Source organism: Sphaeramia orbicularis, chromosome 22, assembly GCF_902148855.1.
Source record: "Sphaeramia orbicularis chromosome 22, fSphaOr1.1, whole genome shotgun sequence".
Classification (NCBI taxonomy): domain Eukaryota; kingdom Metazoa; phylum Chordata; class Actinopteri; order Kurtiformes; family Apogonidae; genus Sphaeramia; species Sphaeramia orbicularis.
This window is the reverse complement of record NC_043978.1, coordinates 27,777,030-27,839,622: the sequence shown is the minus strand read 5'-3', so window position 1 is coordinate 27,839,622 and position 62,593 is coordinate 27,777,030. Positions and strand designations below refer to the sequence as shown.

Below are 62,593 nucleotides of genomic sequence, written 5' to 3'. Positions count from 1 at the left end.
ATACAATCAAGTACTAACTCCTGTGTGTATCATTTGATTAAAACAGACAGAAAAGAAAACATGGAATGCCTAAAAGCACTGTTTTTGTCAGTACAACGCCATAGTTATTGATGTAAGAACTGAAGTGATTTTGGTTATCAAGAAAAAATGGAAAATGGATAGATATCAGCTTTGAAATTAAACTCTTATGAGCTATTTTTGTTGTTATCATTACATATGTCCAAACAAATGTACCTTTAGTTGTACCAGGCATTAAAATTAACAAGAAATTGAAGAAAACAAGGGTGGTCTAATAATTTTTTTCCAAAACTGTCTATGCAGAAATGACCCAAAACAGTAATTTGTACAATAAAGGGTTAACCCTGTAAAGCCTGAACCATTCAGTCATCGACAGAAAATTCCACTTCTTTGAAACTGGAGCCTTTAAACAACCCTAAACAACCCTTTCTTTTTTTTTTTTTTTCAAATATCAATTTCCATGAATGAGTTTCAGTTTTGTATCATATTTGATACATCAGGTCTCAATGCCCAAATATTATTATTTTTGAACAAACAAAAACATAATATAACACAAACATGTCTAACAAATTGGTAATTCCTTTTCAAAATTGGCAAAGTTCTGCCTCCTTCCTCATTAGTGATAACAAGAAATTGAAGAAAACAAGGGTGGTCTAATAATTTTTTCCGCGACTGTATAAAGGGTTAAGTCTCTTTTCGCAGCTTTAACTGAACTTTGGAGTTTGAATGTAGAAACACACATTGTTCCAGAAACAAACAACACATGAAAACCCCATCTGACTGTCAGCTTCTATATGATGTTGAAGTACAGATGCCTCGGCCTGTCTCACTCACCCTCCCGTGGCCCTCTCGTTCTCACTGCAGGGGGACATTCCTCAAACCTCAGCCTCTGGCATGCAGTAAATCTGCCTGAGACAGACCTGCCCTCTCCAATCTGCCGAGAACCCTCTGCCAGGCAGGACGCTGCCTACTTATCAATTCCCAGCTGTGTACTTTGCGTTTGTTCTTTTCCCTCAGCATACCTGACTGTAGATGATCTTTCATTTACATCAGCCAGAGGGAAGGTGCGTTGGATCAGGGTTGGGTGAAAAGGGTGTTAATGGGACAGGAAGTTCTCCGCACAGGCAGATCCCTCCCTTCCTGCCTCCCAGAGGAATGCATGACTTCTGACTGTAGATTTTTCCAGGGTGAAAGGAAGATATCCCATAAAAAAGAACGAGATATTAAGGAACTGGCAGCGTTCCCTCTGTGTCTGCACACCTGGACTGAAAGCACAGCCGCTTCTGTTGAGGTGAAGGATACCATGTACCGAACTGTGCAGCAGTGCAGAACATCAGGGATCACCTGCATGAATCTGTGTCTGATTACTCTGCATTTTCAGACCCCTCATAAGCTGTACACAGGAATTTATTTGAGTGAAGGAATCTAGTTGCATGCAGGCAAAACCAAGAGGCAGGTGTTCAGAAGAATTTGGGAAATTTAAAGCCAGAGGTGGAACAAGTACTTAAGTTCAAGTTTAGATCACTGTTTTAAAAAATGAGACTCCAGTGAAAGTAAATGTATAGATTCAATGTCATTTATCAAGTAGAAGTTGAAAAGTACAAGTTGTGAAATGTAGATAAAGTATAAAAGTAGACCTATGGAGTTTGATCGATGACAGTGGTTGGAGATACTTGGTTGTTGTTCAGTTAATGATATAGTTTACTGAAAAGTCACTTTTTCATCAGTTTTCTCTGTTTCTAATATAATAACCTTTAACTTTAATCTGAGCCATCAAAAACTAATCACAAAATTCTGTTTTTTTAGAATGGAGATGTTAATTAGACCTTTTAATAATATCCAATCAAAACATTTTACAATATAATTTTGTTTATGATATATGTTTGTATCATATTTGATACACTGGGCATTTTTTTATAAAGTACCCTTTTTTTTAAACACGATTTAACTCTACTTTAATGAATCAGTTACTAAGTAACTATGCATTGTTTCAGTACATGAAGTACTTATGTAGAAAAATACTAAATACAACAATATAAATATTCTTCTTAACCGTCTGAAAATTATCAAAGACTTTCACGCAAAAAGCATGTGGACAATTTAACAATAGCGGCCATATTTAAAAAGGCAAATAAATAAATAAATACATAAATAAATAAATAAAATAATAATAATAAAAAGCCGTTCCACTGACTATAGTGGGATGATAATCCACCAGGGAACAGAAAACACCTTCCAGAACACATACAACAGGTTTTTAAGGAAAGTATTGATCTTGTTGATAAGATAGAGGTCTCAGAACCTGTTGTAGCAAATATGATACAAATGGTTTTACAGGGTTAATGAACATCTACATGATCAGTGAATTAAATATAGGAAATTACCAGATTTACACTGAAAAAATGCTAAATAATGAAGATAATATTGCAATAAATGGTGATAAATCACTTAGGAAAGGTTGAAAAGAGAGAAAAATTTATTTGGAAGTGATATTAAAGTAACAAGAGTAGGTTTTTATGGGTTAAACATGAATAATTTGGCCTAAGTCATCTCAAATATATAAAATGATGTAGAGTTTGTGAGCGAACAAATAGTCACCAGACAGTTGTTACTTCTGAGTGTTCCATAATAATCCATCCATAATTCACAGATATCCAAACAATTCATGGCTTGTAAAATCTTAAAAAATGACAACAATGAAACTTTCACAAAACATGAAATCGCTATAATTAGTAATAATATAAAATTAGTCATGATAAGTGTGGTTTTAGTGTGTAACAGATTAAAAACCAACACATATGCATTATCTACCATACTTCGAACTAAAACCACATCTCACACGAGCTACTCTCCATTTCATGACTGAGACAAATCTCTTTTAGTTGCTGTGGAATCTTCCAAATCCACACCCAAACCACCAGCAACAAGATGCATCGTGATTTTTTTTTTTTTTTGTACATTCTTTTACAGTGTGAGCCTGTTATACCCGGCAGCGGTGCCACAGCATGTCTGGCAGTGATGGCAGGATACAACCACCAAAAAGCTCTGCTCTGTTGTTCTGCTGCCAAACCATAATAACAGCAATAAGGTTGGGGAGGCTCGTTAACCTTAATCTAGGAATTACACTGTGGCACCAGGGAGAGGAGGCCGTGCTGCGTTTGTGCACAGGAGCTGGAATCAAACATTTACTTTATCAGAGCATTGAACAGCCCCAGAGTAAGAGAGAGGAAGTTAATGCTCTTCATGTGCTGCTTATCTGCTTTAGTTGAGTCTTTATTCAGTGTTTTATTATCAACTTCTGCCCTCTTGTGGTTAAAATGTATTACTGCAGGCATGAGCCATAAAAGAAAGTATTCACATCTACTGACACTAACCACAGCCTGTGAAAATACTGCACTTATTTAGTCTTACTGGGCATATGTACATCCTTAAATTTTGATATTTGTGAATCTTGTCATATATGCTGCTGTTTTGTTCCATTATGCACCTCCTCACCTCTCATCACCATTACTATATTGCACCAAGTAGGTTTGATTTATATCTTTTATATTCTACTATAGTTTATTATTCATGACACTTAATTTCATTTTATTGTATTTTTACCAAATTTTATGGCATTTAAATAACAAAGACAGAGTGAAATAGTATTTAAATTCTCTGTATGTCCTCTGCATCTTGTTTATTTGTATGTTATATGCAACAAAACCAGAAGAATTTAGAAAGTTAACACATTCTGCATTACAAGTTGGAAGACAAATATAGTAAAACTCCTATATAAGCAGTGCAGGGGACAAGTTTCAATGCTTTATCAAAGGATGATTATTAACCCATAGAGACCCAAACAACTAACAGCAACCAAAATCATCTACCAATATAAAATGTGTAATAACTTTTGATCCATTAATCCTATCAATACATGTAAATAATTGTGTAAAATGCAGTTTGTCATCTTTTCATGGTCATCTGATATGACCCATTTGGAGGGAATGTGGAAACACCGTCATCTTCTACAACACTGATTCACCAGCAAAACCCATGGAGTTGGATCAATGACAGTGGATTAATTAATGATAAATAATGATAATTAATGATAAATTTGGTTGAAAAAGTCACATTTTCTTCATTTTTTGCTGTTTGTGATATTATGACAATGAACTTTACTCTGAGCTTTTGTGGATATCTGCATGGTCAGAAAATTAAATATGGGAAAATACCAGATTTCTTTTTGAAGAACCTCAAAATACAGAGCATAATATTATAGTAAATGGTGATAAATCACTTAAGAAAGGTTAAATAGAGAGAACAATTCATTGGGAACTGCTGCAAAAGTAGCACTGGGTCTTTATGGGTTAAACGCAAAAAAGCTGAGTTTTGCAGCCCAATTAAAACAGTCTCATTTTGTTCTTTTGCCCTAAAATTCCACATTTTTAAAAATAAAGTCACCCAATACTGACAAAATTTAAACAATTTCAAAAATTGTATGTGTCTGTGGGTGAACTTTGACCTCAAAGCTGACCATTAAAATGGACTGTGGATAAACCATCATCACCTGGAGTCCCTAAACTGTTAAAACTGTGACCTGTGTATGTCTAATATAGAGTAAATACAGACACAAGGCGGACTTTAACACAGGTTTATATTTGTTCTTCCTCTATGCTGTTTGAACTGCCAGTGTTCTTATGAAAAGCATATTTCTCTGCTGGAAAATATCAACATGGCACTTGTAAATAGTTGTGTGGACTCTCAGTTGGTCTCACATTAAAACTGGTATGAGTTTGTTAGGTGAGCGAGGTTTTCATAAAAAGTATAAAAAGAGAAACTAGTATATGGAGACTATTATCCTCATTCTATTTTCTTGCCAAAATGTTTCTGTAAGTGAGTGTGGACCTAAGTGAATTTTTTTAACAGTTGGATTTTAAAACCATTTATTTATATAATAAGCTTCGAACTATTTGTTGTCTGATGCCAAATATTTGGGATAAAAACAGACGGATCTGGAATATTGAACATGTAATTTTGAAATGGAAAATTTATATAAACCATGGGAAGAAGCAGAAGGAACATTATAAAACTGCATGTCAGTGTGACCTCGGTATCATCCAAAACCAAATGACATATGAATGTGTGCAAAATGTTAATATTTCTTTCTATTTTATTCAGGCAAAACAACCTGAGGTCGAATAGAAACTGAAAACCACTGCTGTTGGACATCATAAAATGTGAAGTGAAACAATAATGTCAATCATGTATGTCAACAGGCATCAGATTGAAACAAAAAACAAGTGGTGCTGACATAACAAACCCCGCCCCTCACACATATTGTAGCTTATTTTAGCATCTGTCCAGCTGATGTAATCTTGTCTATGTGTATGCTAATGTCAGCATATGAATTGGCTCTATATATTTGCCAAGTTTGAAGTAAATTTAAAGAAAATTGATGTTTTTATAGACATTTGAAATTTCACCCATTCTAAGTAAAAAAGGGAGTAAAAAAGATCTAAAAAATTCATTAAACATTTGAACTTTGACCTACTTTTCCCAAAATGTGATCACATCTATTGGGTCAGTGGCAATCTATGAACCCAATCTGGTATGAATTCAACCAATAGTTTTGCTGCTACAGACATTTTAAATTTCGCCCCTTCATAAGTAAATGGGAAAAAAAGATTTGAAAAATTCATAAAAAAATTGAACTTTGACCTACTTTTCCCAAAATGTAATGAGATCTATTCTGGGTCACTGGCAATATATAAACCAAACTTGGTATGAAAGAACTTGGAGAGCGCAGACCTCCGCCAAGGCAGATCAGTCCCCCCCCCCATCACCACCAAAATTTAATCATTTGTTCCTTGTGCCAGTATCGACATTTCCAAACATAACCTTCTTGGTGGAGGTAATAAACCAACAAACAAACCAAATCAAAAACTAGAAAAGCACTCTGAGAGCACAGACCTCCGTCAAGGCAGATCAGTCGTCCTTCCTCTGATCACTACCAAAGTTTAATCATTTGTTCCTTGTACCAGTATCGACATTTCCTGAAAATTTCATCAAAAGCCTTCCATAACTTTTTGAGTTATATTGCTAACAGACAAACAGACAGACAAACAAACAGACAAACCATAAACATTAAACATAACCTCCTTGGCAGAGGTACAGTATTGCCTGTCAATAATGTCTCCATAAGAGTAAAACCCAAACAATAACATCACCACTGTTTTCTAGATGTATATGTTCGCATCACCCTAAAAAAAGAAAAAAATCTACTTGAGTCTCATAAGTTCTGAAAAACAGGCCTGTGTTTGTCTGAAAATTGCATTTTACAGCTCATCTAAGGAGGAGTTTCATAAAGTTTATTTATCTGAAGGAGGAAGGAACACTTCAGCCTTCATTTCATCACAGACCTTCACTGTCTACATATTTATGGATACATGGCTTTTACTGGAAGGGAAGGGGATGAAAAAGTCACCTGAAAAGGAGTTAAAGCTGCGGAAAATGAAACCACTTAAGTGAAGTTAAAGTAACTTACACTTTCCACATGTACTGTATGTATTTAGTACTAACTGAAATGGTTTAATAGTTTTTGTGTGAACATTTATGAAGACATATTGATGGAATTTTGATGGAATTTAACCTGAGTCAGATAAGTAGGCCATATGACGCAATAAACTGATATCAGCAGGACTTGACGCCCTGTGGATGAATCACAGAGGAGATAACAACTCTTATTCCAGTCAGACGCCCGATAGTCAGTAAATTAATTTCATATGTCAATAAAAATCCAACATCTTCCTTCTGCTGTTGGATGTAGTTTGTTTGGTTTTAATTCAAAGCAAATGGGAGGAATGTGTTAGAGGAGATGTGTGTCTGTAGTTATTGTGTGTTTTACAGGTTGGCCTGTGATGAAAACTGCCTGTAATTATAGTTATGTGGCCTAAATATTCTAATGTTATCAGTGCATATATCATAGAAATGAAACGTACTAACATGTTGAATTAGACTTAACTCAGAAGAGGTGCTGGATCCTGTTTAGAATATCTAACTCCATCTGTTTATATGAAGTATTTTGTTGGATCGAATACCATTTTGGAATAATTTCACAATGTTCACTTCCCCCCAAAAAAGTTCCACAGTCATACTTTGTTGGACTGCCTTTAACTTGGATTACTCACACACCGCAGCATTGTTTCAATAAACTCATGCTTAGTCACAATATTTAAGGCAGCTTTTTGGCCCCTGAACTAAATGTTCTTATCTTATCTTATCTTATCTTATCTTATCTTATCTTATCTTATCTTATCTTATCTTATCTTATCTTATCTTATCTTATCTTATCTTATCTTATCTTATCTTATCTTATCTTACCTTACCTTACCTTACCTTATTTAATCTTCTTATACACTTCATAAATTCATCTTGCACCCCTGATTTAAAGCCATTAAAAGTATTTATTTGTTTACACGCAGAATGAGTCCACAGTATAATATAATCACATGTAAGAAGAATATAGTTTTGCTGTATGACTTGACTTGAAACCTGGAAAAAGTGGGTTCAGATAATGAATGAATCTTTTAATATTAAGCTTAATATCTTTAGTTTTCAATATATTTCATGCTTTATCTTACTGCTTATAATAAAACAAAACATATTTCTATGAATGAGGAAATACCGGTTGTACATAAAATCCCGGGATTGCTCCAAAATGGGTCATTTGTGTCACGTTCACCGGCAGGAACTGAAAGCGGGAAAATATGAAAGCAGTAGTCCGATGTCAGTGTTGCACAATGTGGGTTTTTCCTCAGAGGTGCACCGAGGATCCCGCCTCCTTCCTTTGTCTTAACTCTGTCTTAACCTCTTAAACACTCCCACAGACACACACACAGTCATTTAATCATTCAGGCATTCAAGTGTCTTGACAAGAAGTGCTGTTGTATTCACATCCTGAAGAACAAAAGAGAAGCAGCAGACTGGTAAGTGGCAGTCAATCAATTTTCATGAATAATAATAATAATAATAATAATAATAATAATAATAATAATAATAATAATAATAGAGTATTTTAAACTGTTACTTGTAACTTTGCTGCTAATTTTAGTGATAAATGGAAATGGAGCATTCACTTGCTTAAACAAATGTCACTGTTTTAAGGTGAACTTTTAACTGTACAGCTGCTTTTATGTCTTTTTAATCTATTCTTGTGTTTTAGGCTATCATTTTGCTTTTTATTCTTCTGTACGACACTGTTTTAATTGTACGGTTGTTTTACATTTTTAATCTATTCTTGTATTTTTCTTTTATTTATGTTTTTCCCCCTGTGAATCACTTTGGAAAAAAGCATCTGCCAAATGCATAGATGTAAATGTAACTTTTAAAACTATGACGTTTGCACTTATATTAGGAATTATAATACAAACACATGCAGATATGATAATTTACCTATTTACTTACATTTTGCCAGTTTTCTCATATAATCTTGTACTATGTTGTATTTTATTAACCACAGCAGATTCAATACTGAGTTGTGTGAACACAGCATTCACTTTCTGAAGTTGTATTTTACATCTTATCTCAACTGAACCTTTGCTCCTATAGCTAATAATAATTATAAAAATAATAATAATAATAATATACCCAAGGTCGCTCAATAAATAAAGTCCTGTCAGTGACTTTCTGTTTTGCTTTAACAGTCACTTTAATGCTTGCTCTTTACATTCTCTCACAGTCATTGTGCAGGTTGAGGAAATAGATTACAACAGTTCAGTCAGAGTAACGTACTTCCCTCAAACAATAAATAAACAGGTTATCTTGTTCAGTTTTTGGGAAAGGTTTTTACACGATATTTTTATGGTATTAGTAAGTCTCACAGGGTTATTTAGACCTAACTCCTAAATTTGGTGACATGTCTTCCTGAGAATCCAGTTTGGAAGTTTTTATTATTGTTTTTTTTTTTCAAATTATTATTATTATTATTATTATTATTATTATTATTATTATTAATAATAATAATAATAATAATAATAATAATAATAATAATAATAATAATAAGTGAGTCCCCTCCTATTATTTATTTATTTATTTATTTTACAGTTTGCAGATTATGGTCAGAACATAATAAACACTTGCTAAATAGCAGAACATATCAGAAATCTTGATGCACAACATCCCAAATAATTAAAATGTACTTGGTTAGAATGAAAATACACGACTTATTTTGAAAGTTAAGTATTGTAGGGTTCAGATTGCATCAAAGAACATTTTTTTAAATCATAGTCAGTGTGTCATTTCAGTTGCTTTGTCATGCAGAGACAGATCACAGACCACTCTTTGCTGACTCTTTACCAAAACGACAGGTGTCGAAAGTGATGTTACTGGAAACGACCAAACATAGATGCTTCTGTACTCTGATACTGACTGTCATGTGTTTAAAAACACCTTAAACTAGACAGAACTGGTGATCTGTTATCAGGGTGTGGGTAATTTTTGTCGATACCTCAGAGAGAACCTGAGGAGGAAACAGTAACCACTTCCCCATAGTCACACTTGTATACTGCAGGGCTTTCTAATCGATATGCTTAGTCTTAGCATTATTTAGAATTAAGCTTCAATTACAGCACGCATTCAAGGTCACAACATTTATTTCAATTTATGGACACATAATGTTACTGAACCCAGACCTAACCAACTGAATCCGCCCCAGGTCATAACACTGTCCCCACAAACTTGTACTATAGGCACTAGGCATGATGGGCATACATTTTTCCATTGAAACCAGTTCAATCTTTATGCTTTCTTGTAAACTTTTGGTTGTTTAACTGTCAAAGCCCTTAACAGCTGCTGATAACCAATAGCATCTGGGTGCTTCTATGACCAAAATTAGGACAGGAAAAACTACCTAGGTGTTAGTGCATTTTTATCTGGAAAACATGGCTGTAAATGGTCTTATATACCGATTTATATAAGACACTGTGTTAAATTTGATTATCCTAGTGGTTTTTCTAACCCAGACATGTGGGTTTTTCGTGAATCTCAGTCTCATTCTAGGTTTCGCGTGTAACCCATCCTGTCCACTGGCATTACCTGCAGAACCTGCCCATTTAAACACAAATAATTCATGGGTGATTTTGCAACAGCTGTAATTTTTGTGAAACATTCTGCCTTGGATGTTAACTTCGATTCCCAAAATGTACCTGTGAGAGACTAAAAAGATATTTAAAAAACAAAAAAAACCAAACACATTAGCACATAATTTTTGTGTCCTTTTTATGTGTTACATGCAGATTTTTGTATAAAAATAATATAAAAATATCTTTCATCGGAAAAATATGTTCTCTTTTATCTCAGTAAATATTTCTTTTTAAAATAAAATAATTGCTTCATAACATTAGTCTACATCTTGTTTGAATTTTTAGCCCCTCTGTCCTGTTTTTTGGTACCAGTTTCATACAAGCACCCATCTACTAATGTAAAATATTTAAGACCTTTTGAAACACTAATCCTATCAATGCACTGAAATAATTAAGGTAAAATGCAGTTTCTTAGCTTTTTAGCAGTATCAGAGAAGTCTTTTTTTGGATGTTCAGAGACTCCATAATGAACACGGAGACAGCATCATCTTCTGCAACTTTGATTCACCAATAAAATCTATAATATATTTAGCAGAAAAGTCAGTTGTGATATAATAACCTTTGAATTGACACTGATTTTTTAAAGACATCTACGAGGTCAATAAATTAAATATAGGAAAATAACCAATTTTCACTGAAAAATGCCAAATTCAGAGGATAATATTAAAATAGCTACTGATAAATTACTTATGAAAGGTAAAATGGAGAGAAAAATAAATTATATTCCCTTCAAGGTCTTTAAAGGTTAAAGAACTTGTTGGAACTAAAACATATTAATCACTGTAGCTATTATCCAGTGGAAGAATCTGACTTATTTGCTGAGTTAAATCCAGGTGGGAGCTTTTTTTTTTTGGCTGATAAAGCTATGCACTGTTGTGGTGGATACTGCTTATCATTTTTCTTTTTATCTTCATAATATTTTTTTCAAGCAACAGCCTATGCCTGCTTGGATGTTCCATTATTGGGCTGATAATATATCATATTCTGAGTGTAATGTAAAATAAATGATACAGTGTTATAGCTGAACATACGATCCAAATACAGACAAAAAGACAAACGTATATTACAAAATGTAAAATTATATTAGTATAATTTTCTTTATTATTTTATTGCCTGGTTCTTCTTTTTTTTTCTTTTTTTTTTTTTAACGGATTATGTTTTGTGTTTTTTCAACCACAGAAAGAAATGCTGACTTCAAATGCAGAACCAATTGAGATGACAGGAGTTCAGGGTTACCCTCCTGATAATTACTCAAACTTCCTGGACTCAGAGTTTCGTTATGTCCTCTTTCCGCCGGTCTACGGCCTCATCTTTATCTTCGGCCTCTTGGCAAACGTCTACGTGCTGGTTGTCATCCGGTGCCTCAGAGAAGCCAGGGCCATGGGGGAAATCCGGATCTACATGACCAACCTGACCATTGCTGACCTCCTGTTCGTGTGCGCCCTTCCATTTTGGATAGACTACTACAGCAGGCGTGGGGACTGGATTTACTCCGACGCCTTGTGCCGAATGACCGGATCTTTTTTCTTCATCAACACCTACTGCTCCATCCTCTTCCTCGGAGCCATCAGTGTCAACCGGTACTGGGCGGTCACCAGTCCTCTGGATGCGGCGTCTTCAGATCACAGGCGTCGTGGGATCATCGTATGTGTCGTCATCTGGTTGTTGACCGTTTCCATGTCTATACCATTTCTAGCATCACCGGGTATTAACGTCAGCTTGGATAACAAAACTCGCTGTTTTGAAGGATACCAGAACGAGAACGATTCTGACAAGAGAACTGTGGCTGCCACTCATTTTGCAATAATTGGGATGTTTTTTATCATCTTTTTTCTCGTTGTGGTGTGCAATATGCTTATCGCTCGAACCTTATTGTCACAGCCTCCTCCTCAGTCAGGTTTAAGGTCTGCGACGATGATTTCCAGAAAGTCCAACACGACTTTGTCCCCGTCGAAAAAGCCCAAAGGGGTGAAACGCAGGGCGCTGCAGATGTTGCTGGCAGTGGTGGGAGTGTTTGTTTTGTGTTTCTTGCCTCACCATCTCGTTCAAGGCCTCTGGACACTGGCAGTTCTGCAAATCAAAGAGGGATGGGGGCATGTGGACTGGTCCCAAAAGACTCTTCAGGCACTCAATGATGCTCATCAAATCACTTTAGTTCTAATGGGCCTCAACTGCATTTTGGATCCTGTAGTTTATTTTTTTGCCACAAGGAAGTTTCGAAGGTTTATAATGGCCCATTTGAAGAAACTATCAAAGGGAGAAGGCTGCTCACAGACAGCCACCTCACAGCTTTCAATGGACAGCAAGAAATTCCAGAGCGAACCCCCTGAACAGGAATAATTCTATATAAATCTTGTATATAGATGTATATATTTGTACAAAAATTTATGTTTTTATTATTTGTGTATGAATGGCTTAATCCTCTGTGTTGGCCTTTACAGATGTATGATGTATGTTGCACCTTTGACTCTGTAAAATGAATTATTACATGTGCATGTTTTTGCCCATCTGTCAAAACAAGACATTTACACCAGCCTGTCACAGTCAAGGTTATTATTGTTAACAAAAACTAATGAAATGACGAAAACTAGAATTGGAAAAACATTTTCGTTAACTGAAATAAATAAAAACTATAATTAAAAGAAAAAACGATTAACTAAAACTGTATTGTGCACTTACAAAACTAACTAAAACATATAAAAATTATGGATAAAATTCCCTTCGTTTTCGTCTTTGTAAATGTCGGATTGATACGAAATTGATTTATTTCGCTCGAGCAATTTTAGCTAATGGCACCGTATGGAATTTCATGGTCCATCACTTCTCGTCACTTGTCGTTTAGAGTCGTCTTGTCCCCACTCTACCTGGGAACATGAAGACTAAAGTTGGGAGAAAGTAGAGTCCTGTATGGAATTTATTGGAACAGTGAGGAAGATAAAAGATATGAACAAAACTAAAACTAATACCAAAAGTAAGCTAAAACTAAGCATTTAGGAAAAAAAATGAAAAGTAATAAAAACTAGAAAACCTGCTCTAAAAATGAATTAACATGAACTAAATTAGAGAAAAAAAAGTCAAAACTAAATAAAACTAAACTATAATGAAAATTCCAAAACTATTATAACCTTGGTCACAGTATTGCGCTTTTTCTGCCTAAAGGGTTAATAAGCACTAGCGCGTTGACCTGTGAGAATCCACAGGTTCTAGATGGGGTAGTTTTTATGCTGGTGTGTATTGGTGCATGCTGTACTGCCTTTGTCCAGCAGTCACCGCTAAAGCGTTCTGGCCATAGCAACGTGATTTTAAGGCTATTACATCCCAAAATTACCAATATCTCCCAAAATATTGGTCCTATCAACTTACTGTTTTCACTAGTCTGTTCCTTGACCAAAATTACATAAGTATGCCAAACTGCAGCAGTCTGATCTGTATGAATTTTGTGTGAATCCCCAGACACACACACTCACACGCACAAATTGGCTACTTGGCTTTTATAATATATATTGAAGAATGATACAACCAATCTGTATTAACCCATAAAGACCCAAACATCCACTGTTGACCTAAACCATCTATTGATCTACACTGTTTAATACCTGTTGATCCACTAATCCTATCAATACATGGAAATAATTGGTGTAAAATACAGTTTGTCATCTTTTCATAGTCATCAGATATGACCCATTTGGATGTTCAGAGGCTGCGTAGTGAACGTGGAAACACCGTCATCTTCTACAACATTGATTCACCAGTAAAACCCATGGAGTTGGATCAATAACAGTGGATGGAGACACATGGTTTACGTTCAGTTAACCCTTTCATGCATGAATTATGAGAACCTTCATCAAGATTTTTTTCCTGAGTGTTTTTATTCATCTTTAGGCATGGGGAAAAAAAAAACAAAAAACAATTTGATTGATTTTTTTATGAACCTATTTTTCATGGAGTTATAAAAATGTCCACTCAGCTGAACACCATGCATTTCATTTTAGAAGCAAAGAAACATACATTTACTGATATACAGTGGGAAAACTATGACATAAAAACACTTTTAATGCTGCTAATCTGACGTTTACTTACATTTTAACATACCTGCATGGAGCTAATATGCAAAAAAACCCTTTTTGCTCAAAAAAAAAAAAAAAACACACAACAAAACTGTTAATTACAGTCTAATAACAATTGCCAATTTTTTTTTTACACTCAAACATGTAACTGCAGATCAGGTTTATCTAGAACTGCAAAGTTACAATAATGGTATGAATTTCAGTGTATGGGATGATGCATAAGCATCCACTGTGTTGGCTGATATGGAACTAAAACAACAAAACCCATGAATACACAAGAGAACACCTTTGAACAGCTGTCCACTGCAGTGACCACTATGCATGAAAGGGTTAATGATAGATTTTACTGAAAAAGTCTCTTTTTCTTCAGTTTTCTCTTTTTTTGATATAATAACTCTCAACTTTAATATGAGTTTTTATGAACATCCACATGATCATTGAATTGAATACAGGAAAATACATGATTTACACGAAAAAACACAAAATACAAAGGATAATATTATAACAAATGGTGATAAATCACTTAAGAAAAGTCAAATACAGAGAAAAAACTATTTTGGAAAGGGCACAAAAGTAGCACTGGGTCTTTATGGGTTAAATAGGTAAAATGCAGAATCCGAATTTCCCTACAGGAATAATGAAGTGAATTAATCTCTAACAATGTAGCATTTAACTGATATGGAAGAATGATGTGCAAACTGCAGCATCTCTGCATTTAGAGTTAGAGACACAATTAATAGGAATCTCAGCTCAATATACTGCACATCATCATCTAATACTTTATTAGTATTTTATTAGTTTGTCTGTTTGTTGGTGTTTTCATCAGTGTTTGGACAAGTGTTGTCCTTTACTGTGACATGGGAAAAGGAAATGTGATAGTACATGGTGTATTCTGTTATAATGTGTTTTTTATACTGAAGACATAGGCAGAAATGACAGATGCATATATAAAGCGCCCTTAAGAAGTACACATGGATTTTACATTAATAACAATAAAATTAATAATTGTGCACATGATCTCTAACGATGAAGGTGCAGAAAAATATGAAAATAGCAACCAGTACCATAGTGTGCATCTTTGTTGACTCCAGATTGTTATTATTTTATTGTTAACTGTTTGTTAGTTGTAACTGGGTTGCTCAGTTTCACACCTTCACACACTGACAAAGTGAACAATAACTTGACGCTGTTGGCATGGAACCTACTGTTTGTATTGCACTATGTGTGTACTTCATGTTCTGTGTGACACACAAGTGAAAAAGCAGAAGTTTTGCAATCAGACGCCCATAAATAAACTTTACGACCAGTAAAACTGTTCACGGGGACACTTTATCATTCTGTGGAATTATCTGATGAAATATGAGACAAGGTATTTAAATCCTCTTAAAACCGATGCAATGATGAAATAAGAAAAAACAGTAGAAAAATGACACATACACACACCGTGAAGAGATGATCCAGCTATTACTGGGTGTTGCCTTTCACAGGATCACACACACTTAGACTTCCTGGGTGTTTGTGTGATTACTAACACTGTATCACTAATATTCATGATAATGACATCTCCGCAGAGACTTTTTTTCATCTTCTACACGTTATGTCTGATATTGTGAAACCAGGCAATGAAGGAATGTTTCAGTTACGCTTCCCCTCTGGCGTTAGATGTTGTGACACTCCATCTATGTCTCATTTTAAAAAACTCCGACAATATCTGAGTGTTGTTCTTTCACCTCTCAGTATTTTTGCTGTAATATATTTAATACTGTGCATACTGTGAGCGTTCCTTCTCTATAGAGACAAATTCCTCTGTTGAGCTGGAAAGCTGAATCTGATGTACTCAAATGGATAAACACCGACTTCATTCTATCTATTTGTATTTGTCTTTTTGTGTTTAATCAAATGTTCCATGTTGAGTGTGAATGATGGGATGAAAAGCAGATGTTAGACATGTAGAAATACAGAAACAATCAGGTTTCATGCTGCGTGACAAAACTGTATCACTAATACTTCTTGAGTGACAAAGCAGGGAAACAGGAAGTTACCACACACAGACTGTACAAGGTTAACCAGGTCATAGGTTTAATAACATGGGAAAGAACAAGTTCCAACTTTGGGTAATAAGGATCTTATAAAACCAACTTGTTCTGATCTAAAGTTATATATGATGGCTTCCTTTCTTGAATCCTGATGCCTCACCATAATTCCCCCATAAACTCTGATGATTTGCTTTGCTTCTATAGCCTTGTTTTGTGTTTCCTGCATGCAAAAGAATTCAGTAATATTGATATTTGCATAGGAGGTGTCAAACTCATTTTAGTTCAGGGGCCACATACAGTCCAATATAATAATAACAGTAAAAAATGTAAAATTATATAATAAAAATGTGTGCATCTACAAATTATCCTTTAAAAAATGTGAATGACAATAACAACCTGAAAATTCTTCAGAAAATAGGTACAATTTCATCAGTATTATGCCTTTACACTAGAGCATGGGCGTCAAACTCATTTTAGTTCAGGGGCCACATTCAGCTAAATTTGATCTGCAGTGGGCTGAACCAGTAAAATAATAACATAATAATATATAAATAATGTCAACTCCAAATTTTTCTCTATGTTTTAAAGTGAAATAAGTAAATTTACATTACAAAAATGTTTACATCTACAAAATATCCTTTCAGAAGATGTGAATAATATGAACAAACTGAAAAAATAAGTGCAATTTTAACAATATTCTGCCTCAGTTTATCATTTCCACATGTACATTATAACTTACAGATCACAGTGGATCTACAAATACACAAAACATTTAGTAACAGACAAAATATTGTTAGAATTGTGCTTACTTCTCTTGAGACATTTCAGGTTGTTCATATTTGTTCAGGTTATTCACATAATTTGCAAAATTATACTTTGTTTTAGTGTAAATACATGAAAATATTTACATTTATAAAAAAAAAAAAAAAATTGGAGTTGTCATTATTTATATGTTATCATGACAGCATTTTACTGGTCCCGCCCACTTCAGATTGAATTGTTCTGAATGTGGAACCTGAACTAAAAGGATTGTTAATATCTTAGTGTAATTTTTGCATTTCACAAATTCATCCCAAGGGCTGGACTGGACCCTTTGGCAGGCCAAATTTGGCCCCCGGGCGGCATGTTTGACACCTGTGCACTAGAGGAAAAATTTAGAGTTATTATTAGTAGGTTATTATGGTAACATTTTACTAATCCAACCCCCTTGAGACAAAAGTAGGGCTTTATATGGCTCCTTAAACTAAAATGATTGATTGTTAATATCTTCAGTGTGATTTGTGCATTTCATAAATTAATCCCATGGACCAGATTGGACCCCTTTGGCGAGCTGGTTTTGGTGCCCGGCCCGCAAATCCGTCCCTCTTTGATATGTTTACTCCTGTCGGTAACCTGACTGAACCTACAGATGATGGAAGAAATGGTTATTGTACTGATCTCAGCTGCATTTGAATAGAGTTCTTATTAATCAGTTCAGATCTGTAATGTTTCTTTTAAGCTTAAGGTTTTTATCTGTTTTATCTGCTTATCTGCTTTTTGTATTTTTTTTGTTTGTTTGTTTGTTTTTCTCATGCTTAACTTTTTATTGCTTCCCTGCTGTAATGCTTTTAATGTTTTATGTAAAGCACTTTGAACTGTCTTGTACAAAAAATGTGCTATATAAATAAACCTGCCTTGCCTTGCCTTGCCTTACTGGTTAACGACATGGTTAGTTAACATCAGCTGACCATATTTTCCACAAAGCACACCTCAAACCTCTAGTCAGCTGAAAATGTGCAGTGATGCTTTCTGAGATGTGTGATCCTGCTAACCACGATGGCAATCTAACAGGACATAAGTGGACAGTCAAAACAGAGAAAACCCTCTACTTCTGCAAATCCTAAATTATAATTATGTTACGCACATGTTACAGTTACATTCCTGCAATTTTATGTCAGTAAAGAAGCTAAGGCTTTTCTTCTTCTTTGGATTATGCAGACTAGATGCTGCAATCGCTGCTCCCCCCCCCCCATTTTTTTAATAATGGCATTCACATAGTTTTCATTGATCGTGTCGGCCATAAGAGCTGAAATTCTGCCTTATTTTGTTGAAACTGCGAAAACATCTTCAGTGGCTGCCAACAGACTGTGGAGAGTTGTTACGATGACATCACTTTGGTGACTGTAGTCAGTGTGTAGTCATTCTATTTACGTATTTTTACAGTCTGATTCGTCAACACTTTTATGATTTCTTCGACTTGTAAAATTTTATTGCATTTGTTTCCCACCATCGACTGCTGTTCGTACTTTACTGAACTTAGGTCTCATTGAAGGGATGGGACTTCGGTTCTCTGTAATGAGGCTAAGTGACCCACAGGACCTTATTTTGGAAAAAAAAAAAAAAATTACAGTCAATGCCCATGGTTTGATCCAGTTTTACTCATGCATTAATTTACACATTTTATACTTTTGTCCATTTAAAAGAAAGAAAGTCAGTTTATGGTAGACAAAAATAAATACAGAACATGCTTTAACACCCAAAAGTCATGGGAGAGACTAATATTAAGACTAATTTTCGCCCCCAACTCAAAGAACAAAAGGAAATATGTCAAAGTAATGGTCATTTTGGTGTTAGTAACATTTATCACATGTGATGACAGATGCAGTCCACTGAGCAGTTTCACACAGAACTAGATGTTACCTTTAACATCTTCACCAACTAACTGAATCTTTCATCATCAACTCATGAAATTATCTTTTAAATGATCAAACATGATATGTGGAGTTGATGGTGCAATTCAAAAAGAACAGATAATTCTTTGTCTCTTGCCATTGACTACCATTCATTCGTTCGTTCATTCATTTTCTGAACCAAGGTTATTATCGTCAATGAAATAAATACAAACTATAATTAAAAGAAAAAAATGGTTACTAACTTAAAATGTATTGTGTGCTTACAAAACTAAAACATACACAAACTAGAAGCACTCGGAGAGTGCAGACCTCCGCCAAGGCTGATCAGAGGCCCCCCCCCGTGGGCCCCCCCACGCCAAGGAGGTTGTGTTTTTGCCAGGGGTTTGTTTGTTTGTTTGTTTGTCTGTCTGTTTGTCTGTCCGTTAGTGTGCAACATAACTCAAAAAGTTATGGACAGATTTTGATGAAATTTTCAGGGTTTGTTGGAAATGGGCCCCCCCGTGGGCCCCCCCACCCCCGATCACCACCAAAATTTAATAATTTCTTCCTTATCCCATTTCCAACAAACCCTGAAAATTTCATCAAAATCTGTCCATAACTTTTTGAGTTATGTTGCACACTAACGGACAGACAAACAGACAGACAGACAGACAGACAGACAGACAGACAAACAAACAAACAAACAAACAAACAAACAAACCCTGGCAAAAACATAACCTCCTTGGCGGAGGTAATTATGGATAAAATTCCCTTCATTTTCGTCTTTGTCAGTGTCGGATTGATATGAAATCGATTTATTTTGCTTGAGCAATTTTAGCTGGTGGCACCATATGACATTTTACGGTTTGTCACTTCTCTCCACGTGTCGTTTAGAGTCAGCTTCTCATCCCCACTCTACACGAAAAAACTCAAACTAAAGTAAAACTAAGCATTTAGAAAAAAACAAAAAGTAATTAAAACCGGCAAACCTGCTTAAAAAACTAATTAAAACTAACTGAATTAGAGAAAAAAAAAGTCAAAACTAAATAAAACTAAACTATAATGAAAACTCCAAAATTATTATTACCTTGTTCTGAACTGCTTAGTCTTTCAGAGGTGGTTCTGGAGCCTATCCCACCGACCAATTGGCGAAGGTGGGGTACACCCTGGGTGTGTCACCAGTTCATCACAGGACCACCATTCACATTTTTTCCAAAATGAGCTCTCATGGGACATACCAGAAGGGGCCGGACTTTGCCTCTATACAGAGTTCTTGATCATAGACAAGTCAAGTGTTAATGCTGCTCTGGAGGCAGTTTGGCTGTGAGCCTGTTTGTTTTTTTCAGTTTAACCCATAAAGACCCAAACATCCACCATCGAACAAAAGCATTGACTGATCAAAAATGTTTAATAACTCTTCCACTAATCCTGTCAACACATGTAAATAATTGGCATAAAATACAGTTTGTCATCTTTTCATGGTCATAAGATATGACCTATTTGGACGTTCAGAGGCTCCGTAGTTACCATGGAAACACTGTCATCTTCTGCAACATTGATTCACCGATAAAACCCATTTAGTTTAATAAATGACAGTGAATGGAGACACTTGGTTTTATGTCCAGTTATTGAAATTTTTGCTGAAAAAATCACTTTTTTCAGTTTTCTTTGTTTCTGATATAATATCCCTTAACTTTAATGTGAGTTTTTATGAACATCTACATGATTAGTGAATTAAATACAGGAAAATGCCTGATTTTCACATAAAAAGAAAAGCAAAATACAGAGGATAATATTGTAATAAATGGAAATAAATCACTTAAGAATAAAAAGAAAAAATCACTTAAGACACTTAGGAATTATCATAAAAGTAGCATTAGGTCTGTATGGGTGAAGGTAAGGCCCTAGTCTTGCACTAGCCTTGGAACTGCCTCGGTGGAAAATGGTATAAAAACAAGAGCTTTTAAGTTGAGGCATCAGGCGTTTATGGAGGAAATGTCTATTTTTGCATTCAAACAGAATGAAAATGAGTTGCTCAAATATTGCAAGGAACATATTCTACTATTTGTATGCTAATGTTTTAAGTTAAAGCGAGCATTTTTTGCAGAGCAGACGTTTCTTCAGTAAAAAGGACCTTTGCACAGCTCTACCTTTAGTTAAATTTTTAAGACAAACTTGAGTACAAGTTATCATCAGTCATATTTTTGGGATCCAGATCACTATAGGCTTGGTTAGAGCTTGTGTAATTCATGTACACATCTCTATCAGCGCCATCTTGTTGAAAACCTTCCCTGATGAACAGAAAAATTAGATCAGACTTTCAGTATTTACAGTTCTCTTACTTAAAATACAAAAGTAGAAAAAAAACACGTAAAAATGAAGACTTACTTTGGTTCTGTTACAGGCTTAGAAGGACCTTAAAAACAAAACAAATTAAGATGACACTTAATGATGTGAAAAAAATCCCATATTGCAGAAAATGCCACGTAATGCTCTGTACCTGTGGTGGACGTTTGAGACACAGTCAGTGTACTATAAAGTTTTTGCCAAACCAGCCATAAAACAACAGCAAGGTTGATGATGAGGGCAAGCAGAGACAGGACAAAACCTGCGATTCCAAGGTTTTCAGATGCTAGACAACACACAATTAGAGGCAAATGTTTTAATAATGAGAGAACAAACTGAAGAAACAAACTGCAATGAAAATATATTGTGCTTCTATGAAACTGGTCCCTAAAAACAGGACACAGGGGCTAAAAATTCAAATCAGATGTAGACTAATGATATGAAGCAAGTTTGGGAGCACTTTGGGTCTGTTTTAAAAATAAATATTTACTGAGACAAAAGAGAAAGTATTTTTCAGATAAAACACATTTTTATATTATTTTTACTTTATTTTTATACAAGAATCTGCATGTAACACTACGGAAGAGGATTAGGGCCACTGAAAAAAAACAGAAAAAAAGGTCCAATATTTATTTTTTAATTATTATTCTGAGAAAAAAGTCAGAATTCTGAGATTAAAGTAAGCTTCACATTTCACTGCAGGTTTTATTCACTTATTTCATAGAGATATACAGGTGAGTGAAAAGTAACTAGGCAGGCATTAGAAATTGCTTATAGAATTTTTAGTATCACTGAAGTCATGACGAAAATATTTTTTAAACAGACAACACTAATTTGGATTTCTTATTTTCTCATTGTCTTTATTTCTTATTCAGAAGGTTGTTCATTCCAGCCCTGGCTGTTTGAAGAAACTGGTTGGTGCTTAAACATATTTACTTCCATTTTCCCATGTAATAAAGAACATGCATCATTTGTTTCAATAAATTTGCAATAGGAATAAGAATTTTATTACCAATTTTTAATGCCTAGTTACTTTTCACCCATCCTGTATATTCAGAACAGACCACCTACCTTTTGCTTGAATGGACACGATATACACTGTGTGTACAGAGCTCGGTAAAAATCCTCTCAGGTTGCCGGCAGAGCAGCGGTACTGGCCACTCTGCTCTGGCTCAGTTAGGGTCAGATCCTTGCTCCTGCCTACTGTTGTAACGGTTCCATTATCGTTCATTCTGTCCCAGGTCCAATTACTGACAACATACTCATCGTCAGCGGTACAGTGCATGTCAACTCTTTGACCTTCTGCAACTGGGTAATCTGGTATAGCCAAAAGCTGGACATTCTCCGGACGGGGGAGCACTGTATGCAGGATGGTGCTATAATAAGGTCTAAATGTGGAGTAGGGATTAACTATGAAGACAAAAACAGACACAAATGAACACAAACTGCATTTTAAAATGAAGCATTCATTGGTAGCATTTGCCCTTACCTGTGACCACATGCAATAAGAACACAAGACAAACGCGAAGCAGCATGATGTTTGGAGATGACCATAAGCCAACAGGTGCAAAAATGAAACAAGAATTTAACCAATGCACAGGTAAGAGTGGAGGAAGTATTATGACAATGGGAAGCTGAAAGAAGAGGAAGTTAGAGAGTTCCCTAATAAATACTGAGTAAACAAATCCATTAGGTAAATAGAACATTATGCACTTCCCATATTACAGACAGAACACTAGCTGTATTAAAAACATTTCACTGACTGTAACATAATAATGAAGATCATAAAGGAGGGGTGTCAGACTCATTTTAGTCCAGGGTCCACATACAGCCCAATATGATCTCAAGTGTAAAGTAAAAATATTTATTTTTTTATGTAGCAAGGACAGTACACATTAATGTACATTACTGTAAATGTGCCAGTATTAGCAAAAAAGCTATTTTTCAACTGTTGTCCCTTGGTAAGAAGTAAAGTGCCAGCGTTCATAAAATTAGAAACATTTAAAAAATTAAGGCTACACCCACACATTACATAGCATTAGTTCTCATATACAGCATACACAGTTAACCTTTAAGTATTATAAGTTATAACTCCAAAAATTTCTCTTTGTTCTAGTGCAATTTTAACAATATAATGTCTCAGCTTCTCTTTTATACATATGCATTACAACTTATATATCACAAATGATCTACAAATACAAAGCATGTAATAACAAGCATAATATTCATAAAATTCTACCTAGTTTTCTTGAGACATTTTAGGTTGTCTGTGGTTGTTTAGAACATTCACATTTTTTGTGAAAGGATAATTTGTAATTGTAAACATTTTCGTCATGTAATTTTACTTTTTTCACACTAAGATAAAATTTGTACTTGTCATTAATTAGAGGCTGTTAAAACTATAATTTCAGTATAATTTTTATACTTTTTAAATTGATCCCATGGGCTGGACTGGACCTTTTAGTGGGACGGTTTTGGTCCGTGAGCCGCATCTTTGACACCCCTGTTATAAAGTGTTGTAATGAAACATGTATTAGATAGATAGATAGATAGATAGATAGATAGATAGATAGATAGATAGATAGATAGATAGATAGATAGATAGATAGATAGATAGATAGATAGATAGATAGATAGATAGATAGATAGATAGATAGATAGATAGATAGATAGATAGACGGACGGACAGACAGACAGACAGACAGACAGACAGACAGACAGATAGATAGATTGTATTGATATATTTGATATTATATTATATTGATATTGATACATTGTATTGAAAACACACATGGAACTGGCTCAGGATACAGAAAAAACCCTCAATAATAAACATAACACAAGTACAAATGCATAAGTTATCATTTTGTGAATCATCATTAGATGTAATTGCTCCCATGAAAATCTTTAATTTGTAAATCTGAAACCCATCAGTCTGTTTATAACCTGCAGGAACAGCCGCTGAGCAGACGCTGAGTAACTTTTAATGGGTTTTTTAAGAATTCCCAGCTGGCGGGTAAGTCTATCAGAGGCTCAGCACACTTGGTCTCCAAAGTTTCCCATCTGCAGCGCTGGTCACCTTCAGGCTCAGACTGGACGATGACAGCTGAGATTGTGGCTTGAACAGTTTGACTCCACTTCACTCACCTGAGGCCAACACTCACCTGCAGCCAGAGCCGACCTGAACAGAAAGGAGCCACAAGTGCAATGAATACTGCTCAGAAAAACACCACCAAATCCAACCTGATCACAAGAAGACTGGTGAGTTTTAGCAGGTATACTGTACATTCAATCATGTTCTTTTACTCCTCTAGGTTACTTACCTGGTATATTTATTAACTATTTTGCATTTTAACATTTGATTGATTGATTGATGTATTTATTTCAAACATAAATGCCGAAAAAGAAGAAAAATAAATAAACAAAACATTTAAACCAGTGGTTCCCAACCTTTTTTGGTTTGTGACCCCATTTTGACATCAAATTGCTGGCGACCCCAGACATTCAAAACAGACACTTTTTTTTTTTTTTTTGCTAAAATTAATTTGTTTTTGATCATGTAATAGTTTGCTATACTATGTTGCAAATAAACATTCCTTTCAGACAACATTTAATCTATATAATGTATATTATTATGGATGGAGGCAGAAAAGCCAGGTGTAGATTACTGCACAAAGTGAGAATTTTATTTTCCTTGGTCAGGAAAGAAATAGTGACATTGCACTTTATTTACTTAATTTAGTTATTTATCCTATTTCTTTGCTCTATTTATTACTGTGACTTCTAATTTTTAAATTGTATGTTCTTATCCTGGTTTTTATCCCAGAGACTGTTTTCATCTTCTTGAGGTTTTTCTTGTGTTTTATTACATCTTATTTTTATTTATTTGATCTTATTTATTTGTTTTATTCTTTTACTTATCCATGCTGCTATACTGATGAATCGCGGAACACTGAGCACTTTTTGTCTTGTCTTGACACTCGATCAAGTACCTGCCTAACAGGTTCAATGTATGTTTTGTTGTAATGCCAAAGGCAATCACTATGTCTGCAAAACAAATCTACCCACAGGTACAAATAAAGTAACCTTGAACCTTGAGGATATGTACAGTCAGTCCAGCTTGGATTTACAAGGCTGACAATTACTACTGAACAAACAATAACTCAAACTATGAATTATGAAAGAGCTGCAGCATCTGAAACTGACTATAATGAACATTTGACAGATAAACAGTACCACAGTGCTTCAGTTTCAGCTTCACAAGTTGTCATGTTTTTTATGGATTGGGATTGTCTCTGTCAACTCACCATAGATTTTTTTATTAGTAAGTTTTTATTTTTATTTTTATCAATTACTAGAAATTTCAGGTGACCCCATCAGAATTAGTTTTATTGGTGTTTGGTCAAAATTATAAATATAGGGCGCTGAAGTCCCGCCCCTTCTGCTGTGCCACATGGGAACTATTAAAGGTGGTTGAATGGAAGGAGACAAATAATTATTTTTACAGGTATGATTGTAATATATTATGATTACATGACCTGTATTCTTTTATTCGTTATGTCTAAATCTTTTCACTGTCTGATTAGTTCATCAGCTTTACCACACACTGCTTTAACTGTACTACATTTTTTTATTTTTTACAGTTAGGACACAACCACAAAGGGTGGGACTTCTCTCTTTTGGCTGAGAAGAAAATGCTGATTTAGTTATAACAATTAATCCTCTGAGCAAATAGTTTTCTGTGCCAAATTCAGGTAAGCTAAAAGTATATGTCTTATCATTATCAGCTTATAATATTTATTTGACCTTAACACACACACACAAAAAAAAAACATAGAGTGACAAGAAGTGATATGTAATGTTTAGTTCTACTGTCACAAAATCACACAGAAACGCAACAACTTCTCCATTATTTTGTACTCAAAGTTGTGGTTACAAACCACTGGAGGCTGAACTTTTTACTTCTCTTTGTTTCTTTATGATCCCACCATCCGTGTGAGGGAGACACAATAAAGCATGCTACATAAAGTACGTCATTATCGTTTGTTCCTAAAATGAGTGGTTTGTTTTTGTGTCATAGTACTTATAGTACAGTACATAGTACAGTGATACTTTTGTGTCAGTTCCGAAATAATTTTTTCTCTTTATTTAACATTTCTTATCACCATTTATCATATTATCCTCTGCATTTTTACTTTTTCCAATGAAAATCAGGTATTTTCCTGTATTTCATTTACTGATCATGGACTTTAATCATCATACTAAGAATATATTTGAGGGTTATTATATAAAAAAAAATAGAGAAAATTGAATTAAAAGTGGCTTTTTCAGTCAAATCTATCATTAGTTGAACATAAAACAAGTGTCTCCATCCACTGTCATTGTTCAAACTCCATGGGTTTTACTGGTGAATCAATCCACGTTCACTACGGAGCCTCTGAACATCCAAGTGGGTCATATCTGATCACCATAAAAAGATAGCAAACTGCATTTTACACCAATTATTTATATATGTTGATAGGATTAGTGGGTCTAAACTTACAAAAAAATGTCAGTAGATACAGTAGATTTCATTAGGTTTCAAATATCAGGAGATGATTTTGGTCATCAGTGGATATTTGGGTCTTTATGGGTTGATCACATCTCATTGTGTTTTTTTTCCTTCTAGTTTATTCTGATTTTGTACAATGATCCAGTTACTAATGGTCTTGGTCATATCTGTCATACTCAGTTTTTTTTTTTTAACAGAAGGCAAATAATGATTCAAAACGCTACGTCAATATATAAACCTCTTTTTTCAAATATGTAAACTTCACTGTTGCCCATAAAGCTGGAATAAAATATTTTCACCTATTCTCATGAAATGATTGTGACAGTGTAATTTATTCTTGATGGATAAAGTGTAACTGGGACTCAGTATGAAATCACTGCATCCGGTCAAAAGTGTTTACTGATGTGTATAAATAGGAATAAAAAGATTAATGTGTCTGAAAACAAAATTCTTCCAACTTTACGGGCAACAGTGTCTTAAGATATTGATCAAACAATGACTTTATAGGTGCTACATGACTGTATATCAGTATATAAATAATGTTTTTATGAATATACGATGTGAAACTTTCCAAGATGTCTCTTTGCTCTGCATTTGTACTTAACATTGCAATACAGAAAACTGCAGCGCAAGAAGTTTCTCGTTCTCCATTTTATCTTAACACACTGTTGCCCATAAAGTTGGAATACAATATTTTTCCTCCTCTCATGAAATGATTGTGACAGTGTGATTTATTCTTGACAGATAAAGTGTAACTGGGACTCAGTATGAAATCTGGTCAAAAGTGTTTACTGATGTGTATAAACAGGAATTAAACAGCAAATGTGTCTGAAAACAAAATTCTTCCAACTTTATGGGCAACAGTGTGATAGGGTATTAATCAAACAGTGACTTTATAGGTGCTACAACATTGCATATCAGTATATAACTAATGTATTTGTGATGTGAAACTTAGCAAGATGTCTTTTTGTTCTGCACTTGTACTTAACATTGCAATACAGAAAACTGCAGCGCAAGAACTTTGTCGTTGTCCATTTTACATAACACAAATGCATCTATTTGTTAAAAAGTCAGAAATGATAAAATCAGTGGAGTTTTACTTCCTCTGTGAAATGAGAAATACAAATGAAAAAAAATGAAAAAAAACAAAAAAAATAGGAAATTGCAACAGTTTGCTCAACCCCTGACAGAAAGTCACAAAATTTGCCTGGTAGTGTAAGAAGTGAGAGAGGACATGGGCTGTTTTGGAGCCTAACCTTTTAGTTGTTTCTGGTGTTATTTGCACTTTTGCAGCGGCAGATTTCCTCCACACCCTGAGGCCATCTGTGACTTCCTCTTAATGAAGCTGTGTACACCAGAGGTGACAAAAGGAACCTCTTTTGCTCACTCTCTGAGAGAAAGACAAATGGTGATACTATATAATTATCTATGTCGGGCCTCATGCGTGTGTATACTGTGTGAATGTCAGTGTGTGTGTGTGTGTGTGTGTGTGTGTCTTTTCCCCAAGTCATTATTCTTCATTATTCTGCTATTATTCATTACTCATTCATTACTCTGTCTGTACCGCTGGCTATAGTCATGCCTGTTGGTTTCCACCACATGTGGCCCTCCTGCCAGTAGACGACAGCTGAAAAATGAGACCAAGTTTTAGTCATATCTGTGTGGGAACACACACATGTAATAAGGATTTTTCCTTTAACTTATTGAGAAAAATGCAAAAGGATCTATTTCATGTTCTTTTTAACTGATGCTTTTGAAAAATACTGGGGTTTTTTAACCTATAGGGGGCAGCATCCTCCTAATAAACTATGGTCACATTAAAAAAGGGAAAATATTCTGAAATAAAAGTGGAGGAGAGATTTTCGGCACTTTATTACCCCACTCCCCGAGAGGGGGGGGCATGGGTATTATTACCGCTGCCAAGGAGGTTGTGTTTTCATCAGGGTTTGTTTGTTTATTTGTCTGTTAGCAAGATAACTCAAACAGTTATGGACAGATTTGGATGAAATTTTCAGGAAATGTTGATACTGTCACAAGAAACAAATAATTCAATTTTGGTGGTGATCGGGGGGGCTGATCTGCCTTGGCGGAGGTCTGTGCTCTCTAGTGCTTTTCTAGTTTTTGGTTTGGTTTGTTTGTTTGTTAACACTTTAGCAGCAAAACTACGGGTTCAATTCACACCAAATTTGGTTTATAGATTGCCAGTGACCCAGAATAGATCAGATTACATTTTGGGAATAGTAGGTCAAAGTTCAAATTGTTAATGATTTTTTTAACAAAAATCTTCCCTCTTTACTTGTAATGGGTGAAATATATGTGAAGGGTAGGGTTTGTTGTGCCTGGCACCACTTGTTTTGACTACATCAGGTGTAGTAAAATCACAAAACACTACCGTCCACAAAGTCAGCGTAATACTGAATCTTCCTGCAATTTCGCTGTTGGGATAAATAAAGTCTATCTATCTATCTATCTATCTATCTATCTATCTATCTATCTATCTATCTATCTATCTATCTATCTATCTATCTATCTATCTATCTATCTATCTATCTATCTATCTATCTATCTATCTATCTATCTATCTATCTATCTATCTCTTTGCATCCATTACAGGCAAAAGTGATACTGCATAGAAAACACAGGACTACAGTTGTATTATGGTCAGTTTGACTTCTAAATACTAAACACAGATACAGCAGGGCCAGAGTGGATTTTCATCTGTATATTTAATTTAGAGCAGGCTAAAACCAATCCGCCAAAGAGTCCAATCTGGCCCATGGGATGTATTTGCAAAGTGAATATATTACCAGTTGAGGGTGTCAAACTTGTTTTGCACTCACCAAAAATACAGATGCAACACTTTTGTTTTTGCTCCCATTTTTCATCAGCTGAACTCAAAGGTTTAAGACTTTTTCTACGTACACAAAAGGCCTATTTCTGTCAAATATCGTTCATAAATCTGTGTAAATCTGTGTTAGTGAGCACTTCTCCTTTGATATTCCAGATAATCCATCCACCTCACAGGTGTGGCATATCAACATGCTGATTAGACAGCAGGACTACTGCACAGGTGTGCCTTAAACTGGCTACAATGGGAGCAAAAACACAAGTGTTCCGTTTATATATTTTTGTTCAGTGTAGTTCAGGGGCTGCATACAACCCAGTTTGATCTCCAGCGATAGCATAGCATAAAAACTTTATCTGTCTTGGGACTATAGATGTAAATTATCTGACGTGTTTATATCTTCCTCACTGTGCACTGTCCATAATAAATAATCAAATACAGGAAAATAGGAAAAGAAACTAATATTTTCTCCATAGAATATGTTGATATGCTTTGTACTATGTCATGTTAAGACACACACACAAAAAAGCATTAATTGGATATAGTTGATGTAGATGATTTTTTTCTGTAGATCAGGGGTGTCAAACTCATTTTAGTTCACGGGCCACATTCAGCCCAGTAAGATCTGAAGTGGGCTGGACCAAGTAAAATAACAACAATGAAAAAAGTAAAATTACATTATGATAATGTTTACATCTACAACATTTCCTTAAAAATCTGAATAACAAACAACTTGAAATGTCTTAAGAAAAACAAGTGCAATTTGAACAATATTCTGCCTCAGTTTATCCATTTATCATTTACACATGTGCATTACAACTTAAATTACAATTACAAATACACTAAACATTTAATAACATGCACAATATTGGTAAAATTGCATGTACTTCTCTTAAGACATTTCAGGTTATTCACATTTTTTGTAAAAGGATAGTTTGTTAATATCACATTTTCATGTAATTTTCCTTTTTTACACAAAAAAAGATAAAATCTGCAGTTTTCATTATTTATAGGGTATTATGATAATATTTTACTGGTCTGACCCAATTGAGATCAATTGTTCTGTATGTGGAACCTAAATTAAAATGATTTTTACACCACTGATTGTTAATATTTTCACTGTAATTCATCGTATGGGCTGGATTGGACCCTGGGCCTTATGTTTGACACCTGTACTTTAGATCATAAAGTCAGTGAGGATGATTTTGATATGAGATATGATGTGGTCAGACAGACTCAACCCTCCTTAGTCATTATTATTTTGTAATTTGGGTGTGAGTGGAGTCAGGAGGTGTGTTTTAGGACCAAACCTACACAGATGATTACTGTTGTAATATGAACACTGTATATAGTTTATATTTTGATCATAGGAAATGGGGAAAAAAATGCATTAAAAAGTGTTTTGTTACATATCCCAAACAGTTCATAGCTCATAAAATGTATCAGTGAAACAAATGATACAGATATCAGGAAATCTGTTTAAAAAGAAGAAGTCATTTGTGTTTTGAAGTAAGTAAAAATACTAAAATTACACTGTTGTTGGAATCAGATTCTATCAGATTATCTTATCAGATCTATAACATTTTAGTTTTTTAAAAATTCATTTTAGTGTAATTTTCAAAGATTACACAATAGAATCTTGTCATATTCATTAACTTTTAAAAGACAAAGAACGTATGGAAACCTGAGAGTAACGGGAAGACAGTACTGTTAAAATGTTCCATAAATTGATCAAGACAACAGTAAATCATGGAGGAAGAGTTTGGTTTATTTCAACAGTCAGTTACATGGAAATAATAAGACAACAGGAATGTATTTTCTATAGCATTAAAGTGATATTTAGAAACAAAAACATGGTTTCTCTGTTGAGGCAGAGGCAAAGAATGGTACATTATTTGAGAATGGTTTCTAATTTGGTGAATAATCATTGACACAAGGATTGTATTGTGTATTATTTGTTTGTTTGTTTTTTTTATCTTAAAATTATGATATGATTATGATGAATTAAGATAAGATAAGATAAGATAAGATAAGATAAGATAAGATAAGATAAGACCTTTATTAGTCCCACAACAGAGTAATTTACAGTTTTATGGCAGCATAAGGGATATTTGTAAAAGTCTTAAAAATATAATAAACAAAAAATATATGTAAAGCAGTATTCAGTGGAAACAGTAATAATAATAAATACTGAAAATATACGTAAAAGAGCAAGATATGGAGTATTAAAACAAGTCTTGCACAAGTATTTCAAACAAAAAATCTGCTTTTAATCACAAATTGCATGCATTTTCCTACCCAATAAAACACAAAATGCCCCAGAGTATGACAGTCTGCATCTATTTTAATCAGATTTAACTGAAATACTGCTCATTTCTGTTCATAGTGTTGCATTACAACTGCATATAGGAACAATTTTTTTCTATTTGCTAATTCATGATGTGTGATTTCATGCCACAAAATGAGCAGGAAACCTTAAATATACCACATGAGAGTGAAGGTAGTAAAGGAGTATTACAGCGTTGGGAAAAAACACAATACGTTCTAGCTCACACATCATTGTACATCCTGTACTGTACACTTGTATTGCTATATTTATGTTACTATGTAGAGGTATGGGACCGCATGCTACAAAAACGACATCAAAAAAGAGCCATACGAGTAGTTAACAAGACAGTACACAGTTTTTAATGGTACCCACTTTAATGTTTATGATTTAGTACATTTTAAGACAACAAAAATGATGTACAAAGCCAGAAATAATTTACTCCCAGGTGGAAAAAAAAAGCCCTCAGTGTTTGTATGACAATGAAAAGTATGTGCAATGGCTTGGAGCTAGAACTAAAAGAAGAAAGGTACAAACATAAATCACTTTAAAAAGACGTACAAATAATCTTCTCTACGGAGGCACATGAATGAGCAGGTGGACTAATTGCTGGTTTTATTTTGCTGATGTTTGGTGGATAATTGGGCTGTAGCCTCAGTTGGAAAATTTATTTACACTAGTTAGGGAGGTATATAAAATGAGGATACTTGTTAACCCTATAATGCCTAACGTATCATATTTGATACATGAGTTTTGAAACCCTCTACTTCATCAGTGTGATTTTTTTTTCTTGAAAAACCTGATGTATACAATTAGATACATGCAATACACAGATAATCAGAATCACAATGTATTGTCATTGTACAAGTACAACGAAATTGAGGTAGAGCTCTCTGGTTCAGTGCAAGAAATTACAAGGCACAACAAATAACAGTAAGAAGGCACGCTTATTTACGTTGGAAAAAATAAAAGATGAAGGTACTGCAACTAATCCACCAGGGGGGAGGAATTCATTCACCAGAGGCCTTTCCAGTGACACTACAAGATATCATTAACGAGGAAGGAGGCAGAACTTTGACAATTTTGAAAAGGAATTACCAATTTGTTTTCCAGGTTTGTGCTATATTATGTTTTTGTTCATTCAAAAATTACAATATTTGAGCATTGAGACCCGATGTATCAAATATGATGCAAAACTGAAACTTATACATGGAAACTGATATTTGAAAAAAAAAAAATTGGGGGTTGTTCAGAAGGACCATTAAAGGCTCCGGTTTCAAAGAGCTGGAATTTTTCTGTCAATGATTTAATGGTTCAGGCTTTACAGGGTTAATATTGTATTGCATTGTAAGTAAAATTGGGGTAATATTCAAACAGATATTCATAGGTATGAGAATAAGTGCAATTAAGTATAAGCTATAAGAGTAACACTTGTAAAAAGAGTGGGAATAAATACATGTATGGTTACTCATACTCCTTTTGGAACATGTATGTCTTGTTTAATGCTAAACTGAAATTTTTGTATGTTTTTGCTTTGCATTGTTTCTTTTTTCTCTGTATTTGTAACATAAATATTCTTCATTCTTGCATTCATTCATATCTGCATTGTTGTCCTCTGTAGGGGACAAGAGTTTCACAGCTTTACTCATAAATGTGTCCACTGCAAAGGACATCCTTTTAGCTTCACTCCACTGCCTTCCCATCCATTTTAGAATTCATTTTAAACTTTTATTTGCTTTTAAATGTGTAAATGGTCTTGCCTCAGTGTACCTCTCTGAGCTTCTGCACCCCTACATACCCAGCTGATCTCTCAGGTCAGCTGACCAGCTACTCCTGTGGGTTCCCAAAACGAGGCTGAAGCTCAGAAGGGACTCAGCATTTTCTGTCGCAGCTCCAAAACTATGGAATGAACTGCTGCTGCACACCAGACAAGCCTCCTCACTGTCTAATTTTAAAACTCTTCTTAAATCCACGTCTTTTATTTTTTTTGGCTTTTCACATCTCGTAAGTAGTTGATTTTATGTGCACAGATATTTTGTCTGGGGTGGTCAGTTTATTTATTTATTATGTTTTTATTGTGTTTTTATCTTAATATTTTGTCTCTTTATTGTGTTTTTACTGTGTTTATTTTACTGTACTGCACTTTGGAAACCTTTGTGTTTATTTAAATTTGTGCTTTAATCTGTTCTCAGCCGCATTTGAATAGACTTTTGATTCATCAGTTCAGATCTGCACTATTCCTTTTAAGCTAAAAGTTTTTATCTGTTTTATCTCCTTGTCTGTTTTAACTGTTTATTTGTTTTATATATTTATCTGATTTTTGTTTGTTCATTTGTTTTTCTCATGCCTTCTGCTGTAATGCCTTTAATGTTCTATGTAAAGTACTTTGAATTGTCCTGTACATGAAATGTGCTATATAAATAAACCTGCCTTGCCTTGCCTTACAAATAAAAATGTATTAGATTGGACATCCCATTAAAAAAAAAAAAAAAAAGGAAGAAAAATGTAACCGAAAAATCTGTTTCATCATGCTGTTTCCAATCAAGACAATTATTTAATGTAAAAAAACATTTTTTTTTTCTGTTTTAATTTTAATTTTTAATTTATTTATTTTTTAAAAACTTTCCTGGGTTTCAGGAGAACATGACATAAAATAACCTGATAGAAGACGTAAAGGTTTTTACTTGTATTTTTTGTTGCAACTGCCTGAAACTTCATCGTTGATTAGATTAGTATTGTTTTTTTAAAGACAACATCTTATATTGATATTTTGTCTTGATTCATGCTGCATTAAAAGGAGGTGATTACTCCTTTTTAATAATATCTCTGAAGATTATCTGTTGTATTAAAGTATAAGAGGATGCTTTCAGATGTGGAGCCATTTTTTATCATTTCCAGTATTATATTTGAGGTTTTACCCCTGATAAACTGCAGCTTGGATGCGTTTTGTTTCCTCTTTTCTTAAACCAGTAAAAGTACCTGGTGTATAAATTAGAAGGGCTGATTTTCCATTTTCCAATCAGCCCCCAGGCCCACACCTGTACCCTCAGACTGTGCTTTAACCAACCACTAGGTGGAGCTCAGCACCCACAGTTTGCATCTCCTCCTCCTCTTGTGTGCAGTAGCTCCTTTTTCAGCCTTTTTTTCCCCTTCTGATATCCAAGCGTCACTTTGCAGTTTCAGATGCTTGATGCGTCTGCTGGATGGCCATAGGTGATTTTCATTTTCCTGTTAAGCGTATAACAAATGATAAGTCCATCTGGCAAGTCCCCTTGAAGAGTGTTTACAGCAGATATATTTACATAGTCTGCAGCAGAAATAGCATTTTTGGTTTAGTGAATGTGCGATTCAACCTGAGCTGGATTAATTGAATTTAATCACAGTGAGCTGATGTGGTTTTATATGATGTAAGATCTGTTAGAAAACTCTCCTCTGACTCATAGCTTAATTTCCTTCAAATTAATTCTTGCTTTTTCCTGCAGCAGCAGATAGTGTCACTGTGACAGTCTGAGGCTCTGGGGTGTTTCTTTCTTTCTTTCTTTCTTTCGTTCGTTCTTTCTTTCTTTTAGTTTACACTTGAATTGCTGCTCTCCCCCTTTTCTGCTTTCAGTTTGTCTGTTCGCTCTGAACATTAGCCCTATGGGGGGTTACAGTCACTTCATTATGAGGAAAAATACATTATTTTGTTGTTGAGTAGAAAAAGCGTGAGATTCAGTCAGTGATTTCCTCTTGGAGACAGTTGTTCTTGATGACCTAAATGAAATATGAAGCCTTTGTGTGTTTGTGTATGTGTATGTGTTTGCCGGCAGAAAAGATGAAGGGGCGCACTCATCCCTGCATCATTTTTTGATGGATAAGTTTCTTCCCTCCTCTCGTCATGCGTTGGTTGTCACGGCGATGAGGAGTGGCTTCCTTCTGCCTTTCTGGCGGGTGGTGGGATGTGACAGTCGTACGGGCAGCTGCCAGCATGTGTCTTGCTACTCTTCCTCCGACAGATTCTCCCTCTGCCGCCTCCATTATAGCCCTCCTGGATGAAATGATCACCTCCTCACTTTCCTTTTTTTTAGCAGCACCCCTCCTCAATAATCCCACCACACCACATTGTAGCAGGAATATCACTCCTTCCTCCTGCTCTCGCAAATAATAACAGCTTCGAGATTAGCAACAGCAGTGACAAGAGCTATTACAACACCATGCAACAGAACGACAAAGGACAGGCAGCACTCAACTCCAGATGGGCGCTTCCTGTGCCAGGCAGGAAATGGCACCCGGCTCCCACCCCATCATATTTCATTTTAGCTGAGAACAGCATTGATCATCACTTCATCTTCTGTTGCCACCCCCCCCACCCCCCCCAACAGCTGAACTATGAATTAATTTCAATCTTTTTGTTCTGCTTCTCCCACTCAGGTTGTTATCATGAAATACTGGCCTTTGAGTATTTCCTCTCCCCGCTGTGATGTAAAATGAAAAAGATTTGATTGTGGATGACCAAACACACAGATGTGCACGAGTACAGGACATTTGTTCTACTGTGGAGCTCATGTGCACAACAGAAAAGCTTCTTACACGTCCAAGCATTTTTTTTTTTTGGATTGTCATTTAATCCTCAAAAACAGTTAAAGGTCGGAAAAGATTTGTGTGTGCTTATGTAAGGTTTGCATGGGAGTCTACGAACTGGTTATTTATTGATGAAAGCTAATACAGTTGTGCTCATAAGTTTACATACTCTAGCAAAATTTGTGATTCTTTGGCCATTTTTCAGAAAATATGAATGATAATACAAAAACTTTCTTTCACTCGTGGCTAGTGGTTGGTGAAGCCATTTATTATCAAACAAATGTGTTTGCTCTTTTTAAATCACACTGACAACAGAAACTATCCACATAACCCTGATCAGAAGTTTACATACCCTAGTTCTTAATCCACTGTATTGGTCCCTTTAACATCAATCTGTGTGTTTACATGACAACTTTTATTCCTGGTTTAAACTGATTAAAGGTTAGATCCTATTTAAGATGCCTATGTAAACACCTTATTCCAGTTTGCACTGCAGTGCACCGATTGCCTTGTTCTCACAGCCCTTCCATTAGCTTAGCTTAGCCTAGCTTAGCATAATCGCTTCATTCCTATGGTCCTATGGTATGTAGCCAGGCTTTTATAGGTGATCTGTAGTATTTTATGAGTGATTTTGTGAAATTCAATTCTCCCTGATCATTACCTTAGTCCGGTGGGGTCAATATGATCACAAATTGAGGCTCAAATCATGGCGATGTGACTTACTGCAGTAATAAAATTTGGGGAAATAAAAACTAATGCAAAGCTAAAACGGTAAAGCAAAGCTAATTTAGCGCATGCATCCCTTCCAACAAAAAGATTTTCCAACTTCCATCAACACAACAGTCCCAAGATTGTATTAGTGCAGCAAGTTGCAGATCTAAAGAAATAATTAGGGAGAATCGGATTTCACAAAATCACTTACAACAGACTACAAATCACCTTTAAAAAACTGGCTACGTGTGACCATGGAAATGCAGTGACTATGCTAAGCTAAGCTAACAGAAGGGCTGCAAGAACCGAATAAACGTTTCACATGTAAACCTTTATTCAGGTTTAACATTTCTATGTAAACAGAAGAGAAAGTACTTTAGTTCCGGATTAATTTCTTCTGGAAAAATAAATCAGATTTAAAAAAACATCATGTAACCATACCCAATCACAGCTTGAAGTCTTTTGTGGTAGTTGTAGATGAGGCACTTTATTTTCTCAGATGGTAAAACTGCCCATTCTTCCTGGCAAAACACCTTCAGTTCCTTTAAGATTTGGGGTTTTCTTGCATGAACTGCATGTTTGAGACTTCCCCAAAGTGGTTCAATGATATTGAGGTCAGGAGACGGAAATGGCCACTTCTTCACCTTCACTTTTTTCTGCTGTAGCCAATGACAGGTCAACTTAGCCTTGTGTTTTGGGTCATTGTCATGTTAGAACATCCAAGACCATCCCATGCACATTCTGTCAGGGTATGGAAACTTATGAGCAGAACTGTAACTGTCTACAGTTGTTCTCACATCTAATGGGTCGATAGACTTGGTTCACTTGGGTTTCCAACATTCATCTGGTCTGAGTTTGAACATTGTAATCCATCCTCACCAATAACATCTCAACCTGGTTCAACTTCCTCACCACCAAACACAAAACAAAACTATCCTGAAGAATAAATCAGACCTGTAAAGTCACTCAAACAGTCCAAACCCTTCATGTGAATTATATAGAAGCTCAGTGATGAGGAAAGCCACTCCCATCACTGAGGACCCCCCCCCCCCCCCCCCCCCCAAAAAAAAAAAAAAAATCTTTCAACCCCCCCATTCGTAACAATACAAAAAAACTGCACTGTGTTTTAGTTATTTTATGTGTTTTACTTGTTTTTTTAATCTGTTGTACTGTGTTTTGATGTGTCGTCAGTCATTGTTGTCAGCAGAGTGTTGAGTAGTCAGGAAGGATTGTTGTTGTACTCGTTGAACGGATGGCTACTAATAAGAAGATACTGGTGTTGCCAGCTCTCAGGCTTCTTCTTGTGGAAGAAGAAAGATTCTGGTCTTCTTGTTCAGTGATTCGCTGGTCAAGAGCCTCCACCAATCAGACTGGTCAGACTGAACGACTGGCTGATTTACACATGTTGAATCAGCTGAAAAGAATGGCAACGGCATTAACGGCGGCCGATCGCACGGAACACACCAAACAGACTCATGTCACTGACCTCACCAGACTGCCCAGTGACATCTGACTGCTGAAAATCAGGTTGATATGTCTTCACCCTTAGAGTTTGATTGTTCATTAACACCTTCACCTTCTCTTTTATTTATTTGTTTACTTATATGGGAATTTATCTTTTAATTATGGTGGTATTAACTTGGTTTGAAACATTTCATTGGGTTTTTAACTTCTTCAGACTTCTTTTAACCTTGGTCTTATGCTGCTATCAGGAAGATGAACCTCTCCACGTGTGAATTTGAAATTACAAGTGTGTTGTGTTCTAGTGCTTTTGTTGTTGTAGCAAAATGAAAAATGGCTGACACACAATTTATCATGACCTGCTGCTTGGGTACAAAAAGTTTTGGATGTGTTAATTCATCTGCTGCAGCCTTTTAAAATTTTTAGTTGGTAAATTTGGGTAAATTGTGCATGATATAAATGTGCAAAAGCATCAGCTAACAGCAGCAGAATGTTAATGAAAGCATTGTTTATCATTCATGAAAAATCCCTCGTTGCTCTCTGCCATGTTGAAGAGGTCAAAGGTCATTTCACCTTGGCAGCTCGTGTATCAATATTTTTACCCAGTTCTCCAGTGAAAAATATGACATGAGGTGGCAGTCAGGTGCAATCTTCAAGTTCGTATTAAGTATTTACAGTAATTCCCATAGCATGTGAAGGCAGGATTAGTTCAGAGGTTTATTTTTGCCTTTTATCACAGTCATTCTTTTATTAATCTGTCTCTCTTTTATTTTTGTCCTGATTGGTGGAACTTTTATCACTTTAGTTCTGGTTATGTGTCATTGTGTGATGGTATAAATAAAGGAACCTGAACCTGAACCTTCCCAAATGAACCAAACTTTCCAAGCAAATAAAACAGAGTTTGATTTCACAGGGCTGGTGTGAATGAACCCTTAGTTGCCTACCTTCATGGTTGTCCAGTTTATCAACATTTCAACCAAACTACATGTAAAAAAAAAAAAAAAAGACAGATTTTCTTCAGTAAACAGAATCAGTTTCTTAAGGCTTATGTCATGGTCCCATAAAACTAATTCCTGGTTCCAAACAGTTCAAAATGACAACATCTACAGGGTGGGGAAGCAAAATTTACAATGAACATTTAGTTGTTTTTTCTCAGCAGGCACTACGTCAATTGTTTTGAAACCAAACATATATTGATGTCATAATCATACCTAACACTATTATCCATACCTTTTCAGAGACTTTTGCCCATATGAGTAATCAGGAAAGCAAACGTCAAAGAGTGTGTGATTTGCTGAATGCACTCGTCACACCAAAGGAGATTTCAAAAATAGTTGGAGTGTCCATAAAGACTGTTTATAATGGAAAGAAGAGAATGACTATGAGCAAAACTATTACGAGAAAGTCTGGAAGATACTATTAAAGAAGAATGGGAGAAGTTGTCACCCGAATATTTGAGGAACACTTGCGCAAGTTTCAGGAAGCGTGTGAAGGCAGTTATTGAGAAAGAAGGAGGACACATAGAATAAAAACATTTTCTATTATGTAAATTTTCTTGTGGCAAATAAATTTGTCATGACTTTCAATAAACTAATTGGTCATACACTGTCTTTCAATCCCTGCCTCAAAATATTGTAAATTTTGCTTCCCCACCCTATATATGTTAATTTACTGTAGTTTTCATTCAACAAGACACCAGGGGCTACATTCATTTAACTCCAATACAGTGATTATTGCAATTTTGCATCGTTTGACCTGCAGTAGATTGTGATTTTAAATGTCTTAAACACTCTTTAAGCTCTTCCTCCGTTTACAGCAGTGCTTTACTTTGTTCTCAGCTGTGTTGTTATAAATCAATACTTTATTCATCATCCCCTGACCTGGAAAGAACTGTACAGTTAAAAGTTAAAAGGGCTGAGAAATGAAACAGGAATTGTGAAGATGTGAAACACCTCCTCAAAGCCTTATTCTGTATCAGAGTAATCCATACACAACCGGTTTGGCAGATGCAGACAGAACTAACATGGGGTACCTAATGCGTGAATGCTAACTTAATCCACTGCCTCTGCTCTTTATCATCACATGAAAAGTGGTCGAATGATAACAGGATGTGTTTTATGAATTCACGGACACAGTATAGTGCAGCTGATTGAAAACTGGCAGGAACAGAAGTAAATAACAAAGGGAACACAGATAAAGTATAAGCATATACAGTCCGTTCTAGTGGTGTCTTTACAATCACAAATTAATTAGGAATGAAATAAAGGGTGCGGTATGTAAGATTTAGATCAGTGTATGGGTGAAATTTGTGCAGGGAATTCAGGTTCTGCTCATTAGGTGTGATCGGATGCACCCGTGGAACCCACCACAGCTGAGGGTGATTGTCCTGGTGGGTATGGATTTAAGGAGGCTGAAACTCACTGTTCAGTTTGTTTGTCACCTTTGAGGAGCCAGCATTTGTATTTGGATGTCCCTGTATTTTCCCTTTGAAAGAAAAAACAGACCAGAGTATGACATTTTTTTTTTGTATTCCTTTTGTGCCCACCCCATTTATTTGATTCCCTATTAATCTTTCTTTGGGTCCAATAAGCTGTTGGATTTTTTTTTTTTTTTTTTTTTTAGTCTATGCTTTTGGTTATATTTTTTGTGATCAATACATGTTTTTGCAAAATATTGTTTGAGGAGATGAAGAAAACGTGTTAAAAACTAAAAAAAGCACTCTGAAAACACTGGCCAAGCCCCCCCCCCGGCCCCAGATCACCACCAAAATTTAATCATTTGTTCCTTGTGCCAGTATCAACATTTCCTGACTATTTCATCCAAATCTGTCCCTAACTGTTTGAGTTATCTTGCTAACAAACAAACAAACCCCAATGAAAACGTAACCTCCGTCATTCGTTGGCGGAGGTAAAAATTAAAAGTAAGCTACAAAATTCAAAGACAGGAAAAACCTTTGCCAAGGCCCCCACAAAAGCATACTATCCCAGCACACACATCGACCTCAAAGTAAATGTGATTTATGTAAATCTGTTTATTAGGTTTGTACTGATATATGAACAAACACATCTGCTTTCAGGTTAAATATTGTGTGCATAAACTGATATCTGCATACATTTACATGCACCCTGGACGTATATACTGTGCATATACAGCATATGTTGTATGTACATATACATGCAATGTTCCAGATAGGTACACTCCAATGCATTTTCACTCTCAGAGAAAAGATGTGCTTATATCTTTTTCTTTTCTAACTTCAGTCTTTGCTTTGACTCAACACACCCTACCCATGTTCAAAAATTTACTTGTGATCTTCAGCTCCATTTTGAGAGCCTATTGTTGCTCCAAAAAGACTTGGAAATGTTCTATTTTTAAGTGTTATTGCTTTGTAGTTTAAAAAATGTATGTTGAAATGTCAAAATGATGTGCAAGTGTTTTCCTTCTACATCATGACTTAAATCATTCAGTATCAATATGTCTATTTTAGATAAAACGGATGAAACAGAAAAAAAAAAAAAATATATAATACAATTAGATAATGCTATCCAAATGTGGTGTGTGTGTGTGTGTGTGTGTCTGCATCATCCCCTGTGCTGTGCGGTGCAGATGATGCGCTCAGTTCTGCTGTGTAGGCCCTGTGCTGAACAGATGTCGCAGACGCTGATACCGTCCCTGTGCTGAGCAGGAACAAATTACAGGCCGATACACACATGAAAACACACACACACACACACACACACACACACACATGCCACAAATATAACCTTCAGATTACAGATGGCCCCTATCAGAGGCTGCCTGCTGGATTTGAAAGATGTAAATACTGAGGGGGTAATCCAGCAGAGGGGGACAGAGGGGGTTACAACACAGGGCAGGCCGGCCACCAGATGGTAGGTGCGTGTGTGTGTGTGTGTGTGTGTGTGTGCGCGCGTGCGTGTATGTGTGTCTGTGTATGTGTGCGTGTGAGACAGGAAATGTTAAGGATGCTGAGGCACTGACATCGGGATTATGGTTGTCTGTTTTTGATGTTCCACAGATGGACTTCCAATGTTCTGTTCCCAAACACAAAATACAGGTGGATTATAACCCTAAACATGACACGCCATCCTCCGATTTCACTACTTTCCTGTTACTTTAGTTTTAAAGCCTGTTAAAGAAGGGATTATCAGTTTTTTATTTGCACGTCCTCCCAACATTAAGACCGTTTTCGACCTAAATGGATGCAACAATACACAGAAAAGACGATCTCCTATCCCCTATCTACTGATACGTTACACATATGAATGCAAGAATGAAAACAGGAAAAAAACAGCAATGCATAAGGCAAATATCATGTAAAACAAAACATCTACACCGCAAAAATCTAAATCTTACCAAGTGTATATTTCTCATTTCTAGTCAAAATATCTCATCACACTTAAAATAAGACATAACCACCCAAAGAGTAACTTTTCAGTGAGATATAAGAGCTTATTTTTAGACAATAGATCTTGAAAATCTTATTTCAAGAAATCTTAACGAGATGATTTGTTATGTTAATTGTTTGTCCAAGGCAACAGATGGAAATTAGCCTCTTTGCTAAATCTGGTGCATGCATCTTGTCCTTTGTAACTAATGCCAATACACACTGTCCTGAAACTAAATAAATAAATACAAATACAAGAAATTTCACTTGTTCCACTGGCAGATTTGGTGCTTGAATTAAGCAAAAAATCTTGAATTAAGCCAAAAAAAAAAAAAAAAAACATCTGCCAATGAAAAATATGAAAATTATCTGGTAAGATTTCTTGAAATAAGATTTTCAGGATCTATTGTCTATAAATTTGTTCTTATATCTCACTGAAAAGTTACTCTTTAGGTGATTATGTCTTATTTTAAGTGTGATGAGATATTTTGACTAGAAATGAGAAAAATTCACTTGGCAAGATTTTAATTTTTGCAGTGTACAGAAATGAAAGTAATGTCAAAATGAAAACAAAAATGATGTAAATGACACAAGAGGAAAATAATGCACTGTGTAAGATAAAAAAAAAAAAAAAGATGTAATGTCATGAAAATACTGCAAATTAGCGTTTATATTTGTTTTAGATATATACCTAGCTATATTTTCCTTGTCTGGTACTGTATGTAGTTTCTTTTTCTGCTACTGGGTGCTGGTGTGAAAATGCATTTTATTGTGCACTGTATTATATATAACTGTCAACGTGATGATAGAAAAAAAGATCTTATTTTATCATATGAGGCAACGAAATGATGTAAAAGGCATGAATAGAAAACTGGAGAAAGAAGATACTGAAGAAAAATGTCGCAGTGTTCAGAGTTTTGTCACTGATCTTGAAAAGTAATAGAACACTGAAGTGACATGAGGGTCTGTTCAGTGTTTATTTCAGGGTTTTAACTATATATGAATGTGGTGCTGCGTATCACACTTTATTCACATGGGACTAGTATAATCTGTGGACTTCTGGTGACTTATAAATTAGCTTCTGTATCTATATTTCATGTGGTGTGTTTGCAGGGGAAAACCAAAGTCTGTTTTTCACTTGACTTTACTGACATTAATTCCTGGTAGTGATGTCAACGGTAGGATCACCACTTAGAGAAATATATGCTATGGCTGTCATGTTATTCCTGAAGGATCTAAGTTTGATCTTTCAGTGAATATTGTGACATGAGCCTCCTTGATTTATACCCAAAATACTTTTAAAATTTACATTCACCATCACTGGCCAGTCTCTATAGTCATCAACCAGGAAATAGGCTGAATAAAGCAAAACAATAAATAAAATGTTGTACCAAATCACATTGAATAGGGTGGATAATTTGTGGTAGTATTTTTTTTCCTCATAGATTACAGAAATGGCAGATTTGCACGGGGCTGAGCAGACAAACACCTCAGTTTTTACAAATTACCAGAGGTTCACAGGGTGTGGAGTTAATTTCCAAGTCTGTATTATTCACTTTTTGCTTGATTTAACCCATAAAGACCCAAACAACCATCAGCAACCAAAGGCATTAACTGATATAAAATGTTTAAACACTCCTGATCCACTAACCTAATCAATACATGTCAATAATTGGTGTAAAATACAATTTGTCATCTTTTCATGGTCATCAGATATGACCCATTTGGACATTCAGAGGCTCCGTAGTTACTGTGGAAACACTATCATCCTCTACAACATTGATTCACCAGTAAAACCCATGGAGTTGACAGTGGATGGACACACTTATTACCCCACCCCTGAAGGTGAGGCAAGGGGTATTGTTTTTGGTTTGGTTTTTGTTTGTTAACACTGTAGCAGCAAAACGTTAGGTTGAATTCATACCAAATTTGGTCTATAGATTGCCAGTGACCCAGAATAGATGTCATTACATTTTGGGAAAAGCAGGTCAAATTAATTTTTTAAAATGAATTTCTTAATTTTTATTCCCCCTTTTACTTATAATGGGGAAATTTCACATGTCTCTAGCAGCAAAACTATTGGTTGAATTCATACCAAATTAGGTTTATAGATTATAAGCGACCCAGATTACGTGTGGTTACATTTTGGGAAACGTGGGTCAAACCTCAAATTTTTAATGAATTTTTTAAAATCTTTTTTTTCTTATTTCCTTATAGTGGGTGACATTTCACATGTCTATAAAAACATCAGTTTTGTTTCAATTAACTTCAAACTTGGCACATGTATAGAGGCAATTGATATGATGACATCAGGTGCTGATGTCATCAGCTGGATCAATGCCAAAATAAGATACAATATGCACAAGGGGTTTGTTGTACCTGGCACCATTTGTTTTATATTCAGTTAACCCTATAACGCCGAATGTATCATATTTGATACATGAGTTTTGAAGCCCTCTACATGATCAGTGTGATATTTTTTTTTATTGATAAACCTGATGTATACAAGCAGATACATGCAATACACAGATAATCCACCAGGGGGGTGGAATTCGTTCACCAGAGGCCTTTCCAGTGACACTGAGGAAGGAGGCAGAACTTTGCCAATTTTGAAAAGGAATTACCAATTTGTTAGACATGTTTGTGTTATGTTTTTATTTGTTTAAAATAATATTTGAGCATTGAGACCCGATGTATCAAATATGATACAAAACTGAAAATCATACATGGAAATTGATATTTGAAAAAAGAATTTGGGGGTTGTTCAGAAGGACCAATAAAGGCTCCAGTTTCAAAGAAATGGAATTTTCTGTCAATGATTTAATGGTTCAGGCTTTACAGGGTTAAATATAGGGAAATTCCTGATTTTCAGGGAGTATAATATTGTGATAAATGTTGATAAATCACTTAAAGAAAGGTTAAAGAGAGGGGAAATCATTTGGGAACTGCCAAAAAAATACCACTGGCTCGTTATGGGTTAAAGATGCTGAATCAGTGCTTTAACATTTACAGGAGTCTAGTTTTTGCACAAGTATCATCTACTTCCACTCGAGTAAAGAACATGTGAACTTTCACCACCTCCGGCTCGGGGGCAGCGACCTTCTATTTACTAGCAGTTACGTTCTTACTGTGACCTTGAATAGCATGTGAGCAGTAAACCGAAAATGTACTTTTGACTTCCAACCTCTATTTCTTCTCGATTCTGTGCGGGAACTGAGAGTGAGACGAAGAGAGAAAAGCACGGGACACAAACTGGGAGTGTTGTTGAACAAGCGAGGCCTCGTTTAAGCTCTTTGACATACAGAGGTCACAAGCCAATCGAGCTGGCACGCCGTGATATGATGTACCATCCCGAGGAACATTTTCTCCAGCACATCCTTTTTCATTTCACCTCCTCCCCTCCTCTTCCTCCCCATCTCTTACACCCTTTTTGTCCTTGCCATAATTTCATCTCTTTGCACGTCATTAGCAAGCTGGCGCCTAATGAATTTCTTATCTGTCTGAATTCAGTGGCTGTTGTGATAAGGTTTATTGTTTTCGGTTTTACCATTTCCCACATTGGAGGCAGAGCTGTGTGTGAGTGTGAAAGAGGGTTTTAGTGAAAGAAACAGCAAGACAGGCAGATATTTAGACAGAAAAGCAGAGATGAAGAGAGCTCTAAGCAGTGGCGGTGTTTTGTTTTTTTTTTTGGCTCCGTATCAGCCAGTGTTTAATTTATGTTGGTTATTTTCTTGAATATGGCTGTAGTCAAATGTGTGTACGTGCTGTAGAAACGGATGGCGGCACACTGGGAGGGATACAGTACATGGAGAGTCGTCAACAAGAACAGGTGGCGGGAATGACAGAATGAGGAGAGGGGAGGAAATGGGAAAAGGGAAAGAAAAAGACTTGAGTGGCTGAACCTGTTCAAGAAGGAGACGAAAAAAGGGACTTGGAAAGCAAAAAAAAAATAGGATCCAGTGATTGGATACAGAATGAGGAAGAAGCCTCGAAGTTGATTAAACAAGAGGAGAGAAAGAATGCGAAGGACTGAACAGCGGCAGATGGGAGTGTTCTGGTCTGTTACTAATGTTCCTCGGAAGAATTAAAGTCCAGGAAGAGGGCGCAAACACACATGCACGCTGTCAGCTCGGTATAGGTGTTAGCGAGGGGCTCCTGTAAACATCAGCAACCCCCTATTGGCTTTCCCTCGACTGTAGTTAGTGACTTAGTGACCCGTCCAACCCCGTCACAGGGCCGACATAAGCCCCCTCTAGTAGCGCATGGTCGATCCAAAGTGTCACCTCACTAAATATGGGCACACACTTACAAGTACACACACTCACCGCTAGCTGTAAGTGTTAAGCACATCTTTCTGACACCTTTTACCGATAACAAAATGCATGTAGGCTGTGATGTTAATAGAAGAGAGAGAGAGAGAGAGTGAGGGAAAGAGGAAAGGGAGATTGGATGGAGAGCTAATAGCAGCTGTGGCACACTGTCAGCATTAGTGTAATGCGGTGTCAAAACAAGGCCCCAGTTGAGCACTTGAGCTGTATTTCAATGCATCTACAGTACAGTCGCTCTACTATGGCTGATTTCCTCTATTCCTGTTTTTTTTTTTTACTTATCTAATGTCATGATCAGGCCTATTAGAAGATGATTAACAAAAGCAGAAAGCAAAATTGGGGTTCTGGCTTGCAGCTTCACCCAACTGAGATAAAATGGCTGATTTGATGCAAATGGGAACAACCAAGGCTTGAAATAGAGGCCAGTGTGAGAGAATCTGAGAAGTTTGAGATGAGACGAATCGGTTTTACAACAACACAAGTAAATGTTGCACCAGTGCAAAATGGATCTAGTCGTGAGCGTTTCAACTCGTCAGATTTGTCAGATATTGGTTTCAGAACATTTTACATGTCCTTCTGAGTATTTATGGGCTGTTGATTATGTATAACCATGAAGCACATCATCATCAGCTGCAAACTGTGTCTTCATAATCAGGCATTTTTTTCAGATTTTTTTTGGGAACATAAAAACAAAACTTAACCAGAAATTGAGTATTTGATGATTTAGGGGAAAACAAATTATAGGATGATGACATTTTTAGAAGTGGCACCAACTCCTCTAAACAAACAAACAAACAAACCAAAAAAAGCCCCTAAAGGGATATGAGGAAAAATTGTCATTCTTCCAACACAAACCGTCTAAAACACAGTTTTTATCCCAGAGCCATAATTGCACTGAATACTGCTGGACAGTAATTAAATGTGTAGAATGCTGAATGTTGTCCAGAGTATATGATAATGTTTTACGTGTCTTTTATACTTCTAGTAACACTCCTTTTTTTTTTTATGCTACTTTTTAGATATTTATGCCATCAAGGTTTTCCTTTTATATTTTAGTTTTTATATTCTTTTATATACATTATTTATACTTTTTATATGGCACCTAGGACGATTGCACTTTTTAATTTCATTGTACCTGTACAATGACAATAAAGACATTCTATACTATTCTTAAATAATGTTTATGTTGTCACTGTCACTGATCCCACTCCACTGGTTTTACCGATGAATCCATGTTGTAGAACAGGAGTGTCAAACTCATGTTAGTTCAGGGGCCACATTCAGCTAAATTTGATCTGAAGTGGGCTGGACCAGTAAAATTATAATATAATAATATATAAATAATGTCAACTCCAAACTTTTCTCTATGTTTTAGAGTGAAAAAAGTAAAATTACATTATGAAAATGTTTGCATCTACAAAATATCCTTTGAAACAATGTGAATAATATGAACAAACTGGAAAAAATGTGTAATTTTAACAATATTATGCTTCAGTTTATCATTTACACATGTACATTATAACTTATAAATCACAGTGGATCTACAGATACACAAAACATTTAGTAACAGGTGGAATATTATTAAAATGGCACTTCTTTACATTTCAGGCTGTTCATATTTGTTCAGGTTATTCAGATATTTTTGCGAAATTCTACTTTGTTTTAGTGTAAATACATGAAAACATTTACAAAGAGAAAAATTTGGAGTTGTGAGTATTTATGGGTTACTATGATCCACCTGAGACTGAATTGGTCTGAATGTGGAACCTAACTGAAAATGATTAACATCTTAGTGTAATTTTTGCATTTCACAAATTCATCCGAAGGGCCAGACTGGACCCTTTGGCGGGCCAGATTTGGCCCCCTGGCCGCATGTTTGACACCTGTGTTGTAGAAGATGACAGTGTTTCCATGTTCACTACGGAGCCTCTGAACGTCCAAATGGGTCATATGTGATGACCATGAAAAGATGTAAAACTGTATTTTACACCAATAATTTACATGTATTGATAGGATTAGTGGATCAGAAGTTATTAAACATTGTAGATCAGTAGATGGTTTTGGTCATTGTTGGCTGTTTGGGTCTTTAACAGTAAAAGTATATATACTGAACAACAAAAGAAACACAAGTATGTTTCGGTATTGGTTTATATGGGAGTTTTATTATGAATATTGGTTTCATATGAGATATTTACATCCAGCTGTGAAATTTACAGTGGCAGTACATTGAAGTACATTGTGTCCATGAGCACTGAGTTGACGGTCACGGAGATGGGCCAAGCGAATATGGCGATCCTGATTACGGGTGGTCACACGTGGTCTTCCGGATCTTGGTCTGTCCTGAGTGGTCCCTGTGTCACGGAATCGTGTCCTCAGCCCACTGATGGTGAACTCGTGCACTTGCAGACGTCTGGCAACGTTGCGAGCCGTTAAACCAGCATCAAGCATACCAGTGGCACGTTCTTTCAGATTATCGTTAAGGCGAGGCATCGTGGTAATGCAGTAACTTTTGAAACTTACCATTTCTTTTTATAGCCCCCGAATAAACAAAGGGAATTGCCACTCCCATCTGTTGCTCCCACTACCATATCACTCAAAACATACCGCACCTCCGATACTTTGTACACGTGCTCAGCACCACTCATGGTCGTGTTTGCCTGCAAACACACGCTCCAATGGTTACAACTCACTTATTTTAAGGTGTATCTCAGTTGACAACTCAACAGGACAGCTGAACTCTTGCCTAAATGAATGACCAAAACTTGCGTTTCTTTTGTTGTTCAGTATATTAAATGTTTTTAAAGTTGTATTATTTAAAGCACTTCTTCCACCACATATTTTGAGTTTACCCAAAAATCGCATCTACCAGAAAAAACAGGAAACAAAACACAAGTGCGGCCTCTGAAACACCTTGAATGCAGGATGATGTTGCGTACTAAACTGTGCTCTAATACCTTCATTCTGCACGGGTCAGGGGAGACATCGACAGTTCTTTTATTTAGGTGTATAACAAATTAGCCTCATCAGTGCTCTGACCTCTGTAAAAGGAAGAAAGAAAGAAAATGTAACGCTTAGATCGATCAGATGAAGGACAGCCGGCAATGATCGTGAACAGAAGTGACATGTTGAGTACTCCTGAAGTGAAGGTCAGGAAGAGGTGAACGTTGTTTCAAAATTCTTTTCAGAGGAGACTCGGCAGAATGTGTCTGGAGAGGCTAATTCTGTGCATTCTACTCTGTCGAACTAATTTTATTTGCTTTTAAACAGAGCGAACCATTAAAATAACAGAATAATAGCCTATAAAAAAAAAGTCCAAATTTTTCTTAGCTTCAGAGTGAAAAAAGTAAAATTGCATATGAAAATGTGTACATCTTTTCACAATAAAATGTGAATCACCTGAATATGAACAACCTGAGATTTATATATAAAAAAAAATAATAATAAAGTGCAATTTATCAATATTACGTCTCAGCGTATTTTGTACACATGTGCGTTACAACTTACAAATCACAGTAGATCTACAAATGCACAAAACATTTACTAACAGGCATAATATTGTTAAAATTTCATGTTTTTTGTCAATTCACTAGATGCACAGGAAGTACAGAGAGTTGAGATACCATTTATCTCACCTTGCTGTTAAATGCCATATGAATAAATACGTGGTATAAACTATAATAGAATATAATAGATATAAATCGCATCGATTTACAATAGCAGCAGCAGTGTATTACGATAATAGTTACGAGGCGAGGAAGCCCGTAACGGAACAAAAACAGCAGCAGACGTTTCAGGTTGCACATGGTTGTTCAAGTTATTCCCATTTTATTGTGTAAGGTTAGTTTGTAAATTTTACACATTAACCCACAAAGACCCACAGTTCCACCAGTGACCAAAATCATCCACTGATCTAAAATGTTAAATACCTGTTGATCCACTAATTCTATCAATCCATGTAAATAATTGGTGTAAAATACAGTTTATCTTTTCATGGTCATCAGATATGACCCATTTGGACGTTCAGAGGCTCCATAGTTACCATGGAAACACTGTCATCTTCTACAACATTGATTCACCAGTAAAACCCATGGAGTTGGATCAATGACAGTGGATGGAGATGCTTGTTTTTACCCCGCCCCTGAAGGGGAGGCAAGGGGTAGTGATTTTGGTTCGGTTTGTTTGTTTCTTTGTTTGTTAACACTTCAGCGGCAAAACTATTGGTTGAATTCATACCAAATTGGGTTTATAGATTGCCAGTGACCCAGAATAGATATCATTATATTTTGGGAAAAGTAGGTCAAAATTCAAGTTTTTTTTATGAATTTTTTAAAAAATGTCCATAAAAACATCAATTTCGTTTCAATTTACTTCAGACTTGGCACATATATAGAGCCAATTCATATGCTGACATAAGACCACGCATATGATGACATCAGCTGGACCGATGCCAAAATAAGCTACAATATGTGCGAGGGGCGGGGTTTGTTGTGTCTGGAACCACTTGTTATGTTCAGTTACTGATATCTTTTCCTGAAAAGTGACTTTTTCTACAGTTTTCTTTGCTTTGATATAATTACCCTTTAATTTACTCTGAGTTTTCGTGAACATCTGAATTAAATATAGGAAAATACACATAAATATAAAAGACACAGGATCACTTTGTAATAAATGGTGATACATTACTTAAGAAAGGTTAAATGAGAGACAAATTCATTTGGGAACTGACAAAAAAATTAGCACTGGGTCTTTATGAGTTAAACCAAAGACAAAATTTAAAATTTGGTTTATATATTGCCAGTGACCCAGAACAGATATGGTTACATTTTGGGAAAAGTAGGTCAAAGTTCAAATTTTTTATGAATTTTTTAAAATCTTTTTTTTTTTTTCCCATTTACTTAGAATGAGCGAAATTTCACATAAAAACATTAATTTTGTTTCAATTTACTTCAAACTTGGCACATGTATAGAGTCAACTGATATGCTGACATCAGCACAAGCATAGACATGATGACATCAGCTGAACTGATGCCAAAATAAGTTACAATTCGTGTGAGGGGCGGGGTTTGTTGTGACAAAAAATAAGCACTGGGTCTTTATGGGTTAAACCAAAGAGAAAATTTGGAGTTGTCATTATTTATAGGTCATTATTCTATCATTTTACTGCTGACCCTCTTGGGATCAAATTGGTTTGTATGTGGCCCCTGAACTAACATGAGTTTGACACCCTTGACAGTTAATATCTTCAATGTAATTTCTACACTTTGTAATTTCAGCCTATGGACCAGATTGGACCCTTTGGCGGGCCGGTTTGGGCCCAGGAGCCACATGTTTGACACCCCTGAGTTAAAGCATCTCATTGGCCTGTAATGAACAGCTCATCTCTTCATCTCCTGGAGTGTTTTAGTATGAACAATCAGAAACCAGGACACTTTAAAGACAATATTTCAGTTTAATTGCCTTCAGCCCTGAACACCACTCATCTTGTTCTACACCAGCAGCACAGAATGCCATTGTACATGCGGTAGCGAGTCAATACAAGGACCCAGAAGCTTCATTACACTCCCAGTCTCATCACAGTACACACAGCCAGAATGCAACCACCGTGTTGTTGTGCACTGCAGTGCATGCCTGCCAACTGTCCACACGTCCTGGGCCAGGCTGAAGTGGGCGCGGCCCGCCATGAGACGCTTAACTGCCTCAGCAGGAACATCAGGAGTGCAATTCTGTTAGCTGTCCCTACACATATGGCCCTGTTTTTCATTTTTTTGGGGTGTAAACAGGAAGACGAGAGGACGAGCGTGAGAATAAATGATAAAGGAAAGTAGGAGAAAGACAAGATGTAAGGTTATGTTGGAAAAGAGGGATAGCCAGATGCAGCAAGACTGAGAGAAGGAGAGAGGCGAAAAAATGAGTAATTGAAGAAGATGGAAAGAAAAGGGTTGAGAGAGTGTGAAATGCGAGAAGAGAGTTTAATTTGTTTTTCGGCAGTGTCGTGCCGCTACAGAAATGTGTTTACCAGCCCCTACTTTGCCATTAGTGACACTCGGGCGCTCCTGTAGAAGAAACCAAATAGGTTCATAACTGCCTCATGTATCCTCCAAATGTCCCCATAGCTCTCCGTCTGTTGGACTGTGTCCGTCCGTATGTCTCCTCTTCTCTCTTCATCCATCCCTTTCTCTGTCTCCCTCTGTTTCCTCCTTCACTCTGCTCGGCCATTTTTTACTCTTTTTGTTTCGGTTTGGCGTCTTGTTTGAGTCTGTTCGGTCCTTTTTTCCCCCCAGTTTTGAACTGATGCCTGTTTGTTGTGATAGAAGTGTGACCCAGCAGTGCCACAGTGCAATAAGTGGTGGAGCGGTGGGGAGCATGCAGATGAAGATGGAGAGCAGAATGGATAATACGGGCTTGTTTCAGGGCTTACATCCTTCCACACATATGGCTTTCCAATTTGAAACAGTACTGAAGAGTGGTTGCATTGGAACAATCTAGTGTCGAACGTCAAAAACTTCTATAGAACTGGTAAAACTAAAGTTCAAAGTTCACACTGAACTAGAGCTTTATCGATGTTTCATTGCATCACAGTGAACTAAGGTTTATCTTAACCCACTGTTTTTCAACCTTGGGGTCAGGACCCCACGTGGGGTTGCATGGAATTCAAATGGGGTCGCCTGAAATTTCTAGTAATTAATACAAATAAAAAAAACAACAACTTACGAATAAAAAACATATGTTGAGTTGACAGAGACAATCACAATCCATAAAAGACATGACAAACTGTGAAGCTGAAACTGAAGCACTGTGGTACTGTTTATCTGTCAAATGTTCATTGTGGTCAGTTTCAGATGCTGCAGCTCTTTCATAATTCATAGTTTGAGTAATTGTTTGTTCAGTATTAATTGTCAGCCTTGTAAATCCAGGCTGGACTGACTGTACATATCCTGACCAAGGAAATAAAATTCTCACTTTGTGCAGTAATCTACACCTGGCTTTTCTGCCTCCGTCCATAATAATATACATTATATAGACTAAATGTCGTCTAAAATTAACAGTGATTAGCAACATCGTATAGGAAACTATTACATGATGAAAACTGATTAATTTTATCAGAAAAAAAAAAAAAGTCTCCGTATTGAATGTCTGGAGTTGCCAGAAATTTGTGAAGTTAAAATGGGGTCACGAGCCAAAAATAGGTTGGAAACCACTGCATAAACCCACAAAGACCCAAACATCCATCACCGACCAAAAGCATCTACTGATCTAAACTGTTTAATACCACTTGATCCACTAATCCTATTAATACATGTAATAATTGGTGTAAAATACAGTTTGTCATCTTTTCATGGTCATCAGATACGATCCATTTAGATGTTCAGAGGCTCCGTAATTACCGTGAAAATACCGTCATCTTCTACAACATTGATTCCCCAGTAAAACCCACAGAGTTGGATCAGTAATAGTGAATGTAAATGCCTGGTTTATGTTCAGTTAATGTTTTTCTGCAGTTGTCTCTGTTTTTGATACAATAACCCTCAACTTTAATTTGAGCTTTTAAGAACATTTACATGATCAGTGAATTAAATACAGGAAAATACTTGATTTATGCTGATAAAATGCAAAATACAGAAGAAAATATTATGATAAATGGAGATAAATTGCTTAAGAAAGGGTAAATATAGAGAAAAATTAATTTGGGAACTGACACAAAAGTAGCACTGGGCTTTTATGGGTTAACTATGGTGTTGAGTCTAAATAAAATGTCATTTTCTCTTCCTGTGGACAATCAGTGAAAAGCATTATTCTAAATGCAGTGTTTATTCTGTGTTGTCTTTGAACACATACGTACATAACCGTGAGGAGAATACTGGCAAAAAGGATAGTGTTACTCACTGAACAACAAAATGGTATCTAAACAAGGACAAATCACTGAGATTAGGCAATGACAACATAATCTTATTGTACAGCAACAAGGTCAACTAAAAATAGTGTAATACAACTGTGTTATTGGACAGATAAATTATATAACAAAGGCATAATGATGACCTACACGGACAGACTGTTATAAATGAGTGTCAGTAAGAAAAGTGCCTAACACTATCTACTTACCAACACTGTACTGCTGGTATCTTATGTTAAATTTAGTTGCCATCTTTTGAGCCCTTTAACCCTTTATTGGGCAAGTGACTATTTTTGGTAACCTCTGCATACATTACAAGACAGTGACAGCAACAGTTACAGTGAGGACAGTGAGTCAACTATCTCAGGTCCAATGTGGTCTACAGGGTCTGTAAGGTCCACCTCTGTTCTAAAAGTGATGTTCTAATGTTCTAAAATACATGCTTCTTTCACCTTACATGTGTCTTGTATTTTTTATATTTACTTCTTGTATTTTTATTTATTTATTCATTTATTTTTGCCACTTACAGTAACTTCATTGACCTTGATTTTCTACATGACAATAGAAAATTGTGGAAATTTTCACAAAAGTAATAACGTCAAGTTATGTCCTCCAATAACACACTATGGTTGATATTTTGAATTTCAGAGTATTTCTGTGAGTGACCTATAAAGGGTTAACAATAGTGCTGGGCAGCTATTAAAATTTTTAATCGCAATCAATCGTGTGGATTTCTGTGATTAATCACGATTAATCACATAGTTATGGGGGTGGGGGTTGCCGGCATCAACAGTGTGTTTTGCCTTTAAGTGATATTTCAGACTCAAAGTACTCCGGTGATAAAAAATAATTCCACTTTGCAGTGCTTCCAAACAACTGTGTCCTTCTCAACCCCACCATCTGAAGACATTTAAAATGAAAATGTCCATGGAAAAGACCGATACTTTTACACATGTTTATGTCCCCACCAGTTTATTTCCAGTTGTGAGTGATTGACAGGAGTCTTAAGCCCACCCTAAATGCTGTCATTGGTTGAAATGCATGATGACGCCCATTGGCAAACCAACCCTGATCAACATCCCCCTCTTCCTGGGACTCATGGTTTACCTATGTGTATTCAGAGTGAGAGCAACGGACTTTCAAAATATGTGATGTTCAGTTGTTCAAAGCAAGCAAAGGGGGCCCTCTAGTGGTCAGAATAAATTGCACTAACGTATGTTTTGTCCTTGCGGTGTTACCGTAGTCAGTTTGGACATAAGAAGGAACTAACAGACATGTTTCTTTCACTCTGTTTGTATGGCCCGAAAAATGTTTGCCTGTGAGTATTTTATGTTCAGTTGTTGTTAGAATGAATAGTATAAAATATCTCTGATGTGAACCTTTGTTGCTGGATAAAAAGACGTTGTAAATCTTAATCTGTAAATGCTAATCGTTGCCGTGTCTATGGATTTTCCCATTCAAGCTAGCATCGAGCTAACAGTCTTTTTCCCATTACTTTAAATGTATAATGTCATGTAAAATGTACTAAGGCAATGAACATAACTAAGACATATTTTGTATGTATGCTGCAGTTTTACAGTGAGTCTCAAGTAAAAGATTTGGAGAGAAGTTTTGGGCGTCCGGCTTTTCTTGGGAAACCTGTTGTCTATCTGCCGAGCTAATCGCTACACGCACACAAGCGCGGCAGAAGAATAGGAGTTATAATAAATCGGCATTAATGTGAGATAAAAAAAAATTGTTGGCGTTATTTAATGAATACGTTAACGCAGTAATAATGCATTAACTTGCCCAGCCCTAATTAACAATGCTGTGATTTGTTTGCATTCATTTATGGAGATGTTTGATTATAAACAGCAGCTGGTACCCACCGATCAGTCATAACATTAAGATCAATGACAGGTGGAGTCGTAATAATGTTCATTATCTCATTGCGAAGGCACCTGTCAGCAGGTGGGATGTATGGTAATAGACAAGAAGTGAACATCAATGGTCCACACTATTATGAGTGTTTTCCCCCCACCCATTAGAAAAAAAAAAAATTGCTTAATAAAATACCTCAAAGTGAAGGTTTTAGTGACCAAGATTTATGTAGAGGGAAAAAAATTGTCTTCATGTGGATGGAGCATAAATGGTCAAATTTGATGGAAGTGCAACTGGATCTCAATTCCATCAAGCACCTGCAGTAATCTAACATTTTTGCTGCCTGACAAAAATTGTGTTGGTGTCTCTGACTTTAGCAGCAGATCAGCCTTCCAAGGAAGTCCTAAATATCTGTGGTGAAAGAAACTAAAGTGGTGTCGCTGGTAAAAGCAAATCAGTTCATGTCAAGCAAGTGACGAGTGTAGTTATATGAACACTAGTGTATCCTACATAAGAAGTTGAGCCATCAGTTCCAAGCCTCTAACATGAACAGTACTAATGGGGGGCGTTCTAAAGGCCTACTGCGTTCTACTGTATGTCTCTTATTTTAATTGGAAGTTTCTCAATATCAAATAGAAATCTTTCATCAATCTTAAGTCAGTCTGAAGTCCTAAAAACAGCAGCTTAAGTCTGATTTACTCAAGTCATTACTGCAGACTACAAACACCCAACAATACCTGTAGTTTTGGACATGATCCAGCCCAGTTCACCATCTCGACACAATTTCTGTAGTCAAAGTCACCCAGATTATGACAGTTGTCCATTTTGTCTCCAACACTTATTATTATTATTATTATTACTTATTATTATTATTATTATTATTACTCATTATTGTGTATTGCTTATTTGTAATTAATTAACACAGATTATCATGATTAGGAGATATTATCACGTTTATTAATAATTGTATTTGTACTAAATAATTAAAATGCATATAAAAATTATAGTTTATAAAAAAAGGTTGATTATGCAAATCTGATTGAGTGTGAGGTGACCAAAAAAGGGTTTGGTGAATGGTTTGCATGAATGTTTTGTCTTTACTTTTTGTACTTTATTATTATTGTATAGTTTGTCAACAAAGCAAAGGAAGCAGAATCAATTTAATAGTTAGTTTGTAAAAAGGGGCTGGGAGTCTATAAGTCATACTACTTCCCACTCCTTTTCGAACACTAAAAATTTTATTTGATTATATTGTTCTTTGTTATCTGATGATTTCATGTGCTCAAAATAAAACTAAACCAACCAACAAATATACCACACACAGTGACAGATGTCAATATAATGAGATAATCAACATTATTACCACTTCACCCGTCAGTATTAGCAACAGTCCAGTGTATAATGCTACGACCACTGAATGAAACTAATAAATTAGATGTTCATATCTTAAATCACACATTTTTTTCAGTTGTTCCCATACTGTATCAGCTAAAGTCTGTGCTGGTCTATGGGTACTCAAAATGGCTCCTATGGGGTAAAAAAAACAAAAAAAACAAAAACCTTAACACTTTATAGGTCACTCGTGTTATTGGAAGACCTAACAAGACTTCATTACTTTTGTAAAAAAAAAAAAAAAAATTAATTTTATTCTTAGTTAGAAAATCAAGGTTAATGAAGTTACCATATTTGATTCCTTACCCATAAGTGGCAAAAAAGAAAAAAATCCAAGAAGTGTATATATAAGAAAAACACATGTAAAGTGAAAAGAGCATTAGACCACCACAAGTGCTGATCCAGACTAGAGCCCGACGGGCCGATTATAGTGCATCACCGATTAATCAACATCGGTCAATATGTTGATTTATTAACTTTTTTACTGTGCGGAGATTCTGTCACTCACTGCTCCTGTGTGTGTGTGTGTGTGTGTGCGTGCTGCCCGGAGAGTTAGAGGAACAGTCAAGCGAGTTAGTTTCACTTTCACTCCTGCTTGGACAATGACACTATCACCCCCACACACACAATCACATAATCACGGAGCTACAGCCCCCCCCCCCCCCCCCCCCCCCCCCCCCCCCCCCCCCCCCCCCACTTCCGTGCTCTGACAAGGATGAACTGCTAATGTCTGATTATTATATCCTGTGTAGATCAGTATTCTTATTTCATATATTGGCCAACATATCGGTTATCGGCCAATATAGGATATCGGCTGATATATATTGGATATCAGCTTTTTTTAGCCCCCAGTATCGGTATCGGCATTGGCCCCAAAAATCCCATATCGGTCAGGCTCTAATCCAGACCCCTGTCCACATCCACATTATCCCTTTGAACATCATTCCTTACATTAGTACCATTACTTCATGGTACCTAACAAAGCAGGTCCACTCACTGTTCATGCAGAGGTGGACCTTACAGACCCTGTAGACCACATTGGACCTGAGATTGTTGTCTCACTGTCCTCACTGGATTTGTTGCTGTCACTGTCTTGTAATGCATTCGGAAATTACCAAAAACAGTCACTTGCCCGATAAAGGGTTAACATCAGTGAAGATAGTTTCACTTCCAGAGCGGCTGCTGAACCTGTAGTTTCTTAGATTTGTCTGTGTCGTGGTTGCGATGCAGCAGGTGATTAAATGGGGACTTCTTTTCTCACCTTGGTGAACATCTTTCTTGACTCCCGACCCTGTCCTCGTAACAAATCATACCCAGACCCTGCTGTTGAAAAATACCATTGCAGCCTTAAGAAATATACATTACTTTTTATAGCTGCTCAAAAAACACATTTTTATGTCTTTTTTTCTTGAGGTATTGCAGCTCTGTGTTCTCTGACACTGACAGTCACCTTCATAGTACTTCTGACTTCATAGCACTTTTGTCTTTCAACCTGGCTGCCTTTATCTCTTTTGCCTGCATAATAGCCCGTGTATCCATCTTGCTGCCAATCTCTACAGACCTCCTATTATGCCCTTTAGCAGCCTGCGAGGGCTGTGCTATGCCTCTGCCAGCCCTTAAATTTGCTTTCTCATACAGAAACTCACTACTTACAGAGATCTTTCACTAGTGGCAGCCCTTTTTCTCGAGGCTGAAACTGACATACTGTACCGCAAATGTGTGAAATTTGACAGAAAGACTTAATTTGGGAAGACGATGCCAACAATCTAATACGCTGCAAGACTGGATAAGTTGAGTTTACTTAAAAAAACTCAGGTAACTCATTGCCTTCAAAAATTTAAGTAATGAGTAATGAAAACTTGAGTTTATTAAACTTAAATGCTTGATTTGAATGGAATTGCTATTTTAAGTACAACACACTGAATGCCAAGTCAATTAAACTTAAAATTTGTTGCAATGTCAATTGCTTTGTATAATCATTAGACTTATCACCAGTTCATTGTGCTCGTTTCCAAGTTGATTCAGATTAAAATCTTTTGCAATATAAGAGACTTCAAATGATTATTCAACTGAATGTTTTGTACTGTGAATGAAAGTTGGGCAGGAAGTTATCTCACTATAAATTGCCAGTATTGGAAGTGCTTACAAGTTGGCAAAGGCTTGAGATTTACATCATTCAATGTCAATCAGACATGAACAGGAAAGCCATTGTTCTTCCTATGGCTCTCACTCATGGTGCAGCTCTACAAAAATACAAAAACAAACACAAAAAGGCCAATAAACATTGCCATACACACATTAAGTCCAAATTAACACTAACACCACAACCCCGCTGAACCCCTGCACAGAAAAATAACACATTTTCAACAACATGCCCAATACCCATAATGCAATGCGGAAATAAAAAGATGTGGTCATGACTAAAACTTAGTGATTTAAATCCATTCAACTTAAACTTTTTCGTACTTTCAACTATGTCTACAGAGTAATAGAATATACTTAACATTTTATAGTAATGTAATAAAACTTAAATCATTTAAGTACATTGTAATTAAAGCATTTTAGTAAATACAAAGTCCGGGCTTACAGTGTATAAACAACAAAAGAATATCAAAATAAACTAGAATAAAGGTTCCATAAGGTTCCTGCATACTCACGGGCTTTGTGTGTAGGAGCTTGTTTCATGCTGAGAGCTGGTTGTTGTTGACACTGGCTGATTTCAATTCCAAGATGGTGACTGCATCCATGATAACAGCTGATAAGAAATCCTTATGCTCCTTATGAGTTCTTCAGTGCTACTCTTCTACAGCAGCAACAGCGTGCAATACAGAGATACTATTAGTGTAGAAATACAGTTACCTGCATCACCAAACAACGAGGTTATCCAAATCCTCTCAATGAACTGCATTTGATACCAAAAAAACAGAAAAAAGGTCTAGCGTATTAGTAGTGTCTGTTTTCTGTTGGGAACTGGTCATTTGTTGATAGTTAAAAGCAAAATGAGTTGGAACATGATAAGAGAAGAATATAATCCAAACCATAAATTACAAATAATTCTGTGGTGTTCTTATGACCCTGGTTTCAAGTCCAATATTATGGACTAAGGCTAATGACGTTCATTTTGTCTTCTGTTAATGTAATTATACTTTTCTTTTTTCTTTTGTTCAGACAAAACTATACCTTGTCTGAACAAAAGGAAAAAGAAAAGTATAATATTATGGACTACAGATTCAAATCCTGGATTTTGAAGGGAATAACAACACTCTATTCCCTTACAGCACAGGTGTCAAACATGTGGCCCGGGGGCCAAATCTGGCTCACCAAAGGGTTCAATCCGGCCCCTGGGATGAATTTATGAAATGCAAAACTTACACTGAAGATATCAACAATCAAGGATGTTAAAATCATTTTAGGTCATTTCAGTCTAAAAACGATCAGACCAGTAAAATACTATCATAATAACCAATAAATTATGAAAACTGCAATTTTTTCCTCTTTGTTTTAGTGTACAAAAAGTTACATTACACAAGAATATTTAAATTTATAGACTAGCCTTTTATAAAAAATGTAAATATCTGAAATGTCTTAAGAGAAGTATGTGGAATTTTAATAATAATCTCCCTGTTATTGTTTTGTGTGTCTGTAGATCTACTGTGATCTGTAAATTGTGATTCACATGTATAAATGATAAACTGAGATGTAATATTGTTAACACTGCACTTATTTTTGTTAGGAATTTTCAGGTTGTTCATACACTATAAACAAAAAGTTAAGAATATTTTTTATTTTGGGGCAATTTTTTTTCAGTTGGGGTTCTTGCACAGCGCTTCTTACTTTTTTGTGTGTGAATTGAATTAAAACACATTTTTTAATTTACCATAGTTTTATTTACAAATGACAAAAAAATGACCCAAAAAAACTTTTTGTTTGTAGTGTATTTGTTCATGTTATGTTCGAGTACAATTTGTTCATGTAAACATTTTCATTACGGAATTTTACTTTTTTCACTCAAAAGTTCTTATTA

The 62,593-nt window shown here is 35.8% G+C and overlaps 2 protein-coding genes across 3 annotated transcripts; one reads left to right on the top strand and one right to left on the bottom strand.

Moving 5' to 3' along the window:
- The first annotated feature begins 7,903 nt into the window (after positions 1 to 7,903).
- On the top strand, positions 7,904 to 12,808 carry ptafr (platelet-activating factor receptor). The gene is made up of 2 exons (XM_030125990.1): positions 7,904 to 7,985; positions 11,319 to 12,808. Exon 2 carries the CDS (start codon positions 11,325 to 11,327, stop codon positions 12,477 to 12,479), a length of 1,155 nt encoding a protein of 384 aa, XP_029981850.1. The 5' UTR covers positions 7,904 to 7,985; positions 11,319 to 11,324; the 3' UTR covers positions 12,480 to 12,808.
- A 7,832-nt stretch (positions 12,809 to 20,640) lies between these two features.
- LOC115414184 (uncharacterized) lies at positions 20,641 to 22,812 on the bottom strand. 2 transcript variants are annotated; one of them, XM_030127405.1, is made up of 5 exons: positions 22,729 to 22,812; positions 22,311 to 22,649; positions 21,394 to 21,525; positions 21,282 to 21,309; positions 20,641 to 21,184 (listed from the first exon to the last, which is right to left on the bottom strand). In XM_030127405.1, the coding sequence occupies exons 1-5, from the start codon at positions 22,772 to 22,774 to the stop codon at positions 21,058 to 21,060; spliced, it is 672 nt and encodes a 223-aa protein (XP_029983265.1). In that variant the 5' UTR covers positions 22,775 to 22,812; the 3' UTR covers positions 20,641 to 21,057. The 2 variants fall into 2 exon arrangements, with proteins under 2 accessions (XP_029983265.1, XP_029983266.1); XM_030127406.1 differs by lacking the exon at positions 21,394 to 21,525.
- Positions 22,813 to 62,593: the final 39,781 nt, after the last annotated feature.

Coding starts and splice junctions, on each gene's coding strand:
- ptafr (XM_030125990.1), top strand. CDS start 11,325: ATGCTGACTTCAAATGCAGAACCAATTGAGATGACAGGAGTTCAGGGT.
- LOC115414184 (XM_030127405.1), bottom strand. CDS start 22,774: ATGCTGCTTCGCGTTTGTCTTGTGTTCTTATTGCATGTGGTCACAG. Junction 21,526..22,310: donor CGTGTCCATTCAAGCAAAAG/GTAGGTGGTCTG, acceptor TGTGTTGTCTAG/CATCTGAAAACCTTGGAATC. Junction 21,185..21,281: donor AAGCCTGTAACAGAACCAAA/GTAAGTCTTCAT, acceptor TCTGTTCATCAG/GGAAGGTTTTCAACAAGATG.